Source organism: Alligator mississippiensis, chromosome 3, assembly GCF_030867095.1.
Source record: "Alligator mississippiensis isolate rAllMis1 chromosome 3, rAllMis1, whole genome shotgun sequence".
Taxonomy (NCBI): Eukaryota; Metazoa; Chordata; order Crocodylia; family Alligatoridae; genus Alligator; species Alligator mississippiensis.
The window spans coordinates 283,745,659-283,817,747 of NC_081826.1; the positions used below are offsets into that span (position 1 = coordinate 283,745,659).

At 42.1% G+C, this 72,089-nt stretch overlaps 1 protein-coding gene and 1 long non-coding RNA gene across 2 annotated transcripts; one reads left to right on the top strand and one right to left on the bottom strand.

The window, feature by feature from the left end:
- Nucleotides 1–1,780: 1,780 nt before the first annotated feature.
- LOC132249648 (uncharacterized) lies at nt 1,781–18,290 on the top strand. The gene is made up of 2 exons (XR_009461168.1): nt 1,781–7,326; nt 17,910–18,290. It is a non-coding gene; the product is annotated as an uncharacterized LOC132249648 (long non-coding RNA).
- A 92-nt stretch (nt 18,291–18,382) lies between these two features.
- ST8SIA3 (ST8 alpha-N-acetyl-neuraminide alpha-2,8-sialyltransferase 3) lies at nt 18,383–28,160 on the bottom strand. The gene is made up of 4 exons (XM_006272611.3): nt 27,938–28,160; nt 26,782–26,904; nt 24,017–24,574; nt 18,383–22,669 (listed from the first exon to the last, which is right to left on the bottom strand). The coding sequence occupies exons 1-4, from the start codon at nt 28,114–28,116 to the stop codon at nt 22,387–22,389; spliced, it is 1,143 nt and encodes a 380-aa protein (XP_006272673.1). The 5' UTR covers nt 28,117–28,160; the 3' UTR covers nt 18,383–22,386.
- Nucleotides 28,161–72,089: the final 43,929 nt, after the last annotated feature.

The following is a 72,089-nucleotide window of genomic DNA, read 5'->3' on the forward strand; positions in this document are numbered from 1 at the left end:
GCGGCCGGCCCTGTCTGCTCTATTCTATTCTATTCTATTCTATTCTATTCTATTCTATTCTATTCTATTCATTAATAGACGGATATTATATTTAATGCTACTTTCTACATTAATATTATCATCCTCATCCTCACTATTATATCTTTTAAAGCCAAGTCTTGCTCCCTTCCGCCGTGACCCGCAGCTTGCCCGTCCATGGTGGGAGAGGGGCTGACATCCGGCCGGAGCGGACGGCCCCGAGCTGCCCCGGGCTCTGCTCCCTGGGCACCCGGCACCCCCTGCAGACCCCGGGAGCAGGCACTCGGGGCACCCCCCGGCTGCAGCGGGCCGGCCCGGGCTTGCTGGCGCGCTCTGTGCTCCGGCAGCCCGCGCCCGACCCGCTTCCGACGGCAGCCGAGCACAACGGAGGGGCAGGAGGCAGGGGGCGGGCGGCGGGCGGCGGGGCTGCCCCTGCTCTCTGCAGCGGGGCGGGCACGGGCACGGGCAGCGTCTCTCCCGCCGCGGGGCCCGGGCAGCAGGCGCCCGCGGGGATTTCGTTCCGGCAAAATTCACCCGAGAAGCGCAAGGCGATTGGCGCCCGCCCCCCGCTGCTCCCCCGGACCGAGCCCCTGGAGCAGGACCCGCACGGAGAGCTCTGCCCGGACCAGCCGCGCTGCTGCTTGTCCTTCCTGCCATACGTGTGTGTGTGTGTGTGTGTGCCCAGCTCTGGACTCCGGGGTGGACACATACAAACATCCGGGATTATACACCTAGAGACATACATACATACATTTAGGTGCTTATATTGCCTATATATCTTATATATGTATTACCTATATATATACTGTGGGCAACCATCCATCCTCTGGATCTTGGTGTAGGAGGTCTAGTCAGGTGCCTGATGAATCAAGCCCAATTGCAGAGTGACAAGGCCTGTTACAAGTGTCACAGGTCCATGTGTATATGGTATGAACACAACAATAATCTATATCTATATATTTGCGTGTTTAGCTGTTTAATCCCTGTTGTTTATATAAACACATCAAACACATGATACAACTGGATACACACACACACATAGATAGATAGATAGATAGATAGATAGATAGATAGATAGATGTCTGGGTGTGTATGTAGATGTATACTGGTATACTATACCGTACTCATACATATATCTGGGTATGTATCTAGCTGTGTAATCCTTGATGTGTGTGTGTTTATACGTACACATACACATATACATACACACACTATAAAGTTTGTGTGTGTGTGTATATATGTGCATATATGTGGGCATAAAAACATTACACACACGTACGATTTTAACTCTCTCTTTCCAAGACAGAAACCTTTCAAATATAATCTTTTCATATACACAGATATGTCTGGGCATGTATCCAGCTGTGTGTTCCTTGATATGTATGTGTGTGTATGTAGGTGTGCGTATGTATGTGTGTGTGTAGTATGTATGTGTGTGTGTATTTACATCTATATATCTGGGGTTGCTTGTAGCTACATGATTCTTGATGTGTTTTATATTAAAATATCCATTCTTGAGAGAGAGACAGGGAGACAGAGGTAAACACAAGAATCATACAACTAGATACAACCCCAGATAGATATCTATATCTATATATAGAGAGAGAGAGAGATAAGTATATATATATATATATATATATATATATATATATAGACTGCAAACAGACTGAAAACAACTATCTCTATCTATATACAAACACATTTAGGAATACACAGCTACATACACACCCAGATATATCTGTGTATATACTGAAAAGATTATATTTGAAAGGTCTCTGGCTTGGAGAAAGAGAGCTAAAATCATACACATATGTGTGTGTTTGTGTGTGTGTAATATATATAGCTTTATGCCTACATATATGTAAGCAGAGAGAATGAACAACAAACAGATGTGTTCAGTTTCAAATCAGGAACTGCTGTCCGCAATAGAAATTTTGAGATCGATCTTAGCACGCTGTGAGATATTCACAGCAGCTGTATAAAAATCCCCAGTGGTTAGGGTGCTTGGATAAAGGGGGTGTTTCTTTCCAAATATAACCCCCCCCCACTCATGTCAGTCAAATTGTCACCCTTAGTGGGAATATCCCCCTGTCTCTGGAAAAGGAGGGGCAGGATGGGAATGGAAGCATTGAGCTGTGCTCAGGGCTCTTTGCTGCATTTCCGAGGTGGCAATCTAATGAGGTTGCTTGATCCATGGACTGCCAGATTCTCCTCCTCCGCCCCGACTCCAGGGCAGAGGGAAGCAAAGGTCAGCACCTCCAGGCCTGGTCAGCACTGGCCTTTGTATTAGCATGGGGCTCTCATTTCAGGAAAACAGCAGGGAGAAGGAAAATGAATGCATTAACTCCTTAACTAGGAGGTTAAGGAAAGTGCTCAAGACTCACCATCAAAAAGTATTATCTTTATATAGATTTCTGTTGGATTAAAAATTCACTACCCCTACACTTCAGTTTGTTATTGATAAATAATAGATACTTGTGACCAGAAACAAGTATTAATAATAAATAAGGTTGATTTGTAGTAAGAACAAAAGAAACTAGAAAAACCAGAACAACAGCATCAATAATTTTATTGCATTAAAACAAAACTTTGATATTAGTGAAGAATCAGCCTTTCAATAAAAATCCGTGGTGTTCATTACATTAATATCTATGGCCACACACCACCACAAAGTTTACTTTATGCACATTGTATGTGCTGGGAGAGATTTCTAATCTCCCACTCTCAGTACCTAAGAGCAAGGGTGACATTCTGTTCTCAAATTGTGCCCTGGTATGACTGCCAGGAAAAAGGCAGCTCATCCTCAGTTGTTCGGCAGAAAGCAAAAAGCTTTAATCGCTTAGGATAACAATTAGGGGCTCCATGCAGAGAGCCAATAATTACTCTATTTAATATCTGAATAAGAGGCGTCAACGCCTGTTAGAGCATTAGCTAGCTAGCTAGCCAACCCATGCTTATCCACATGGCTTCCCTGGAGATAATCCTGGCCCCATTGTGTACTCCCAGTTGACTTCAGTGGGGCCAGGCTTCTTCCTCTCTGTTTGACAAACACTTTTTTGAGACTTTGTCTTGTGGAGCTGGGGAGGAGTTCTGTAGTATGGGACTTCCCCTGCCCTCCCTCCCCCATGCCACAGTGCTCTCAAGGAAAGCCTAACAAGACAGCAGCTCACCATATGAGGGGGCTGAGCTGTAAAGCTCCACAGATCCAACAACATTAAAATAGATATGAGGACAGCATCAATCCCAGATTTTGTCTGAGAAGCAATGGACTTCAACACAGACTGCTCATGGAAACATGATGACATGGGAATAGAAAACATGATGACTTTTGGCAATGAGGCATTGTAGAAAGCTAAGGAAATCTCAGGAAGAGATTGTGACTTCTAGTTTGTGCTAATTACCATCACCACAAATGAAAACCACTGTGGTTGGGGGATGACTCAGATCAAATATTCTCTTCCCTGAATAATATTCTCAGCTTCCGCAGTGGGATTGCTCTCTCACAAAGCATGAGTATAAGGGATTTATTTCATTGGGATGATTTCCTCATTCAGAGCATATGGCATAATATTTGCATGAAAATTAAGACTATTATAAAACTGTGATTAACTTAAGGCCACTAAGTCAATAATACTCATGAGTTCCTATAAAAAGAACAAGTTGATTGAAGACCTTAGCTTTGTTATCAAAACGTGAATTATTTGTCTGAATGCTAAAAATATACTTGACCTGCTGCAACATTATAAATACTTGTTTTCTTAGTTAACTAGGTACTCACAGTCCCTGCGTGTTCTTCTACAGACAAGAGGTCAACAGTTCTTCCAAGGCTAACAGTTCATCCAGCTAGAAAAGGTAAAGTGCATCAAGTTTTGGACCAACTGCATACAAAGGTGACTAGCATCACATCCAGACACCTGTCTCCCCAGTCCCGATGACCAGGTACCTATTTATAGCTGGAGTTGAAGGGAGGGCTTTTTGCACAAGTCTGGAGCAGGGGTTGAGTTCACTCTTGTGAATTTGTAGCAAGACGCTTGAATTGTTCTGCTTCTGCAGACTGCAAACAAATACTTTTTTCAAAAGATGATTAAGAAGGTTTCTTCCGTAGTTTGGTAGAACTATAATAATACATGCTGCATAATTTAAATGAAAGAAAACACTTTAGTAAAAAAAAACAGATTTAACCGTGCTTCCTTTACATTGTTGGTTCTGGGCACTTTTTTATTTCTGAAGAGCTATACCTCAAGAAATTTCTCCTCAGGATCACGATGCCAACTATTTCCCATCCTTAGTTTGGAGAAACATCCAATTTTTTTGTAATGGTCTGTAGTTAGTTGATGCAAGCAGAGTGCTCATATCTTCTTTTATACTTCAAGAGGCAGATCTGAGATTAATGGCAGATATGATGGATTATTTCAGTTTTAACGAAAAACATGCTCTTTGATCTTTCTATGCTTTAAGTCAATTGACTTCAATGATCTGTGCTAAGAGACAGATTTTTGCCATGTGTTCTCACGTGGTTGTGGGCATGGGTGGTAACAACTACCATTGGGATGAAAAATTATAGGTCCTACAAAAATGGTGGCTTAACCAGTGACGCTTCCCTATGTCCCCAAAGTGGACACTGCAGTCTTTTCAAAGTACTGATATTGATTTAATGATATTCCCAAAAGTACTACAGGTACAGCAGGGGCTTCTGGAAGGCCATCCACTGAGTTCTCCTTAAGCAACAATAAAGGAAGCAAAACCCTACACAGAAGTGTCACTTGCATTATAGTTTGCTCAGCTGACATGATGGTAAATGTGACAATCTTTGTCTATGTTGACTGCTAAATTGTGCTTAGCATTGTGTTAGTCAATATATGTTACGCTTCCTTGTGTAGATAAGCCATTAGGGACTAGTTTATCCATCCATACTTAGGGCCTAATTGTGATACTTGCCTTATGTAAGGGCAGTATGAACCCATCTATATTTCTGAGACATTGACTCAGAATCAGCTGCTCCAGTACCCAGCCTGTGTTCTGACTGGCCATGTTTAAAAACATGGTCCAGGGTTTCTAGTCAATAAAGCTCCTCAGCACATTGGTAGCATTACTAGCATCACGAACAGTGAGCATAGGGCAAGGCAGGAAGGAAGTGATGTTTTCAACCCAGAATAAGGAGACTCTAACAAGCTTTGTGCTGCTGCATGGGAAGAGGGGTTTTTGTTGCTGCCTGGATGAATCTGCCAGAGGTTTTTTTCTTGCTTTTGCAGGAGCTGGGGAACCCATCCCTTTATTACCTTTTTCTCTCTTCATCCCCTTCCTTTTTCCTCCCATGTAAGGAGGATTTCCCTGCCCCCCTGCCCCCCGCCCTCCTAGCCAACTGATAGTTATAGTACAATTTCTTTATCTTTCCTTCCTCTGAAACATCAGGTGTTGGACAATGCCTGAGGCAGCAAACAGGATTTGATGGACATCCTGGGACTAACCAGGTCTGACTTGGTTACTCCTATATTTTCCCCATTCATCCCATTTTGTTTCCTTCTCTACTGGATTTCTTAGCCTTTATTTTTTTCCCCTATTGGATGCCAGAGGCCTAATCTTGCTATTTCCTTCTGCACTTAAAGGTCCCATTGACTTCAGCAGGAGCATTTGATGTATGAAGAATACAGCCTGGCCTTTGCATTGAAAAAATCTGCTGGCTTCCCCCAACTTCACAGGAAGAAAAGCTCCTGAAATGTTGCTGCCTGTACATGGGGAAACCCAGGGGCATATTATTTCTACTCGACATGTCTGCATGCCTCACATGTATAAATATGGGATTTTTGAAAAGGCAGGGAAGGGAGGGCTTTTATTGCTAAAACAGCAACTAGGAGATAGCGTTAGCAGAGAGGGCTTTCTGCCCTTGCTTTCAACAGACTTTTATAAATATTTTCTTTGAATATTTTTCAACAGCGTTTGTGTCAAATGGCTTGATCCAGCTCCTCCTGAAGCCAGTGGGAATCTTTTCATTGACCTGAGTGGGAGCTGGATCAGGTTAAACAAGGACATAGATGATGTGTTTGACCTTGTGTGGGTCCATTGCTCTACAGTGAGTTTCACTTGGTGGGGTGACAACGATTTTCTCCCAAGTCTTTCTTCTGTCACTTAATTTTCACTTTGATTGTACTGTAAGCTCCAAAACAGCAGTAGGCAATATAAGATATATATTTTTTCCCCCCAGAATTTGTCTCTGAAGCCGTTGAAGAGACTCTGGAACCTCTGTTGGAATATGAAATGTGAGACTATGCTCAGGAACAATATTGCTGTTCTACACCAGAATCACATCCGTTTCCTGCAATAGCTTTCCTATATGGTCTTGGGCAAGTCAGTTTGCTGTTTTGCCTCTGTTCCCTTTCTGTAAGCTGGGGACAATAGGACTTTCAGGCACCACTGGGGTGTCAGGAGAATAAGTACATTAGGGAAGGGGTGTCAAATTCTCCTAGGCATCGGGTTTGGATCTGGACAGTGGGGCAGCTTGTGGGCTGGATCCAGACATTTCGGTAGTGATGGGGCAAGTGGTGGTGATTGTGGGGGTTAAGGCAGCTGTCACTCACCCCCCGACACCGACGTGCACTCCCAATGGGGCCCTGTACCCTGGATTCCAGTGATGGGCCCTGTCCCTACTTACCTTCTCTCTGAATTCCTGGTCTCCTTGAGAGCCCTGTAGGCCAGACAACACAACCAATGGCCAATCTGTTTGATATCCTGGATTAAGGAATATGAAGGTGTTGGTAGCAAGTATGTTAGTAGCAAGAGGAGGATCAGGGAAAGTGTGGGTCCTGTACTGAATGGGGGAGGCAACCTTGTGACAGAGGATGCAGAAAAGGCTGAAGTGCCCAATGCCTCTTTCACCTCAGTCTTCACAGGCAAGGTCAGCTCCCAGACTACTGCACTGGGCAGCAGTTTGGGGAGGAGGTAAACAGCCACTAGTGACAAAAGAACAGGTTAGGGACTATTTAGAAAAGCTGGACATATACAAGTCCATGGGGCCAGATGGGATGCACCCAAGGTGCTGAAAGTGTTGGCTGATGAGATTGCAGAGCCATTTGCCATCATCTTTGAAAACTCACGGGGATCAGGAAAAGTCATGGATGACTGGAAAAGGGCAGACATAGCACCCATATTTAAGAATGAGAATGAAAAGGAGGACCTAGGGAACTACAGACCAGTCAGTCTCACCTCAGTCCCTGGAAAAGTCATGGAGCAGATCCTCAAGGAATCAATCCATTTCTAAGCACTTGGAGGAGAAGAAGGTGATTAGGAACAGTCAGCATGGATTCACCAAGGGTAAGTCATGCCTGACCAACCTGATTGTCTTCTATGATAAGGTGACTGGTTCTGTGGATGTAGGGAGATCAGTGGATGTGGTATACCTTAAGTTAAGCAAGGCTTTTGATATGGTCTCCCACAACATTCTCACAGGCAAGCTAAGGAAATACAGTCTGGATGAATTGACTTTAAGATGGGTAGAAAACTGGCTGGAGCACTGGGCTTAGAGAATAGTAATCCCCTGAGACATTGGGCTCAATATCTAGTTGGCATCTGGTATCAAGTACAGTGCCCCAGGTGTCAGTCCTGGGGCCAGTTTTATTCAATGTCTTCATCAATGACCTCGAAGATGGCAGACTGCACCCTCAGCATGTTTGCAGATGACACCAAGCTGGGGGAGTAGTAGATTCACTGGAGGGTAGGGCTAGGATTCAGAGTGACCTAGACTAATTGGAGGATTGGGCCAAAAGGAATCTCATGAAGTTCAACAAGGACAAGTGCAAAGTCCAGCACTTAGTATAGCACAATCTTAGGTTGGGGCCTGACTGGCTGGGCATCGGCTCTGCAGAAAACGACCTGGGGGATACAGTGGACAATAAGCTGAATATAAGCCGATATTGTTCCCTTATTGCAAAGAAGGCTAATGGCATACTGGACTGCATCAGTAGGATTGTTGCCAGTAGGTCAAGGGAAGTGATTATTTCTCTCTATTCAGCACTGGTGAGGACACATCTGCAGTACTGTGTTCCGTTTTGGGCTCCCCACTATAGAAAGGATGTGGACAAATTGGAGAGGGTTCAGCAGAGGGAAACAAAAATGGTGAGGGGGCTGGGGCACATGATTTATGAGGAAAGACTGAGGGAACTAGGCTTATTTAGTGTAGTGAAGGGGAGACTGAGAGGGGATTTAATAGCAGCCTTTAACTACCTAAAGGGGGATTTGAAAGAGGATGGAGCTGGACTGTTCTCAGTGGTGGCAGATGACAAAACAAGGAGCAATGGTCTCAAGTTACAGCAAGGGAAGTTTAAGTTACATACTAGAAATAATTTTCTTACTGGGGGATAGTAAGATACCGGAACAGGTTACCCAGAGAGGTGGTTGAATCTCCATCCAGGAGTTTTTTAAGACCTGGCTAGACAAAGCTTTGATTGGGATGATCTAGTTGGGGATGGCCCTGCTTTGAGCAGGTGGTTGGACTAGATGGCCTCCTGAGGTCCTTTCCAATGTTAATTTTCTATGATTCTAAGTTCTTACAGACTATAGGAATGGAGCCATAGACATATCCTAGATAATGGTTTTTTACATTCATGTCACAAATTCTAATGCATCCTAAAGCAGTTTTCAAATGTTAATAACTGATTATACAAATCATTAGCCATGTGCCTAACATGCACACACACATCTAATAGGCCAGTGCTAACCATCAGTTTTATGCAGATGTGTGTGGTTTTAGAGTATGGGGCAGAAAGAGTCCCTGAAGTGCACAGTTATAAAATACATGTCTAACCATTCAATTAGTCACTTGCATTTATATAGCGAAGATCATGCAAACTCCTCAAGGCAATTTATGTAGCAGAACAAATTAAGAAAAAGTCAGCTCAAGCGGGTATGTCTTTCAGACGGATTTAAATACTGGCAGGTAGTTAGAGTTCCCAAAGGACTAGAACTTCAGCAAGTACGGTCATTGATCCTGGGTCCATTTTCAGTTACTCTGGTTTTATACTCTGTAGATTTTGGTTGATTATGGATCCTGATTTATCCCAATGCAAGTAAGGTCAAAATTGGGCCCATAGTTCACCAAAAGTTCAGCAGAGAGAAACTGCCCAGGGAGGTTCCCCAGATGGGGAAAGATTGTGTTTGAGGGGCAGCAGTAGAACTGGCTACCAGAGGGAGTTATAGGCTAGAAGTGCCAACTGCAGAGCAGGGTCTGTGTGGGCAGTAGGAAGAGTAACCTGGGCGGTACTCCAAGAGGTACCCCCTCTCCAACTGAAGGGATCAAAGCAGGTGTACAAGTGCTGTGGGAGGTGTAGGGACTGTCCTCCCCCTATAGAGCAGAGCCAGACCACCACTGGGGACTTAAACATATACCTTTTAATGAGGGAACAATACTGGGAACATAACAGGCATTATCAGGGGGTAAAGTAGACACTACAATGTCCCAAGGGGGCAGGATTCAACAAAGGTTAGACACTTACAATCATTGACAAAAGACAGCGTTAACAAGATATAAAACACAAACAGCAGAGCAAACAATACTGGTTGGGGAAATATAAAAAGGCACAAAATACAAAATGTCAAAGGACAAAGAAGTATAGGGCCTAGGTACTTGGAAAGGGAGAAAACACAATGGCCCCTTTCCACTGCAAGAGGAATATCTCCTTGTTAGCTCACTCACCCCAAGTCACTAAAACTGGGACTTGAACTCAGATCTCCCACATGGTAGACAGGAACACTGCCACACAGCCCCCAGTGCTAGTACTGCTTTAAGTTGCTAGGGATCTTGACCTCCCTGGAGCCCTGGCCTCACGTTGAGCTGCCTAGTCTCTAATTGGAGGAGTTGGAAGCTGAGCTGGGAACCCCTCAGGTCACTGCTCAGATCCTTGCTGAAGCGGGAAGCCTCTCCTGCTGGCCACAGCCTCTCGTAGGGGATCCTGAAGCCCAGCAGGAAGCCTCTCCTGCTGGCCACATGCCGTGCCGCTGAGGGTCCAACTGATGCCTGCAGGTCCTCCTCCTTCAAGCTCTTCTGGGGCAACTGCTCCCGCCACTGGCTCAGCTCTTGCCAGCTCTTTGAAGCTCCTTCCTTGTGGTCCCTCGCTGGTCTCTCCTGAGTCATTGGACTCATTGGCGAAGGAATGATGAGGGTTTGTTCTAGGACCCTTAGGCAGCTTCCATTTAACAAGCTAAAAATTACATCAAGGCATGGCAGGAGAGAGCAGAAGAGAGGGTACCTAGATTTAGAGTAAGGCAGTAGCTGTTTGCCCACCAGGGGGCACCACAGCCACCCCTGAAGCCCCCTCAGGCTACAGGCCTCTTGCCAAATAATATTATCCTAAAACGAGCTGAAAAGAAAATCCAGTCTGAGACTCAGGGATGCTAGAGTGGTGGTTGGAGAAAAAGACATTTCTAGGGTCCAGAACAGAAAAGGGACAAGAACGGATGTGTGTATTTGAAGGCAACTGCTTGGCATAGAGGGATATTTAGACAGATGCTCCATTGACTTTGATGGAGCTACGACCATTCACACTAGCTGAGGATCTGCCTAATACATATATCTTAAAGGCCAAAAAATGCAGGGTTAGAAGGTTATGTAGGTAAGATTATACCTAATATATATATATAGTCTTTTATGATGTGTGTGTGTTTGTGCGCATGTATGCAAACCACACAATTAAACCCTAGGGACTTAATAGTTCCATTATCTTAGTAGAAGTCAGGTAGTGCTTAGGAGATTACTAATTAATGGCGCCCAGCAGCGACTCCTCGTGATTACTATTTGTGTACCTCATACTGGCCTGGAATTGATTACTTCAGATATTGATATGTATGGTGTTATAACCTCATGACCTGACTCAGATATTTTAAGACCAATATAGTTTTTGTACCTGATCTAGACTCTGACTCCACTGCTGAGTGACAGAAACTGCAGATAAAATTATTTGCAAATGCAAAGTAAGGCACAGGGGTATGGACAGAAAGTACAATTGCAATGAAGGGGCAGAACTTATGCACTTCAGGCTGATCCATCATAATTGTTTAATCTGTTCACTGTAGCCCACCTGTTGTTGGTTTAGAGGATTGGGTCCTACTACACACAGTTTGAATAAGCATGCAGCAGTTATTCAGTGAGTATAAGCTTAGTGTAGCCTTTATTCTTATTATTAGCCTGGTGTTCAGGCTGGCTGACAGCAGGGATAGTGCAACGTTGAACATAAATCCAAAGTGCATTTCTATTTTACTCTTTTTATACATTAAACATGCTTACATCAAACCCATATCATTGCCCGCACGTGATCAAACGTGTGGTGCCATGCACCTTACAATTTCCTGATTAATGAACTCATTTAATTACAACATTTTTGCATACCTTCCCAGGAACATAGTGGGTTTTGCTGTATCATCTTACATGTTTTCTTTATCTCCCCTACCAGTTTGTACGGATTTTGTTCCTCTCAGAATGTTATGAATAGATATAAAATGTTCTGATGCACGCTGTTGCTTCCCACAGAACTTGAGACTTGCAGGCTTTTAACTCCTACTGCTCCTGGCCCACACCAGAGTAAGGGGGAGTTTAACCATGGTTACTTAGCAGCTCACCCCTTCTGGTGTAAGGTGCACTGGTTTCTGTGCTTATCATAGGGTAGTAATGAAACAGAGTGCATCACCTGACAGGAATTTCCAAGCAGTAAGTCTACCTTCATTATAGAAGTGTAATTGTTTTATCTGACCACACCTTGTGTCTGATTCCACATCTAAACTAGGGGATTAGACATTTGCAAATGCTTGAGGGTGCACAGTCTGGTTGAAATTTTTACCTATAAAAATGCATTCTGATGGCTTGAAAATATGATTTGCTCTATTTTGTTTTTATGGCAGGTTTGTATATTAACAATATAGACATATGCACATCTACAGTAGTATGTTACTGCTGTGCATAATTGTCATTATGTATAAATTCATTTTCAAGGTTTGCTTTTCTGATAAAGTAGAAATTTTAAACCAGACCAAATGAATATAAAATTAATTTAAACTATATAAAACATATAACAACCACTCTGCACTGGCTGCAGTTGAACTACAGCAGGGACATCAAACGTCTGGTCACTGGAGAATATCTGGTCTATGGAGCTGTTCCCTCCAGCCTGCAGCTGAAATGGACCATATTTCCCCTGTATGAAACAGGGAGTGAGAGGATAGAGAATTCAGAACTCTATTTTAGTGGTTGTGGCACCTAGTTGGGAGGTCTGAGTCCCAGACTACGTATTTTATCTCTTGATGATTTAACATAGTTTTTCAGTTGTAGAGATATGATTTGCAAACCTGGGAGAGATTAGGTGGTTGTAAACCCACTACCTAGAGCAGTCGAGAGCAAAGCAGTGGAACAAAGTCCGGAGCTGGATTATTTCCATATCAGTTTTATCATCCCCTGCGAATTGAGAAACCCTATTGTTTTAAGCTGTAGAAGAGAAGACATGCCCTGTGCTCTTTCACAGGGCCTTTCCTAAGATTGAAATGATGTTTGGTTCTTTTTGAACAAGACAACAATGGATCTCTATTAAGGATTAATCAGATGGGCTGGGAATCTAACTAGAGAAATGCAGAATATACCTCACAGCTCCTGTGCTTGAAATCTTTCCTCTATCTATGAAGTAGGTGCAGGAAGGGTCTGTCCCGGCCCCCAGGAGTGTGCGTAGCAGTGGGGAGCAGTCCTCACCCCCCAGATGAGCTGCCTGCACCCCTGTCCCATTCCCCAACAATGCCCTGTGGCCATGCATTGCGCCCCAGGCCCCAAGCCCCAGGCACTGCCCGGCTGCGCAGTAGCCCCAGCTCCAGCTCCAGCAATTCTATTCACTGATTTGGATCACTGTCTCGATTTGATTCAGTGAAATCCAAATCTGAAGATTCAATTCTGATTTTGAGAATCAGTGATTCGGCCATAGACACAGCTTTATATGTTTTTTCTATGTACCTTGAGGTACCAGGCATGGCTTGTAAATGCTGAGATGCTGGGGTGGATGAAGTGTGTGTGTGTGTGTGTTGGGAGGGGGGGGTCCTCACGTGCTCAGCGGCGGACCCAGAAGTGGACTGGAAGTACTTCTGGTCCACTTCCGGATCCACCACCGAGTGTGCGGGGGACCCTCCCCTGCACTTCCCCAGCTCGACGATCAGCCACGGGGTGACCCCAGGTGCCCCCCAGACCCAGAAGGCACCAGTTGCTGAGCCAGGGGGCGGGGGAGGTTCCCCCTGTGCTCTGCAGCTGGCCTGGAAGTAGACTGGAAGTGCTTCTGGTCCATTTCCAGGTCCACTGCCAAGCATGCTGCCCCCCACCCCCATGCTTCTGTGGGACTCTCCATCTGCCCCACCATCTCAGCATTCATGAGCTGCCTGGTACCTTGAGTTATGTAGAAAAAACATATAAAGCTGTGTCTATGTCCAAGTTGTCAAATCTCTCCCAATCTCTCCAAATCAAATTGGAGGCTTCTGGTTAGATTTGGAGAGATTAATGGACCTCCTGATTTGATTTGGATCTTATTTTGCCACTAAACCGATGTGTTGCATGATGAAGTAGTTAAGCTATTTTGCTTCAGAGCTAGAGGCATGAGTTCATCTGATTTGTGTTGAAAGCAGCTCCCAGTTGATCCAGCTTTCAATGGCTTCTTGGTCATTTGGACAGGAGGGTCAAAGGCAGCTGGACATGATACTAGACCCATTGTTCTTTTATGTGCCATAACCACAGTAGCCTGTGGGCTCACCTAGGCTCAGGTGGACTGAATACATATCAGCTTTGAGCTACGATCATTTAGAGAGATAACCAGCATCTATGACCTTGAAGTGAGAAGCTCTATATCCTATTATCAATTTCTTCATGCATCCAGGCCTCCTCTAATAACACTCATTTTTATAGACTGTTATTTGATAAAATAAGATCCCAGACAGACTACTGTATGATATGTCCATGGATATTTCTGAGTATGGGCAATATTAAATGCTTTTTTGATTAAAATCATTTAAGGCATTCAGTACAGTGTAGGTATGACACAGATAAAGCAGTCAAATGCAGGCTATTCATTATTATTGGCTATAAGCAGTTAAAAAAGAATGGAAGAAACAGACACTATTGAGTTGTACAGATTTCCAATGCACAATAAAACTTTTTATTTAAAAACAATGCATTCAATATTGTGTTTTGGCACATGAGTCAATGTTGCAGGCACATTCACACCAAACAATAACATTGTTGAGAGATTCAAAATGAATCGTTGCATTTTTCTTCACAAACTATGGTCACAATAAATATGCAGGATTCCTCTACAAAAAGAAACAGGTTCCTCGTTCACAAGTATGACAACATATTTACATGTACAATACACTCTGCAGGCCACATTCAAATCTCAGATGTGTGGCCACATCTGGTACATATTAAATAATGCCCGGGGGACCAATCCTGATCCCACTGAAGCTAACAGTGACTCTTCAATGGGAGCAAGATTGAATGCCAATTTTGCTTGCAACATATTTCATAACATGTGCAGTTTTGCATGCCATTCACCTGAGATTATATCCTGGCCCTTAGTGGACATTTACTATCTAAAAATAAATAATACTTCTAATATGGCCATTAATTAATGAATGCTTTATTACAATTATGGCAGATTTTTTTTCCAATATTTATGTTTTTTTTAGTGAAAACAATTCCAGCAAGCATTGAACTGTATAGTCATTAGAATGAAAACACATTCATTTACAGAAATTCTGCTTTCTAGATAATTTCTTTTTGCAATCTCCATTCATAGTTAGTTATATTTCACAACCCTGGCTTTTTGGTATACTCACCTGTTAAAACAAACAGTTAAGCTGGTAGCCAGAATGACTTTTCATGTGTCCTACTTAAATGTAGCATTCACTGAAAAGATGCTAGAAATTAAAACATGAAATAAAGATATATAAAGTAAGAAAAAGTATGTAATATGCATACATTTCAGTTTTTTATGTACATTTCTATTTTTATGTTTTTCTACTTCATGAACCTGTACCCAGTATAAAAAATAACATCTTAGCTCAGTTCCTGTACTACATTCTCACACTTCTTTGTGAGTTTATACATGCATATTCTCATACTCTTGCAGGTCTTCATAATAGGTTGGATGGCTTTTACCCACCAAGAAAAAAAATATGCATGTAGTTACACACATATAAATTTAATCCTGCTCCTCCTCTCACTGAAGTCAATTGGAGGTTTGTCACTGAGGTCAGTGGAAGCAAGAGAGGTTTTTAGGGAGTACATGATGGTAATAAGAACATAAAAAAGTCCTGAGGTCATCAGACCTAAGATCTTATCACTTAGGTGTATGAAGCCTAGGTCAACTATTATGGATAGAATGCATACAGTCCACTTCACCTAGTGAATGCTGCCCTAGAGCAGCATTCATACCATGAACCCTGTAACTTTTTCATAATTCATCTCCATTTTCAAACAATCCCATGGTAGATATTCTGTCTTCCCAAGACAGGGCCATATAAGTTCAGGGCCCTGATTGTCCTTCTCCTTGGAACCAAAAAAAATGGCTCCATTTGATTCTTTTAAAGTCAAACTGCTTTATAGCCACATTTATTACTTATAACATGTTGCATGTATTTTCATTTGTCTGTATCTATCCATCTATTCATTCAGTTATAGTAATGAAAATTTTCCCTGTATTGTCATAAATTCATGTAGATAGATATAGACAAGGCGGAATACAGGCTACAAGGGAAAGGAAAGAAGAGTCTAGTTAATAAGGTAACACATTCAGATGAGATTTCCCCTCTTGAGTACAGAAGAGTGCAATTAGTGCCTTCCTTCATGTAGGGAAAAAAGAAAGATGTACCAGAGGGAACAAACTGAAGGAGTTCCACATCAGTCTGCCTGAGAGAGAAACTGAGTCAGAGCATACCCAAGGTCTCCCTACTCCTGCCTCTTCTCCATAGAGCACCATTCATTTTCTCATCTATCCATACCCCTTAGCTCTGACCCACCAATGAAACACAACCAGAGTCCACCATCCTTATTCTTCATGGGAGTCATCATGGAGTAAGGCAGGAGTCACTATGGAGTTAGGTGCTAACACCTCAGTGTAAGAGTGACAAAATCTGGACCTTCCTTGGCTTTGGCCTCTGAACAGTGCAGCACCATGCATGATTGATCAGATCACTGACTCTTTTTCAGGGTCATCTATCACCAGCGATTCATGTTTCCTCAGTTTAAAGGGAGAACAGCTTTTCTCTTCCACATAAAATCAGAATTATATGGCCCATGAGAACAGGATCTGCCCCATAAATACTGCTGCTGTTTTAATTTACATAATGCATCCAATTATTTTGGTTCTAACTAAGAGAAGAACTGAACGAACATACAGGAGAATATACAGCTATGAACACCACATTGTTTTACCAACCCTCTTCTATATTGCAGAAAACCTGAACAAAGAATATTGATACTAAAAAGCAATTTACTTTGGGCTGTATCATGCCATTGATTTTGAAGCAGAACTCCTCATTAAAATCAATGGTTCTGAAATGTTCAATGGGGTTCTGAAAAATCAATGGGGAATTTTTCTTAAAAATCAATTATATGATATGGTCTTTTGTCAATTTTTTTTAATTCCTATTTCTGTACATTTTAAGTCATATTTTTGTTTTTCACCTACCACCCATTCCCTCTTTCTGCTTTGTAGAGTTATAGAACCGACCCTGGGACACTAGAGTATGTTTTCAAGAGCAAAATTCTCTTCTCAGGTGAACAAACTGGATCTCACCTCTGACATCCTATTCTTAAGAACTCCATTCATGTGGAGAAAGCGGAGCATTGGAGTGTACCTGCACCATGTCGCTCAGAGAGGTCATGTCTGCCTCATAGTACCATTATGACATTATTAGAACTTGAACAGTTTTAAGGGAGACAACAGTTGTTTAAACTAAACAGGTCATTTCAGGACTAGTGTCAACAACACAACTTTGAAGTTCATTTCTTTTAGCAACTAATTAAATGTCCTGTTTCAGAAGGGTCCCTTCTCTTTTGTTGGGCTGCTTGTCCCCACAATATTTGCAGCTGCAAGTGCAGGCACAGAAACAGGGCCCTGACCTCGTAAGAAAACATACTCACAGAAATCATGGCAAGCACGGTTCTGAAAAGTGAGAGATGAGATGCATGGGGAGTGGAAATGTCGTTCTGGGAAGGACTGCACTACTTTATGTTGAAATAAGAACATTTCAAAATATTCTATGGAAAAGACTGTTCTGGGTCAAATGAAGTATTCTGTTTCAATTTCTACTTTTTCATACATTCTAGTATAAAATACAATAGCATATTTCAAACATTCTAAACGAGCAATCGTTTTGAAAGGGAAAAGTCAAGTGCATCATTGCAACCTTTGAAACAGAATGATTCGATGGTATCAGAACATTTCTTCATCTATTTTCTCCTTAATGAAATTTCAGTTTTATGAGGTGTTTTATTGGTGATAGATCTCCATTCTCCAATGGCAAGTGATTCTACTGAAGTTTTTCTAACTAGCCCTGCTGAAGACCTAAATCTACTTCTGGCGTAGAAAATGGTACAGAGGTGCAGAGTCAAACTCCCCATCAGAATGGCCCCCTCCCCCCCAGATCTAGATTCAGATCCAAATACTGTTGCTGTAGTAAAGGGTGGAACTCACACCGAACTCCAACAGAGTGGGGATATAGGTAGGTAGCTTATACATTTCAAATTGTTTCAATTCATCACAGTGTATCAGTTGGAGCTCTGACTTCAGTGAATTTCTCCTCGGAGTAATGTTTTGCTGTGAAAAAACTACTTCCTTATAAGAAAGTTTTACTGCATTTTCACCTTCCAATATCCCTTTCAGGTGCAGGAATCCTCCGTGAGTAGTACCACTGAAGTCAACAGAATGAAGTCAATTGAAACCACTCATGGAGCAAGATGCTATTTAACCAGAGGAATGGTGTCAGAATCTGGCTCTAAACAGACTGTCCCCCTTTGTGAAAGTGTCTTTCGAAGAAGCTCCATCTGAGTGAATGGAAAGAACATTCATTCAGACTAGTGCATAATCACATGTGATTACATGTAATTACATTAGCAATTGAAACTAAGGATGCAATGTAAACACTGTATAGTAGCCAATCAATGACTTTTTTGGTCAATCTGTTTTTTTTTATACAAGGCAACAACTGAAAAATAAATACAGTGCACTGGCCCCAGCACTGAAATAAATACAATGCTAATTTTTCTTATTTGCTTACTGAAATTATTAAAATTATAATTTCTCACTGTTGAAATGAATAATTAATCTTTCCGTTAAAATATCAGCTGCCCACCATGAAGCATCCAGCATTACTTCCTATTATCTAGCGGCTGAGCTTTGTGGGACAGTAATTCCCTCTCCTCACAGTACATAGCATGCTAGAATGTCTGGAGAATTAAGCGTGTACTGGCAACTATGTGTGCATGTCAAGTTAGACTATTATACATACCAGTGAATTACAAAGGGATTAACCCATCTTAGCAAACACACATTTATTGTACAATCCACTAGTAAAGTACATTGGAAAAGATTAATGATGCACCTCATTCATAATTAATGCAAACCCTGCTCTACATGAAGTGTATTTTTCCTTTAAAAAAAAAAAAAAGAACATTTTACCCTTACCATGTATAAAGCATGAGGGAGGAAAAGGCCCCTTTCCCTATAACTTAGTTTTTGAGGTTGTTGCTTTTTTCTCCCTCCTGCTCTGCCAGCTACCATAGCAACTTGCTGCTGACTTTGGTGGATATCATATAAGAGTTTCGTCCAAAGAACATAGCAGTGCCACTAGTAGAAAATGCCCTGTGCATGGGAAGGGTATATCTATCCTTGTCTCCCAGTGCATCTCACTGAACTTCAAGAGTATCAACCATTACAGCACAAAATAACAATCACCCCACAATGCAACAATTTTCACCCAATAATGTTATATAATAGTTTGCAGTACAGGAGTCACAAGGTATGGGCCTGATCTTGCAAAGCTTTACTCGAGTGACTTCAGTGGGGCTATTTACATGCTGAAGGGTTTGACTGCAACCTAGTTCCTTCACCTGGTGATATCTTAATTTGTAAACTCTTGAGGAAGAGCCCATTCTTTCTGTGCCTAGCACAACTGAACTCTGATTAGGATTGCCACATGCTACTGCCACACAAGTAATAGTATGTATAGCAACATGGTACATTCTTAATGATAATACTTGGAAGAAGTCATACTGTAGTGCATGAATACTGAATTAGTTAGTACAAGCAAGGAACATTTGAGGTATCAGGAATACCCATGCAAATTTATGCAACTGCAATAATGAGGGGTAAGTCATTTAGGCTTTCTCCCAGGACAAAGCCTTTTATTCTGGTACCCTGCAGATGTACAAGTCCATTGTTCTACTTTTAGGACTTAGAAAGTATCTGATATAACACTTTTTCCCAGAATAATTGGAGAGAATTTGAGTTAAATACCATTCAAGGTGCATGTGTAGACAACTGTCCCCACTCTTGTCATGATGAAAGTTAAAGCCCAGGACACTTAGATCCAAGAGAAACCAGATGTCTGTTTTGACCCTCACTAACATTATGATTGTGTGCTTTATGTTCTGAGAGATTCAATCAAGTTTGAAACTCATCCTTAAGACTTTGAAATTTCCATTAAAAAACAAAAACCCAGGAAATCTGGGGTGATTTACATCCTTTCCTCCAGTAAAAATTGGGAGGAAAGGAGGAATTTTCAAAATGGTTTTAAAACTGCTGTTTCGGGATCTCCATTCACTGAATGGGGCTTATGTTCCCCATAGTTAGCAATGATATTTTAATAACTTTGTGCAAGACAGGCTGAATTGGAGGAATCACAGGGCGGAAACACCTTTCCCACCATAAAAAGATAAGAATCAGTGCATGTGAAAGCTTTTGCAATGTGAGAGTGATGGGCTTCATGTTCTCCTTTTATGTGAATCCTAGAAAGGGAGCGTTAGAAGTCAAGATGGGGAGCTTTAGTTACTGGGTATTAAGGGTAAAAATTTGCCCTATGGAAGTCACTGACTTTGTTAGGACCAATATTTTACCAGAGATGCTTGGGGAAGTAGGCTGAATAGAGTACCAGCCCCCATCTCCATTCTTCACTGGTGTTGGCATGGCCATCTTAAGCCAGTGGAATCGTGCCCTTGCAGAGCCTTCAACAGGTTCCAAGGAGACGCAAAAATGAATGCATATTGATCCATGTATTCTTTAGCTTATACTAGAGAATTTCTTTCTTATTTTCTATTTCTGTTTTGTGGATAATTAATCTTAGAAAAATTGAAATAGCAGCATGTCATATCTACATCCAGGGCATAGTTATACCACATGGACTCATAAAAAAAGAGTTAAAATATAGAATAATCAATCTAATAAAAAAATTATTTTGAAAATCTATTGTATTTACCTTAGACTTAATAGTCAATATTTTTAAAATTTGGGACCTAAGAATTAGTCACCTAAATAAGGGGCCTGATTTTCAAAGGTGCTTAAAACCCTGTATCTTCCATTGACTTCAGTGAGTGCACATCATCTGTGAAAACCAGGCTCCTAGTTTACTTGACTAATTATGAATTGAATCATCCAAATTTGAAAATTGTATCTAGTAATTTTATTTCTGATTGTCTACATTAATCTTACTCTCATTTCTCCTAAATAAATCTACCATTTAACTATGTTTCATTGTTATATTTTTTTTCCAGGTGTCATTCTGTTCACTGTTTGCAAAGCAATACAGTGATTGCCTGGTTTCAGCAAATTTTGGGGGGTGCATGAAAAGATGGGGTACAGTGTTTTGACTATTTTATAGGGATGGCATATTTTAGAATATAATATAATGCATTCCCCAAACATACAGACTACCAACGCTTGAAGTACAGCGGTACTGAGAGAAAGAAAGAAAGAACAATCTAATGTCTATAATAGGCAGGATCCTGTACTGAGATCCTCGTGTGTGGGTTCCAGAACTGGCACACAACACATTGAAGAAGCAGGGTTTTGTTTGGTAGTGCAATGGCTATGAAGTGGTAAGCTTACATCTTGCAATCATTTTGGAATATATGGTTTATGTGCTTAGGGAAGAGGAGGACTGTGGCAAGCACATTGAGGAAGGGAGTTTGAGAATAGAACAGTCTAATGCAAAGGAGCTGTTACAAACTTTGTGGATTAATGGGAAAAAGAACCCTGCTTGGATGCCTAGACCTCTTCGTCACAGAATAGAAAGTTTAAAAATTGGCTATTATTCATCTTGCTACCTCAATTTTAAAACCAAAGGGCCAAATTCTGTTGCATTGAAGGCAATGACAACATTCCCATGCATTGGGATCTGGCCCAAATTGAATTAAAACACTGAATAACCTATGAGTAATGTATGTACTCAGCTATGGCAAGGCCTATATTTTGACCTCTCTTAAATACTAGTCCTAGGCAGATATAAAATTCAATACCCCTGAAAATATACACACTGTGGAAATCAGGATCTAGTCTAAATAATCTGAAATTGATGGCAAATTATAACACTAAGCAACTTTCTTCAGTGGCCATAGTAATATATACATGTTGCACAATTTGATAATAATAGATGTAAACCAAGCAAAATCTTTTCAAATTAATATTTCTAATTCTAATCCTCATGGAACATTAAAATTTGGAGATTGAGAGGCATTTAGTGTCATTTTTAAATAGATATGAAAATATTTTAAAATGTGTTTAGTAGCATATCTAAAAATGAAAAATATCAATCACAAATAGTTTAAACCAGTGGTTCTCAAACTTTTTTGTACCCAGACCCATTTGTAAACATCAATGGTCAGTCCTGACCCAGTGCCCCTCAATACTGACCCACTGACCCCCGCCCCCAAGTCCCAGCCCCCCAGTGTGTGGGGCATGGGGAGCACCAAGCAGCCCCTTGTAGGCTGGAACTCTGCCATCTTGAAAAGGAAAAGACAAAGTTTCCCACATTTTTCTCCTTTAAAGGAGAATCCGTTTTTAAAGTCTGTTTGTGACCCTTTCATATAATCTTGTGACCCGCTTTTGGGTTATGACCCACGGGTTGAGAAATGCTGGTTTAAACTTCCCCATTTTGTGAATACTGTCAATACATTTTGATAACCACTTCTGCACTGCTAAATATGCTAAAACCTTTTGATAAGCTATGATAAGGGTGATTAAAAATCTTTAGATTATGGAAAATATTTTAGTATTTTTTTTCTTTTTAGGATTCTAGTTCAAAGCATGTTTAATTCAGTTTTGGGCACTTTTTAACCAACGATTTGGCACTTTGAGATTGAAGTTCTTAGGCACAACGTGACAAAGTCAGTTTAGTGAGTCCTTCCCCATGCATTTTGTAGAGCAGCTGGAACTCTGCAGGCAGCTGATGGGACTCCTGCCACTTGGTAGTAAACTTTGTTCCTTTTTTATCATAGTAATGGTACGGGAGGTCTTCCCTTGTGTTGGGATCAAATCCAAATGGCCAAAAGCCATACAAATGGATTTCTTCACATATAGCAGAAGCAAGGGTGTACATTAGAATACCTGTGCTCAGTCGCTTGGGTGACAAATGTTTATTTTTCCAATACCTGTGAAATAATAAAGACATGTTGATTCAGGTGCAACTTCTGTATATGACCATTTAATAAGAAAAGAAGATTTGATTGTGAAGAATGCCTATATAGATAACTGATCATTTGAATAAGATCTAGGGTATTGTTACTAGTGGGCATGTCTACATGAGATAGCGTTATGGCAAAAACTGTGCTAGTATGCTAGTATTAGTCTACTGCTCATTAACTGTCACAAAAAGCATATGATCACACTAATGCTCAGTAGGGCAACCTACTGCACATTTATTTAGTGCTCCTTTTGTAAGTACTACATTTAATGCTCAGTAGGCACTGTGCATTAATGAATGGGTAGATGCATTAATTAAGTCCTACTGTTTAGGCTTTAATAAAATAATGAATATAGCACACCCTGATATAAGACAATATCTTTGCATTAAGTTACCTTGGACTTCTTTGTGCCTCTCTGCAATTAAGCCAATTAGCACTTTTAATTGTTAGTCACCAAAACCCTGACCTTGCAACTAATCTTATGAAGGCAAATTTCCTGCATCAGTGAAGAAGCCCTCTACTAGGTTTCATATAGTCTCTATCTACCTATACAAAGACTACTGTAAGATAAGGTCTGAAGGTGGAATTCATCCTTGTGCAGACAGACAACACAAAGCTTATGCAGTCTGAGCCTGTTGCTGTACTCTGTATACAATCCCACAAAGAATATTTAGAATGTAAACTTGCCTCAAGTGCAACCCTTTTTCTGTAAGAGTCACCTACTTTACATGATCATTTTAGCAATATCTTGGATTATCATTATTTACTGTCCAGGCTTAGGATGGTATAGTGGCTTATTCATTAGGGGTGATTTACAGCTTTGCGTGAGATCAGGACAAAAGCTATGGAATCATTTATCTCCCACTTGAGCCGAATTAAATGGTACATTGGCCTGGTGATGGTCTTTGAGGGTTAATTTCACCTTAAGTACCAATCGTGTTCCTTGTGGAAGTCTAAGTCAATGCTAAAACTTCAAGTATCTTCAATGCAACTGGGATTGAGTCCTAACTGTTTAGATATTGTGCATCAAATGAACTGTAAAAGAAGATCATAAACAAATAGAAAAATAGGACTGTAAAAGACTTCAGGAGACCATTTGGTACAACCCACTGCTCATCGCAGGTTCATTCCTTTCTCAACCATCTCATCCAAGTGTTTGTCTAATCTGTTCTTAAACTATTCTTTCACTACTCTAGGCAATTGGTTCCAGTGCTTAACCAGCCTCATTGTTACTTATTCATCATAGCCATCCTAGATTCAATGGCCAATTAGTGATACATGGTTTTATGAGTTAAATGTAAGAAAAATACACACCTGTTGACATGTTGCATTATATTCCCTGGCCAAGCCAACTGGACCTTTAATTGACCTCTGTGCTCAACAAAGAAGTCAACCAATGTTCTTGTGACGGTTGCTGAAGTGTGGAAGAAAAAAGCTGGGATCCAAAGAATGGCCCCATCAAGCTTTTTTAAACTTAGAAAAAAGTTATTGCGATCCTGAATGGTCAAAAGGTTGTTGTAATACTTTTCCAGGATGCTGGGGTTGAAGGTTGTAAGGTTGGTTTTCCTTCCAACATCTCTCTGGAAAGCCTCAGTTGGAGCAAAATTACAACGGAAAACAAAATCAGATTTATCTATTTCTTGTCCACACTGACTCCCTGTAAGGATTCCACTATTTCCAACCACAGCACAAATGTTATAATGCTTATTCAGGATAGGTGAGACATCTGGAAGCAATGATCTGAAGTTATTGCTAATAGAAAAAACATACTTATGGCTGGAATAATCATAATGCATCAACTGTCCAATCCGAACACTATTCTTGGTCAAAGAAAAATTTTTTATCACATCAACATGCTGAAGAATTTCTCGCCTAAAATAAAATACAGAAACAAAACAAAATATTTCATTAAGCTCTGCCCTTGCATACAGCTGAGTGATTTTCTTTCCTGTTATGATTCATTTTATTTGAAAAAAAATTGAGTTAAATTAATCCCATTGAGGGTGGTGAGGTAACAGATTTCAAATGGATATGAACCAATGAGAGTTGTGACACCAGATTCTCCGGCAGTGTAAATTTTCATAGCTTTACTGAATTTAATGGGTGATGCTGATTTCCATCAGCTGAGCATGCCAGAGCTCTTGGTTTACAACACTGAGATTATAATACTTGTTTCATTCTTTAAGTTGAAGGCATAAATCTGTAATGGGGCACTGTTTGCATAGAATGAATTCAATCTCAGGCAGAGGGGCAGCATAAAACTACATCCTGTTTATGTCCTACCTTGAGCATGGTAGTTAGATTTATGTTGGCTCTAGATTTCATACTGCAGAGCTTTGGTAAGGATGAATAGCTCATGTGCCAAGATGTACTCAAAACAGTCAAGAATATTCAATTGTATTAACAGTAATGCAGCTGAATTTTTAATACAAGTACTTTTTGTATCCTCATTAAGAAGCTTTAAGTCACAAAGCAAGTGGCATTCAATTGTGTCCTCCTGCATAAATAGCATTATTTTAATGTCTTGCTTAGGCAAGTAAATTGGAGTTTTTAAAAGGGTATTATGAATATTGAAAATGCTCAGGAATTTCTCTTGTAGAGAATAAAAATAGAAAGCAAACCATTACTGCCTTATCTGCTCATGTTTATGGAAAACAGCCTCTCTTCCAGCCTGCTAGCCTCAAATGTCTAAGCATTAATGGAATCCCAATGGATGCCCTAATTATGGGCTATTATTGCTGACAGAATAATGCAGAGGGAGACCTTGAGGCAGTAACTAAAATTAAGAAAGAGGTACAGCAAAGGCATGAGTCAGGACTAGACTATGACCTAGAGACTCAGGTCACAGTAACGGTTGGTACATGTTGACATCACTCCAGGGTCACTGAGCCACAACTTCTTCTCTGATCCCTGCAGTTATTGGAGCTGTGGTCATGCAATATTAACCCATACTTGCAGAAGATGATTCCCCCAAACCTCCATTTAGCTCAATTGTATTGACACTCAGTAGAAAGTGAGTTGAAGGAGTGCAATGGTGGGCACATAGTTGATCTCCTTTCTGTGTTCCTAAACCCAAGTTCTGCCTGAACTACATAGGGATGTCAGAAAGGTTTCTACTCCCTGGATTGGTAGTGAATTCCAAGCCACAATCCAGCCATTAAATGCTGAAACACTGTAGGCAAATTTCAGACAAAATATGGATCCATTAATAGTATTGGCCATGATGATAACATCTATTTTTAAGCAGAATTCTTCACTTACTGAAGAAAGGTATGATTTTTCCTTGTTATATCACAGTTTTAAACTCGAGATGCATATCAGTACAAATAATTCATAAAAAGACTGGCTTAGTTTCACCAGCATTAGCAGCATCACAAGTTAAAGAACAGCAACAATACTAGAATAGAAACCAAATATTCAGTTCATGTACATGGGGAGCTTTGAGGAAACTAATGGAACCAAGACATAATTCCTCTTGAAATATTGTAAATTTGGGAAAGCTGAGGTAGAAATCATGATGCAAAAAATGAATTTTAATTGGCGCAGCATTTTGGATATGCTACAGCCTTATGGATTAGCTAATCAGAAAGGTACATGCTTGTCGAGCAGAGTTATTCTGCTGTCTGTGTGACTGAGAAGTTTCACTGAAACATGTTTTGCACGTTGATGATGATTGCATTCTGTTATGTGTTAGAATTCAGTTGTTTTTTCTGAGACTTTCTTTGGACATTTATCCTGTAGCAACAGCCTTTTAACTAGTCCTCTGATAAACTGGGTCACATTTGGGTTTTTTTGGTATACTAGTGCGTAGGCCACTGTGTGGATTGTCAGTGAAATAACACATCACCAGAATATAATGTGTTTCCTGTCCTATAAGTTATAACTTTTCTGACGCGGGGAGATGTTCTGACGCAGTCTTTGCTTCTGAGGTTGGGCAAGTTACACCTGGTTTAGCATTTATAATTTCCTGGTTACCTTCTCCCCCCTCCCGCACTCCCTCATCAAATGATCAAACTAATACACCAAGGAAACTGAGCCTAGGCCTTCACAAAGCAAGTGGTAGCATTTGCTTCTCTCACCTTTGATGTAAGAACGCTGTTCTGTTAAAGGTCCACCTGGAAGGCTTTTCTTGTAGCTCGTGTGTCAAAGAATTGGTGATCGGCACAAAGGAAGGGTCCAGAAACTTCAGTGCAAACTGGGACCTGCAAAGGAGCATGTGTACACACACACACACACACACATGCACACACACATACAAGAATATATACCCCTTAGCAGGTGGATTCAGGGCTTGAGCCCCTGATCCCTCTGTCTTGCGGATGATTTCATGGGAAGCCAACTCATGGAGCAAAACCTCCCCCTCCCCAGCTCCCCCCCTCCGTGAATCCGAGCGGAGGGGGAAGAGGGAGGCTTTGCACTGCAGCCTGCCTAAAATGGCCGTCAAAAAAATCCCTGCCCGCCTGGGATGGGAGGCAAGAGGCCGGGCAGCGGCGGCGCGCGGATCAGCACCGCGGACAGCGGCCGGAGCGCGCCCGCCGGCCCGGCCCGGGCTCCGCGGACAGGGGGCGGCTTCACGCGTCCTCCGCCCCTGCGCCTTAGCAGAGCCGGGGGTGCGTGTGCATGCGTGTGCATGCGTGTGCGTGCGTGTGCATGCATGTGTGTGTGTATGCATCCCCCTAGCTCCAAAACCTCAGCCTGCGACTGCGATCCCCGCGCTTGGCCCCAGCGTTGTGGTCCACGCCAGCTTCCCGCCCCGGGATGTCCTGCTGCCTTTGTGAGCCGCGGGGCCCCGGCTCCAGGCTGCGGGCACCGGCCCCGGCCTCCGCTGCTTCTCTGCCCAGGGGCCTGGCATGGCTTTGCCCTGCGCTGGGGGCTGGGGGGGGATTATAGCGGGCCGGGGGCAGGGTTGCAGGGGGGGACGTGTGTGGGGAACTCCCGGCCTTTCCCTACCTCCATCCCGGGGAGCAGGGCGCCTGCGCCATTAGCTCGCCTAGAATATATATGAACCGGGCGTGGAGCCACCATGATCAGCCACAGGCATGCAGCATCCTCCCCGAGACACCCGCAGAGCCAGGCGCTGGGGGGGCGCAGCTCCAAAAGCAGTGATCGCAGCGCTCTGCATAAGGGGGGGGGGGGGTCCTGTAGCCAAAAGGGAGCCAGGATACAGCAAAACCCCATCCCCCCCACCCCTCCAGCACCCCCCATGCAGCAGAGCCATCCCCGGGCAGCCCTTACCTGAAGCCGGCATGGAACATGTACATGCGGGGCACCCCCGAGCTGGCATACTTGGGGGTGGTGAAGATGTTGTCCTTCTTCAGGGACACGTAGCTGATGAGGGATAAGATGAGCAGAGCCACGCTGAGCATCACCAGCCCCAGCACACTCGCCACCCGGACCATTTTGCAATTTCTCATGCCTGGGAAAGCAAGCGAGTGCAAGGTTGGGGGGAGGGAGGTGGGGAGGGGGGACTACAGCGATCGGTCCATTGGAGTTACATGGAGGGAGCTGGGGAGCGCGCTGCGTGCCTGTGTGTGTGTGGGGGGGGGGGGCGGGAGGGGCTGGGGGGGGGCACACGCAAATGCACGAGATAATCCAAGGCAAAGGGAGCTGAGAGCCCGGACAGGGAGGAATTAACGCTAAAATGGAGGCTGCCGTGGGTGGAAATGGCAGCTGGCTGCGCTGCCAGGTTGTGCCCGTGCTCCAGCCCCCGCGGGCAGGGGGCGGCCGGGGAGGGACCCCGGGAAGGGGCTGAGATCACAGGCACGGGGGGAGGCTGAGATCACAGGCACAGAGGTCTCTGTGCATCTGCCAGTGGGAAGCCGCTGGGGGCCTGGGACCCGGCCAGCACCTGGCACCTGGAGGGAGATAACCCCGAGGCAGCCCCAGCAGTGTCTCAGGAGCTGCCCCTGGGGCAGGAAGGGGCCGGGGTGCACCAGGATGTGCGGCACAGTGGGGGCACGGGGTGGAGGGAGCTGGGAGAGGGGCCGTGCATGATCCAGTCTGAACAGAACTGGCAGTGACTGGGTCAGACCACGGGTCCATCCTGCCCAGTCCCCTGTGTCCTCCATGGGAGACTGCAAAGGCTGGAAGGGAGAGAGAATTGGGTCTGGCCAGTTGTTCCCCACTGCTTGCAGCCTCCAGCATTTCAAGTCTAGGAAGGTCTGAGGCAGGGGCTGTGCCCCTCCCTCCCCTGCTCAGTAGCTAGTGAGGCCCCTTTTCTCCAAGGATTTGTCCCATCTCTTTTTTGAACCTGGCTGAGCTGCGCTCCCACAGCAGTTGGTGGCAAGGAGTCCACACTTCCGTGAAAAACTTCCTCTTGTTAGTTTTCAACTTGCTGGTTTTGTTTTATGTCCCCTACTTGTTGTATCATGTGGGAGAGTAAATAATAATTCTCTACTGACTTTCTCTTCACCATTGTGGTTTTCTTTTAATTTTTGGCTGGGCCCAATGCACAGTGAAGCAGGCACAAGTGTTCCCTCTTACTCACAATGGCTTCAAGACCAGTGTCTGTCACCCCAACCAGCTCTGTTGCTGTCTGTGGGGCGCTCTAGCTGCCACCCACACTCCTACATGAGTAGTACTTACAGACATGTGTAGACCCATTAATTTCAATGTAGCTGCCAGAGAAAGGCCTTGCAGCTTTTGCCCTGCCACAACTACTTGTGACCATTTAAATACAGTTTTTAATGTACATCCTTTCTTACCCGCATTTGAAACTTAACCTGCTCTCTGGAATGAATGAGCTTGTGTATCTTCAAATATTTAGACACATCATTTAGAGATGGCAAAGGGGCTTTCAACAAGCCATTAGAATCTACTTCATGGTATATATTTGGGCAATTGTAAACACATGTTAACTCAATAGATTCTATGTTAAAAGGTAGCATCTGGCCATATTTCATTAAGAGTGGAATTTAATTCACAATATTTAAAAAAAAAGTCAAAGTGGACTTAAACTGCTCCATAAACTTAGCAAATTTCATATGAAGCCACCTCTGAGTTTCTCAGGTGGCAGAAAATTCTTTGTGAATATGAATTTTGATTTCTATAACATATTTACAAGGTTTCTTCTTAATACGATTCTTCCCTATAAAGCTCGCCCCTGATAGACAACTTTGCCTCTGAGCTCCGAGTTCACAGAAGTGTGTTATAAATAATAAATACAGTCTTTGTAGCACCATCCTCGCTCTGGGCTACATCCTGCCAGCCTGCCATGCATGGAGCTCTCTTTGAAGTCAATGGAAGTTCTGAACATGGGAGGCTTGAAGGACTGGGTCACAGCATGGACTTTCAGGCTTCAATAGTTGTTTTGCCTGAGTAAAGCAGTGGGCCCTGAGGGGTATAGGAATGCTTATGGGATCTGCATGGCTTTAGTGCAGAAAGGAAAAGCTTAAAAAGGAGAGTTTGATAAGGGGAGGTCTTATTTATACGAGACTGTTATTCTCTGGCCAGCTCTCCTATTTTCTCCCAAACCCATACATGGCAAACCAGATTTGCCAGGATAGGTAATTTTAGTATACAGTTGGCTCATGCATTCAGATGCTGTAGCAGTGAGGGATGTATAAGAACCTTAATTCACAGAGACAGAGAGAAACTTTTGTGGAACTCCTGCACCACACAAAGTCTATCTTATGGGCTGGGGGCTGGATAGGATCCCACAAGAGTAATACTATCCAGACCATCTATTATGTATTTTAGCACCTCTCTAGCACAGCACTTGGGCTTCATATAGAAAACAGTAGGATCCTCCTTAGTTTCTTGTACAGAATTCCTGCTTACATTAATGATGACCATATAATAAAGAATGAGCATAGGTTGTGTTTCATAGCCTGTTAGATATATGGAGCCTTCCCTCTCCACCATGAACCCTTGAGAACAGGTTTAACAGTGCACTTAAAATGTATGAGCCTTGAAATTCCAGTGAAAGCTATGAATGAATCAGAGGTTGCTTATCACAAGTCAGGTAGAAAACATGAAAAGACTGCACGTAGCATCTGTGGCTCAACCAAAGCGACTTTAATTGAGTCATACACATGTATGCCCTCCGTTCCTTCTGTATGTACCTTCCATGCTTGCTCGTGGAAAGCATAGTTTTTTACTCAGGTTTTATCATTATATTCTATGTTCATAAACAACATGACAGCTGTAAATATAAAGCAAATGTCTTACATTTCCAATTATATACAAATAATATGTCAACAGGCAAGCGTATGTATTAATTTGAGCTCTTAACAGCACAAGTGACATCAGTTTCAGAATATTCTGGTGGCCTTTGGTAACCAGGCAAACATTTCACTCGCAAAATTCTTTTTTAACAATTGGTAAACCTAGGGCTGGGTTGGAATTTATCCATGACTTTTGATATTATCAGACGGCCGTATTACATTATCATTTTAGCCATTGCACAATGACATCAAACCCAAACATCTGGGGTTTGCTGGATTGTTGAAACATGGTTGAACTTTGTTTTCAAGGCCAGGGGTTATGAGGAAAATGCAGTCTTCACACACTAACATAATCTTTCTGTGTAATATTGGTCTTTGCTTCATGAACCACAGGCCTGATCTGAAGTCAGTGGGAACCCAGGAAGGTAGAATGCTGCGCCAGGGTGCAACTTGTATGGGACGTTTACATAGGCAGAATTATTTATATTGAAATTTGATCAGGACCCTTGGGCTGACAACTTATTTTACAAAAAACCCACAATGTCTTTAACAATGTCTAGTAAGAAAAAGCTCATTTTTTGTCTCATTCCAAGATAAAAAACATCTTTCAGTCCCACTTCTTTTGCCCTTGAACTTTGCATAAAGCTAAGGTAGGAATCTGGTACTGACTTGTAAGGAAAAGTGTCATTGACTCTCCAACCCTAGTATTTGCAACAACTTTGATTATTAGCACTAGAAGTTTTCTGCTGAAATACTGACCTGGATCAATCCTGCTCAGCATGTGAGTCTTGAGGAAAAGGCAGTTCAGAGATGCTGTGGTTATAGATATTTATAAGGCCTGATGCACCAAAAATCACTTTCATTCTGATCCATTGATATACCCCCAGCCTTTACAAAGTCACAGCCCAGATCCAGGGAATGCATTGTGCATTCGAACAAGTTGCAGTAGGAAACAAAGGCAGTTTTTGCTTCAGATTCTTCAGAGATAGCAATATGTCAGTAGCCCCTAGAGAGGCTGAAAGTAAATGAATCAGTGCTAGAAAGTGAAGGATATCATCCGCACTGAATGGTGAAAAGGAGTCCTGAACAGTATCTTCATTGATTTTTCTGTAATTGACACAGAATCTTGGTTTGCCTCAAGGCTTCTAAATGAAAGAAGTGGGGAGGCCCAGGTCCAAGGAGCTTCCTTTGCTAGAATCTGTGAAAATTTCTCCTCCATTAGTTGTCTCACTTTATGTGAAGCTTTGAACAAAAGCCTGCATTAATACATTCAGAATTTTCATTTCTTGCTGAGTATTTTACAAGATGTGTTTAAAAAATGGCATCCCAAATGACGTAACATGGCTGAATGAAATCCATCACCCTTTGCAATGGGACTGAAATCTGTGGTATCCAGGACGGGTGTGAATCATTTGCTGCTGATGTCGGGATCTGATTTTATTTGAATATGACTCATAAATGCATGATAGGAACATACTATAGGAATGTAATAAGAATCACTCTCTCGCCTCTATGGGATATTCTTCAAGGAGGGGTCTGCCCTGCCATCCATATGAAATCAATTTCATTGCCTCTTTGCAAATGACTGGGTTTACATTGTGTTCCTAGCTCTTTTTAGACACATCTCTGAGCCAGCTTGGATACAGTATTCAGAATAAATAATTTCATAGGGAAATGAAGCTCTGAAAGAAGATCATACTGTTCCTTTTTGAAAGCAGTATGAAAAAGCAAGTATGTAACAATGGTGACAGATTGTACTGCCTTGTTTTAAAGTGGAGGCACTATGGCCATCTCAACTTTGGGGTGCCCAAAGTCTGGAGTCATGCGTGTGTGTTAGATTCTCTGTTTTTTTATTTTAATAAAAGTAACTTTTAGCCTTCATGGATGTGAGCAGAGCTTGGATATGTAACTGGAGTGTAACTGGTGGCCAGAGTCTGATGGGAGCTTGGTACAATAGCTCCATCTTGTAATTGGTCTAAGGCACTAAAGATCCTTAATTGGCATGATCAAATGGGGAGTGGTGCCTCTTAGGTATAGATCAATGTTTGGGTGAAAAGGACACACACAAGCTTGAACAAAGTGAAAGCTCTCATGTATATTCCCACAACTTGGAAGGAGTACTTCCATGATAGGATGCTGAAGACAGTAACGCAGAACAGCTTTTCTAAGGCAAAATACACTGGTGATTTTTTTTAAGTTAGTGAAAAGGAGAAGGAAAGAAGAGAAGAAAGAATTCCCTTCTGGAAGTAAATCCAGCCATTATAAATGACCCCTGTGGAAATTCTGTGTGTTTTGCTGTTTTAGAGCACTGCCTATAACCAAGGCAGGCTGGCTTTTACCAGCGGAGGCTCCTGTTCTGTTCCTCAGAAGGTTCAGCCATGGCTGAAGTTTGCCATTTTTGAAATTATGGTGTGAAGTTGTAAAAGGAGCCAGTTGGGCAACTCATGCCTAATTGTGAAGCAGGCCTTTTGCAATGACAAATGACATATTCACTAACTGTAACTTTAATTTACAGAGATCTGTAGAAACATTCTTTGTTTTTAGTTCAGGAGTTGCTTAGAGTTTTGTAAATTATGGGACAGATTTACATTCATATTAGGATTGCAAAGGAGCTTTATAATGAGTGTAGACATTATTCACTCTTACTTTAAAACCTTTTTATGTTGCTTAAATTGTATGATGGAGTCTGAGTGTGACAAATTGCTCCAGTGTGTTCTACGTTCTGTGATGTGAAGATTAACTATTTGAAGAGTTCAGTTTTAGCAGATACAGTGCTAAAATAATCTAGCTAGATCATAAACAATTTTATTAGTTTCTATGTTTGCATATCAAAATAAGTGTATTGCTTTCATTTTTAGCCAATCTTGTGCATTTAGATTCCTAGTGCAATCCACATATTTGCCTGCTTCAGGTCAGAAACATGCTCAGTAGCATTTTTAAAACTTGGCAGTATGCACTGCCCTGCTAGGTACATAATAAGATTACAGCAAGGCCATGGCTGACTTGAATTCCATTCAACAATATAAACCTCACACAATGAAGCATATGCCACGTGATGATATTACATATGATCCTAGATTCAAGATTTCTGTATTGTTCATAGTAATGGTCTGCAGAGAAAAATACAGCTGGCAGCAAGGAATATTTTAACACGCTGGGGTCTAATAGGGGTCTAATTAGAGAGGGTCAGGTCTACACTGGAAAAAATTCATCGTACAGAGTGCAGAAAATGTATAAACCAAAGGGTTTCAATTAGTGTGGTATTAAATATTTTGCTTTCAGTGGCCATTTCACCATTATGTGTTTTAATATGACAGACAACATATGTTAACCCTTAAAATTCAATGCAGACAAAACCAGTAGTCTTAGGAGGTAGGGTAAGCCTTCACTAGGAAAAAATCACTATGGTAACTAGCTCAGGGCAGTTTTTAATTTTCATGTTATCAAGTTGAGATAAAGACTATGAGGGGTTTACCTTGACCTGCTGACTCCTGTTAATACTACAGCTGCTTTCTCTTTACTATGAATTTCCTGTTCCATGTCTGGCAAACACAAGTTAAGAAAATACCCTTTTCCCTAGTGAAGATAAGGCCCTAGCATTTATCTCAGCCAGGTAAGATGTGTTAAAAATAAAACTTTCCCTGCTATAGCAGTACTTTTATATGCATTGCCTTCTTTTACATGGTAAAATAGACCTTAATTCCTAGAAAAGGCAAGGCTACTTCAGACAATGAAATTCATGTTTAAAAATATGCTACAGTACGTTCTTGGTTATCAAAACCTCAGTTTGCCCAACAGCAATTTTGTTTTTACAAACTCTTGGCAATGTGTAACAAACCGGGTGCGTCTACATGTTCATTAATGTGCCGTAGTTTGTGAGCATGAAGTTTAGTACTTGTATAACCAAGTACCAAATCAATGCACAGTAACTGGCACCACTGCACAGTAGCACTGGTGCATGGACTGTTAGTGACGCTAACTGTGCAGTAGCCTAATACTATCATGCAGTAGCATATTAGCATGGTTTTTGCTGTGACATGCTACTGTGCAGTAGTATTAGGCTACTGCACAATTAGTGTCTTGTGTAGATGAGCCCACTGCTTACTTTCTAAGTTTTATTGAATATAGTACCGCATCTCTGCTCTTAAGTTTGATCCAGTAATTTGTAACAGTTGACACCATTAACAAGCTATGTTTAACTACTGTTAAGTGTGGTATCATTAAACATTATGCATCATGTATTAGCATGCTTAAGTCCTTACAAGTTGCTGTTGTTTCACTTATCCAAACACATTCCCTTATCCAAATGGCTTTTCAGCAGGTGCTTTCCAAAAGGGTTTGGAGAACTGAGGAGGTACTGCAATTCAACATTTTTAAAAAAGAGCAGGAACTGTGTTTTTATTTAGCATAATGATTATGTGATAGTGATGAGTAAATAGATAGTGCCTAATTCACAAAGCAATCCGATGCAAGGCTTTGTTATATAGCTTAGGACAATGGCATGAGGGCCTTACAGATTTGTTCAGACATCCTGATTTTGATTCTGCTATCTATGGGAAGCCAGTTAAATGGGTGAAACATGGAGATGATAGGTTTTTGAAGATCAAACTTGCCTTCCAACTATCACTCTCTTTATTTTGCCTTATATTACATTGTGCCTGAAAGCATCTTAGCATCAAGCTTGTAAGGGCTGGATTCTCCTTCTAAATTTGGCACATCAAATCCCATCCATTTTCCACTGTGCTCATGGAGGAGCTTGAATGGACCAGAAAAGGAGTGTCTGCATTCCCCTTTTGCTTTGGAATTATACTCCATGGATGTCTAATTTGCAATGGAGAACCAGGACTCTGGGATTAAGGGCTAGGCCAGTAAAGAAACTGGAGACAGAAACAATGGATCTATGATGGATTAACCACATGGTCTTATTTGAAAGAAGAGAAAAGATGATATACCTGCTACTGAGGATATGTGCAGAAGTTGTTTCTTTTGGGTTTTTTTTCCATTTAAAGCACTTCATTGCCATGACTTAACAGAAGTGCATGACTTTACAGCACTTTAAAAACAGATATGGCATTTTAAATTAACCCTTGGTCAATGAAGTATTAAATTGAAGTGCTGTATTTTACAGCACTTCAGCAACCTACAATACTTTAAATAATTTCTGTATGCTGGTCAAATTTCTGACCAATGGAGAAGCTCCAGGAAGCTGCAGAGCGCTCCCTGTTGCCTAGCTTAGAAAGTTAAGGGAGGTTCAGTGTCCCCCACCCCCCACTTCAGCCAACACTGCACTTCTGTTATGTTTAAGATCACTGTAGTTTTATAGTGTTATAAAAGTGCTCAGAGCACTTCTGTACATATCCTAAGGCTCCATCTTAAGAACTGACCAACCTCCCAAGTATCTGTCCAGTGCATGCTCAGGTTCTCAGGCCTGTGCTGAGGATAGGGAGTGCTCCTTTCTGTACAGATCAAAGTAAACTGATGCTTCTGTATAAAGAATAACAATGTCTTCATTCTGAGACCTGGAAGAGCTGGCAACCTGGGTGACATTCAAGATTATTTCTCAGATCAGAGACAAATGCTAAAGAAAATTTGATAAGCATACACCTTCCTTCTTAGTGGACTTTTCAGACCTATGGGGTTGTTACTATTTAGCTCTGCTATATGAGTTCTGAATTTTATTTCAACAGTCAACAAAGTGCATGCTTTAAAAGCACTGGGAGGAATAGGTCTCCAACCCAATTTCAAATAATGAAAAATTCCTAATCTCTCCTGCAAAAAAATGAAGTCCAGCCCTTACTGTTCAATAATAAGGACAGAAACCCAAGCAGAAGCACACAAGGAAGGCCACCTGCAGCCTTCCTTAGCACTCAGATCTGCCATGACCTATGCAGTCACAGAGCTGCCAGTACAATTTATTTTAATGAAAAATGGAGCTTAACCTGGTTGCTTCGCTAACAGCGCAGTCCTGCATTGCTGAAGTCAGGAGGAGTTTTACCATTGATTTCAGTGGGAATGGGATTGGGCCCTAATGTAATTGGTATCCAGTACAAACTCTCTAAGCTGAAATAATGGATGCTGGGCAAATGACTAGTGGTAAGTCCCAGTGGAGGGAAATGCTTGTTAGGCTGGGCTAGCTTGACTTTTGGGTGAGTACGGTCAAGAGGAATAATACATATATTTTCCTGGGATCTCATTTGCTCCCCAAGGTAACAGTATAGGTTCAGGAGTAAGGACTCTCAGATGCTATAGTGATGAGTGTGGTATAAAAACCTGCCTCAAATAGAATAGAAATCTAGCAGTGGAAAGGGGCAAGTCCATGGAGAAAAACCTTCTCTGCCAGGGCCAGAGTTAGTTCCTACGGCAAGGCATCTTGGAATGGCGGAGAACTGCCATTAAGATTTTATGACTACATCACACAGGGCTGGCGACTTTCAACATACAGTGTCGAATAAGCAAGGAATTTGGTTTTTGCTTTGAACACTTCTTCTGAAAGAGATTCATCTTTTGGCCATGAGCAAATCCCTTGGTCTTTTTGTATCTTCATTAGCACAATGTAAAATTGATGTAAAATTGGGAAAACGCATAACTACAGTGCCCCATTGCAATATATTAGCTCTTTGCCCAGTGTGGTCTCAGACCACAAGTAGGAATCTGCCACTATCATATTTTATATATAAATAGAATAATATTTACACTTACAATATAATAAATTATACAATAATATGGGTACAATTTAATTATGTTAAAATGTTATTTAATATTAATAATGTTTAATCACATTAAAATAACACAATATAAACAGCTGTGCTTATTTGCTCAATATTTATATAGAGAATACTACTACTACAACCAATAATAATAACAATAATAATACTATTACTGCTATTATTATTGGTAGTGGTAGTGGAAGCAGTAATGGTGGACCTAGATAGTTAAGTTGTAGCCCTTGATTATATACGCTTTCTAATAAATCTATAGTCCACAGCCCCCTGCAGTCTTAACATAAACAATCCTGACGTTAGCCCAGCTGACAATAAGAAAACAGCATCCAAAAGATGTCTAAAGAAAATTTTCACATTCCCTTTTACTGATGCTTGAAAAAGTAGTTGAACAAAGGAGCTTCAAATCTAACTGAAACGGGGATCGGTTTCAAACCATGAGAGAAGAGGAGAAGCAGGAATGTAGTAATGGAGAAGAAAATGCAAGTATGTTACATAAAAGAAATCTGGAGCATTGATTTGCTTTGAAGTTATACAGAAGAAACACCCATCGGGTTGAGTGTGCACTTAAGAAAGGTTCCCACTTTTTGACTTATTCATAAAAATGGGACACGGTCTTTTTAACTCTACAGGAAAGTTGTGCTTTGAAGATCTGCACCTGCCGAAATGAACCTTTTCAGTGCTACATTTTCTGTTTTTCCCCCCTTTGAAGCTCATGCTAAGGGCCTCTGAACAGTAAGGGGGTCTCGGTCTGATTGACTACCCCTAAAATAGTTTTAAAATCTCTTTAAAAACACATGCTTGTTTGTCTGCTGGGCTGTGAAGCTCTATGAATTTATTAGCAGAAGCGTTTTCGTTCTCTGTGTCGTTTGGCTTTGACTGTTAGTTTGTAACTTCTCCACTTTCACTGAAAACACATCCCCTTGGGGCAACGGTAAGCACAGCCACCTGCTACTGTTATAATTGTCTCCTCTGAGCAATGGACACAATCCTGAAGTCCTTCAGTCTTACTTAACTCCAACTGAGTCATCCATGGGAAAGAGCTGAGTAAAACCTGACACGAGACTATGAAGATCTGGCTTGATGTAAATAAAAAATAACGTCATACTATCCATTGAAAACAGTGGGAGTTTTGCTAATGACTTCAGTAAAACTACAGCTTGACCCTGTTCTGCTCTATCATGTAAAATTTGGGGCTTTATACCAATACCAATGGGATTGGATGCATATTGTCCCAAATCCTGGCTCTGTGAGGGAGGGAGACAGAGCTTAAGCAGAAAAAGCACTGATTTCTTTGCTATACAAACACGAATGCACTTTTTAATGGAGGGTTGTAAATTAAACATGGACATCTCTAAACTCTGCGCAAAGCCAGAGAAAAGAGTTTTGGCACAGGAAATTTCTGTAAGGTCTCATGGAAGGTCATGAAGCAAAAATGGGGGTACTCTGGAGCCTCAGGCTGGCAGAAATCTCCCCTCTGGTTTTCCACCATGGCAGGGGGAGAAGAGTTGATTGATCCACATTGTTCTAAGACCAAACAGAAACCATTTTTCTCCTTGCCTTTCTATCCAGTCACCTTCTGCCTGAGCCTTCTAGCAATGTACTTCCTCAGCTCTGTATGAAGACATGCACAGGATTTCCTGTTAAATACATAGCTGCTATCTGCTATATCCCTAACACCAGGGTTAGAACATCCCTACAAATCCATTAATTAGGAATGACATTACAAAATGTGTTCCGGTGACAGAAGGCACACTTCCCTCTTTGTGACTTTATTATATATAATAATTCCCACAGCTCTTCTTATTTTTACTACTCTTACAGTCGGTAATGGCCTAACCATTTAGCTCCACAAAGCACCCTAATTAAGGCAATCCCACAAATTGTTAATGTTTGCCAGTCCACCGATAAAACAAGCAGATGCAATCTAACGTCCTTGCAGGAAAGAACGTCAAAAGAACAATTCGGATGTGCCAGTAAAAAGAGAACACAGGGCATGCAATTATCTGTTTCACTCACATTTGATATAAATGCAAGACAAAGGTTAATTAAATAGGCCTTTACAAGCAACGGGAACATTTGGTAGGTGAGAGTTATACACAGAAGTAAAATCACTGCAATACGAAAAGAGAAAAATGCTCCCACAGACAGGAACAAAAATGGTACTGACATTTAGATAAACACTAGCTCCAAGCTGGTCCTCTCCAGCCCATCATAAACCCTGGCTTCTGAGGTTTATTTAGGGAACCACTAAAGGATTGATTAGCTAGACACTAGGCAGCGGGTATGGTTTTACCATACAGGCCGTTGCCTGTGAAAGCAAGTTGTTTTCTGGCTGTTTACTGTCTGAGTGAGTGGATAGTGTGAAGGGCAGACATTTCCTAGTTTGCCTAAGGCAGCAAAAACCCCAGAGCTGTGGTGCTGTCAGCGAGCGTCCTCTTGGGATGGGGCTACTGTAGAGGAAGGCTTCCCTGACTCTTTTGTTCTGAGTAAATGAAAATCACAGCACTGGATGTTAGATGAATGTCTGTAAGAGTTGTCCTCCTTGCCCAGTATGGTTCTTACCTTGATCTACATACAGACATTGGTGCCTTAAAATTCCACCAGTCCTGCAGGGTAAATCCTACTGAATAGTAGTAATGGACCTTTCTTCTTTGCAGATCAGCCAAGGATTTTACGGCTCTGCAGCACTATATTCCAGGTGTGTGTGCCTAGTTCAGCTGTTACATTGCAAGCTATATTCAATGCACTATGGATAGTTTCCTGTGTAATTTATCTTTCATCCACTGGACCTATAGGAGAATGGGAATTTCTAGGCCAGCCATGAGAGTAGAGAGGGATGGAAGACAGACAGACTCAGACACATATGTGGACACAGAAACAAACCAAGCACAATTAGTAAAAATTCTTCCGCTTTTAGAGTTCAGACAGTGCAAACTACTTTAACATCGGGTCCAGACTCCTACTCTCACCAGTGTTCCTATCCCCTTCACCCGCTCCTCACCATGCCTTTCCTGCTCTTCCTTTTATGATATCACCAAGATTTGGTAGATTAAAACAACCTTCTTGTACTGTTTTAATCACTTCTGGTCCCTATCCTCACAGGGAAATGGGATCTGGGGGCTTGGGCCTAATGTTGCAAACCTGGCCAATCCATCCAGGATCTTACTTGACTGGTAGGGAGCCATGGCAAAAGCCTATGCCACCCAGCTCTGAGACAGGCATTCATTTCCCTGCAATGTTTTGGAGTCCCTAGATGTGTGATTTGGGTTCAGTCTGTTCATCCAGCCAGGCAGCTTAGATCCTCATCTGGATCTGGTCATGAACATCACCGGCTTGTAAGTGATTGGATCTACACTGGTGTCTAGGGCCCATCATTAATTAAAGGGAATGCTAATAAGGGGTTCTCTAATGCCTTTATAGCATAAGATGTGTCACAAGATTGTCACCCCACATGACAGCACAGGTGCAGTACAGAAAGCCCTCCTTACCTCACCAGTGCACCTCCATCTTTTTTTAGGCAGATTGCCTTAAAGCAGGGGTGGGCAATTATTTTGGGCAGAGAGCTGCTTATTGAGTTTCAACAAGCCATTGAGGGCTGCATGACAGGCAGCCCGGGGCAGATTAATATTAATTTTCTTAATTTTTTAGGGGCCCTGTGGGCTGGATAGAATGGCTTGGTGGGCCACAACCAGCCCCCAGGTCACATTTTGCCCACCCCTGCCTTAAATGGTGAGAAAGAAACCCAGCCTTAATGACCTTTCCAGGCTGTATCCTTTGGTGAGGCTCTTACCAGTATCTTCTGACAGGGACGCTTGGCTGCAGAACACCAAACTGATTTTTCTCTCTTTACATACAATTTCTTTTCCTTTTTATTGTTATTTTTTTAAACCCTCTTCCCACTCATCTCCCTCTGACACCACCCTCTTTGCTTACTCTGTATGGACTGGGTGGCAAAGTGCAGAAGGGTGATCTGAGCAATGAAAAACAGGAGTTTCGTCCAGGGCTGCTGTATAATCCATGCCAAAATGAATGCAGAGCTAAGTCCATCAAGGTTCAAGGTCTTGATCATGTATCTGGGGTATTTTAGCGCCCAAACCAGCCTCAGAGTATTCATTAACCTTCTAGATAGAGTCACAAGAGAGCGGTTAAGGTGTAACTTACTGTTTCCTCTTCTGTGCATCTACAGTGGCTTATACAATGGGGTCTCAAATGTATTTTTGTATTCAAGATCATATACTACTACTACTACTAAATGTAAATCTCAGGCCATGCTATTTTTTATCCTGTAATTTTGTCACGGGGCTGGCTACATTGCAGATTTCTTTCCATCACACAAGCCCTGAAGCTGCACTGAAATGCAAAGGGAATGAGTACTCCTTGTGGCTAAGACCAATGGGAGAAGAATTTGGTTCAGTTAGGCTCCATGAGGTTTCTGTCATGGGGTCACATTTGAATTCACCAGAAAAGGGCTTGGTTTGCCCTCCCATAGAAGAAGCAGCATTCTACCACCTTGGATCACTTGAAAACTCAGAGGATCTCAGGTGATCTGTTAGAGGCGCAGGGTCACCCACTCATGGGTCTAAGGAAAGGGTCAAGCGCTCTGATTTTGTTCAGTCTTTACCCAGTGCCTTCAATGCATGCTCTGGCTCAGTAATGAATGGCAAGGAAGACTTCAGGAATGAATGGCAGGAAAGACTTCAGGGTTAAGCCAATAACTTTCTTTTAACTACTTCCCACCAAAAGGCTTACAGCATTGTCTGAAACATGTACAGTGATAACAAATATGAGATTGTGGTGCCGTTCCCTATTTCACAAAAAATATAATGATCAATTTGAAGTAAAATCATAAGCCCTGCCCCAAGCAGGGTTTTGACCTGAAAAGGCAGAAGAGACAGAGGTGTCATGAAGTCCACTAGAGGCTTACTGTGGCTCTTGCTATTACATGGGAGAAAGTTGGATTCTTCTGATGATTAGTGGAGTGAATAGAAATACACATCCTAAAACACAGAATCAATGCTAAACTCCCCCACAAAGCAACACTGTTAAACGAAAAGGGAAGGAAGTAAGGTGTAAGAGAGATGACAGTGACTAAAAAAGGAGGAGACTTCTGAAAAGGAGGGAAAAGGACCATTGTCAATGGGCTGGTGGAGGCAGCTGCTCTCCCCTCTGGGACTACTTGCAGGGAGGGTCCAATAAGGGCAAGAGCAACAATTATTCCCAAGTTTTCCTAGGAACACACATCATCCCAGTGGCAGCAGGTAGGGAGAAAGCCAGAGCCTGGCCCAACAACCCCTGTATTGTGAGCATGGCAGGCCAGGGGCAGAGGTGAGTGTACCCTGTCCCGTGGAATGGAGCAGCAAGCAGATTTCCTTCACATTACAGAGCTCCCCTATGATGGAGAACAGCTCCAATGATGTCCCTAGTAGCTATGACTGAGCCCAGATCTTACATTTGTTCAAGAAGCTTCCACGCACCTGGGTTGCTACAGCAGAGAATCTCCTCAGCCCTTCAGGAGAAAGCCATTTGGTTGGCATAGTCATCCAAGCACAACGATGCAGCCCTTGGAAAAATGTGTGTTTCCCATTGTCCCATTGTCTTAAGTCTTCCTGACCTCCCCAGGGAGAGACCTTTCTACTCTGGGAAATATTAATGAAAGATGGAAAGAGTAGAGAAGTGATTAGTAGTGTGTATGCAGCAAAGCTTCCTACAGATGACTTTTATTTAAGCCTAATCCTTTGCATTCCTAAATCCAAATCTCTTCATTTTTTATGAGGTGATTATCATAGACTCCAGGATGATTGTGCAAAAATTAATCTCAGGGGATGAGATCAGTTTAGGAGCAGAGCTGCTGTGTGCCATTAGCCAGAGAGTCAGAAGCTAGTAAACAAGCTCTTCCAAAGCAATGGAATTAAGCTTGTGTCCAGTGATCCTTTCTTCTTTGTGCTACTGATGCAGTTTATCTGATTGCTTCCACTGAGTGTGACAAAGAAGCTGCTTCATGCGGACAGAGGACAAGGAAAGAAAGTGTCAAAAGGCTGGATTTTTCCAAATGTCATTTTCAAACGAGAAATACAGGGGCTCCAAGAAAATGAACTTGAAAAACAGTCAGCAAAGTGCAGTGAGGGGCAATTGCATCTGAACTTCCCACAACAAGGCAAAGGGACATTTCATTTCCATATTGTATTGAAGACTGAAGGGTACAGAATTAAATGGTTCTCACCCCACAGACCCACAGTCACTGTCAGGCTCCTTTTAAGAGGGAAATTAGGCCTGCACATGGTGGCAATCCAAAGCAAGGCCTGAGCTGTCTTGTACAGGTTGACCTGCTATTATGGAGAATGTGATATAGATGTATGGAGTTGGACAGGACTATGCCAACTCCAATGCATTTCAGCACTGCTTTCTCTCAACCATCCTTTTTTTCTGCTTTTGGAAGTTTTTATAGATGATTCTGAGCCTAGTTGAAAGGTAACAGAAAAGAGTGAAAGCCTGTGTGTATTCATGGACACCGGGCCAATATAGATATCTCTATTCCAGTTTGCCAGCATGCAGACAAAACTGTTCTTTTATCTGTAAGTCCTTGCTTCAAAAAGGCACTTAAGCATATGAAGAGTCCTATCAGCAAGTATTATTATTTTGGGGTTGTTTTGGAATGATTTATGAATATTGTAGCTGGCCACAGGTGTCAGAATAAAGTCCAATGTGGCAGGTAAGCACAGTTGATAGATAAGAGTCCTAAGATTGGGAAATGTGGAATGTCAGTCTAGGAGAGGTAAAAGCCTCACCCCTGAGTAGGTACATTCCAAGAGACCAGAAAAGAGATGCAACTATCCCTGAAATTGTAGCAAGAAAGTATATGCTTGTCTACCTTGCTAGATTTAAGCCTATACGTTTGATCTGTTCCTTGATTTGTATGATTGAGTGTGTGTGTGGGAATTAGTTCATGCAAAGGGTAACATCAAGGGAGAAGGATGAACTAGACTAAACATGCTTTTTTCCCCCTGTAACCAAAAATGTAAGGGGTATACTCCTAGCACTTTGAAAATGAACAGCAAAATTTCTGTTGACTTTCATAGAGCTAGGATCACAAGCACTGTCAGGTAATTATGTACCAAACATTAAACTGAAGAAGGCAAGTCATATTCTAATGGTACATCTAAAAGCCACTAATTACGAGAGTCTCCTGCTAATTGGTATGCAACATTAAGTTCAGTGTTTAAGACAGTATCTTTGTAAATTTTATTTATCAGTCAGCACAACAGCAGAATCTTTTATTTTCACACAGATGGATACAATTTCTCTCTCATTAATACCTGTGCAACCCCATTGATTTCACTAGGGTCACCTGGGCGAAAGAGGAGCGGATCTTGGCCCAGTTAATTAAGATGACTGTTGCCAAAGGCAAAACAATGGGAAATAATTAACGGTGTACAACAACATTTGATGCTGAAGAGGAGAAATACATAATTTAGGAATTGGGAGGCTTTTATGCAATATTAATTGCAGGCAGTATTTCTGAACAGCATGACCCAGCCAAAGTCTTATGGCTCATTAAGGAAACATGGAGGAAGGCTTGTGATATGGAAATCATGTTGTGCTTGCTCTTGTCTTTAAACTATAAGCATGAAGACTCTAAGAGGAGTGACTTTATGGTAACCAGGTGTAGTAGGCTAGTTGTAACCTGTTGTGGCTTTTGCCCACTGCCCTGAGCACTGGGTGTATGGGAAATGCCTTGTGATCCAGATAAAAAAAGGTGACGTTAGTCACGATGAGGCTATGCATTGTCTTGCCTAATATTTAGGTGCCTGTGAATAAAATTTGGGGGATTTATACTTTATCCATGAGTGAGGCATTTCTTGTAGTGTGGTTATTCTGAAACCCCCCCATCTAGTTTTAATCACCTTAAGCCATGACCTCAGTGGAAGGGGACTCACCTATTTATTTGCTCAATGGCCTAGTGCTTAAGGGGCTAGATCAGGTAATGGGAAATCAGGGTTTTGGTCCTGGTCAGCCTGAGGGGGTTGAACCCAGATTTCTCACTTCCCTAGTTATACATAGGCAGAGCTGAGTGTATTTTCCTCCCTCCTGTTGCCGCTGGGCCGCTGGACCGCCAATATCCATAGAAGGAGAAAAAACAAGAGGATGCCTGACTTGGTATCCCATTGAAACATGTGCTCCTCTGGGATGGAGCAGCCTTCATTCTGGCCTCTGCACCAATAATGTTTATACATTTCATCACAAGTTAATGCATAAGCAATCTTAGGGGCCAAAATCCAGGCTTCTTTCATGCCAACAAGCACCCTGCTTGTGGGTAACATTGTCCAGGAAGGGCCAGGCAGTGGAACTGTTCCAGGTGCTATACAACCTAGCAAACCTGGACTGCCTTTGCTTGGAAGAAGAACAGGTTATTACTTTGCATAAAGAATGAACTAGTCAGTCCATGGTAGTGGATCTGTGCTGGTAGGGGTCAAATGCACTGCTGTCTCTGGTTGAAGCTCAGTCTGTTTCATTTACTGAGGTCCTAATTGTCCTGGGGGAGCTGTGACCTGCCAACAAGACCACTGCTCTTCATGGCAAGGACAATTGAATCAGTTCTTCTGGGGCAGATTGTAAGTACCTTTTCCCCAGCTAAAAATGGTTCCTACCTCTCCATTAAATAACTAACAATGGCCAGACATTAAACTTTCAACAGCAATAATAAACATAGCTTTATTTAAGCAGGCATGAGAAATACTAGTCCAGGATGTAATATGTGGAGCAAGCAAAAAAAAAACAACCCGTGAATGCAAGCAAACAGAAGATGTCTCTTCAATGGCATGATGGATACCATATTTAAAAGCTCCTTCTACATTTCTTTTAATACACAAGCATAGGAACAAAATGTAATGAGAAAAGCCTTAGGGAAAGGCATTGTCAATCACATTAGAGATGGGGAAGGGAGAGTTTAGCATCTGGATAATTTTAGTAAGAGGACATCATCTTGTTTATACAATGGGTATTTACAAGAGGATAAGCATCTTGATATATATGAGAGACGGAGTGAAAATCAGCAGCAAATGAAAGCATGAGCCAGTGCATGGAGACACTGAACCACAGCTATAGCAAAGACTATGGTTGCTTAGCAACAAGTCAGCTGGAGAATTCATTCTCTTCTTCCTCTTTCTTTTGTTTTTAGATAGCAGGAGCCCTTGATCAATTTTTGGCTCTACAGACAAATGTTTGTGTATTCTGAGGAAAGGGTAACCTGATAATTAGCGGGCAGCATGGCTAGTGGATATCTAACTGCCTATTCTGATAATCCCATCAAGAGAGTATCTGAGCACCCTTCATATTAAAGAGTGTATTCTTACAACAGTCCTGCTAAAGCAGGGAGGTATTAGTACCCTCCTTAGACAAATGGGAAACTGAGGCACAGAGACATTAACATGGTTTGCCCAAAGCCACACAGCAAGTCTGCCACACAGCGAGGAACTGAAACTAGATCTCCTAGTGCCTGAATCACAGCACTATGACTTCAGTTCATTCAGATTAAAAATGACTTACATTTTCATAGCTTGGTCATAGCTCAGGATGCAGATCTCAAGTCATTGGTTTGACTTCGGGTTCATATAGACTGACTGTAGATCAGAGAAAACCAAATGCCTGGTGCCTGACTGCAGCTATGTGACAGATTTGGTGGCCAAAATGGCACTCTGCGGCAGTTTGACAAATTCCAACTTAGAGTAAAAGCCCATGATGGCAGAGTCTGAGTGTATGGGACTTCGCCTATACCACCATTTTGATATACATACCCAGATATTGTTTCTGAGGTTTATGTAGAGAGAAAACCTTCAAAACCAGGGAGGTACGTGATTCGCTTCTACCACAAATAGGAATGTGGGCAACGTGGTTGTTCTCTTCTAAACCGTTGCTTAGCTTATGCAATTGTAGAGGTCCAGATTTAGGCCAGTTGTAAAAGAGATGCAACTCTACTGACTTCACTGCTTAGACACACAACTAATTCCACATAGGTTAAAACAGCCACCAAATATTAATAGTCTCTGCTCACTACCAAACTGGGGAGGTGGACTGAGATTAGTGAATTCACGTGGAATGATGCCATAGTCTATCACATATTGGTACACCAATCTAGGACTGTCTGACTGTCAGTGTTGTTTTATTTAAACTGATCAACTTCTTTGGGCTGGCCACGACATCTGGCTCAGGATGTCCAACTCCAGACTCCCAAAGCATGTTTTATTTTCCTAGCTCAGTCAAGGTGTATGCTCAAGAGGAGGGCAGAGAAAGTGCTTTAAGGCTGTCCTCATGGCCAACTTGAAAAAATACAATATTGACATTAAGTCATGGAAGACTATTGCCCAGGACCACCCCAAATAGAGGAGGAGTTGGCTACAAGGATTTTAGTACTTTGAAACCTCATAATGACAGCAGGAGATAGAAAAGCGGGAGTGGTGGAAACAGTGTGTTGTGGAGTGAACCAAGAATCCAGAGCCACCCACCCTGCACAGAAACACATGTCCGAATTACAATAGAAACTGTTGATCCCAGATAAGCCTTGTCAGGCATTTTTGGAGCCACAGATAAGGCCATCAAGGAAGACAATCATCCTTGACTGCAAAGGATTACCAAAGTTGATGATTTAAATTGATCGCTGACTGTTGAACATATACACTACATATCTGTAACTGTAACTTGTTTTAGCAGGTGAAAGTTTTCAGATAAGATCATTTTCAAAAGTGAAAAATTCCCCTAACTGAAAACAGAAAAAGTGGACACATCCATCATCCTATTCATAGAAAAGAACATATGAACATGAGTCTGACCTCTGGAGGATTGGAGCACATTGCCTTTGAATTCCTTTGACCACAAAGCTATGCAGGCATTGCTTATAACCTCTGGGAATTCATGGATGTTACACTGGACACAAGGGGCTCTTCATATTGTTCTCTGACTGTAGCAAGACATGCTGTGAATTATGGCTTGGCTGAAGTACTGGAGGTGTGCTAAGCATGAATTTGACACCAGACACAGCTATTAAAAAGTTTGTTGTAACCAAGCTGTTTATTTTTTTCTGTGCAAAAACAGTCCCATTCAAGGTGCCTTTTCTTGGTGCATTGAAGTGCTTTGGAGAGAGACAGCAGGAGCATTATTGGTGGGAGTGGCTGGGGTACGGAGGAGACCCATATCTAATGCTTGAACATAGTCTTTAGCCAAAGGGTTTTTGTAACATAGATAACCTTCAGAAATTATGGAAGTTTGGGAATTCATTAAAGATCCCAGGCATTGTCTGAGCAAGTCCCATTTTCCTGGGATGCACTGTTTCCCTGGGATGCTTCTGACACTGTGTTTGCTCACATATGCCATGTCCTCAAATAAGGTACACACCCTATTTTTTAGGCTGAAATCAGTTGGTGGTACCAAACACTATGTTAAAATTAATGTTGTTGGGGTGTGTCTTGGAGGGGCTACTCACATCCCCACAATTCCAATATGCTACATTTCTCAGAGGAAGAACTGAACCTCAGGTGCGTACGGTCCTATCTCTTTGCCTGGGCCTCTTGCAGGGGATCCAACTGCATGTAGACAGGGCACGTGGTACAAGCAGTTAGAATTGGTAGAGAGCTCGATACACTATGAAACAGAATGCATCACAAAGCAAACCAGCAGGCTGTCCTTACAATTTCAGGGGAAATTTTCTCCCACTTACAACTGCATCACATCTACATCTACACCTGCAGAAGCTGAATGCAAAACATTACTGGTCAGACCCGTAGCATTTTACACCAATTTTGCATTCACTTTGCCCAGGAATTAATAACAATTCAAGGTACTGGACACACAGAAACCAATATTTTACCTGGACTCTCCTGGTTTTCTGTCTACCACACCTGGAGCTTCCAATGCCTTTGTCCATGAATTAAGCTCTAATCCTACCCCTCACCCTACTCCACATGTGAGAAAGACACCCACTTGCTGACTGAGTTGCTGTTGTTAGCACTATGCAACAGAACTTGATTTCAGAGAAAAATGTCTATGAGCCTAGGACTCCCACTGAGAAAGAAGCCTGGCCCACTTGTTTCCATTCTGCGTGCACAAAAGCCTGGCAATAAAGAGATGTACAGATCTGTACTGAGCGCAAGCCCGAGCATTGCTTCTGGGGTCTCCTGAAAGACAGAACCTGAGAGCACCACTGCATGATCAGGGCTACTCTAAACCAGCTCTGCTGCCAAACTGCTCGACTTCAGTACACAGCATAGGAGCGAATGGGTAGAGCTTTTTCCTCAACTGCTCTCTTGGACTCAGGAGGGAGTCAGTATAAACCTGGCTTTTTCCACCTCACTTGATGATGCACATCGCATCATGTGAGTCCCTTTGTGGATTTAGCCATCATTCCCTTCTCCCAGAAGAGGAATACAAATATTTCCGTACCTCCCAGGAGTACTTGCAGAATAAATATATGGAGGGTTGTGAGGCACTCAGATACTAAACATGTAAACTCCTAGGGAGATAGGCAGGTCTTATTCCTTTCCTTGTGGACATACTGGGATCATATAATGCTTTATTAGAGGAGGATCTGACCCTTACAGGACAAGGATCATTGGACAGTGGAAGTGGGTGCTTCCACAACTCTTCATTGACCTTCTTCCCCAGCACACTTTTACATAGAGTCAGCTCCAATGCAGAGAAGCTCTATGGGGATCACATTTCCTTGGGAAGGGAAAGGCAGAATACTGCTACTCACTGTCGTGCCGCTGTGTCTTGGTGAGATTTTACTGTAGGCGAAGCTTGTTTATCACGTGGCTCGTATATTTTATACCAAGAGACAGATCCATAATTGTTATGGGAGGGAGGGAGAAGTTCTGGTGAAAAATCAATTAATGCTTATTTCCTGTATCATTGCCATTAATAACAAAGCTCGCTAAATACCATCTCCTTCTTGTTTAATTGTTGGCGGGTGAAAATTATTTATTAAAAGACAGAAAGCCATTTGAATTGGAAGCAAAGCAGAGCTGTTTTCACAGTAGCTACCTCACCACAAACTACATACAGTTGCGGTCAATTGAAAGACAGAAGAGAAGCTTTTGTGAAGTTGAATTCAGTTTGGGCAAAAGTGGCACAAGTGCCGTTGACTTCAATGGGACTTGGGCCGATTTTTGCCAAGGCTGAGCTGGCACAGTCACAAGAGATGAAACAATTTATTCCACAAAAGCTTTGTATGAAGGTTGCAAGTTAATGAACCAATTCACTGTGAATAGTTTCTCACAGGTTCCCTAGGTTAGGGCACACTCTTGGGAGGTGAGAGATGTGGGTTTGAACCCCCACAATCAGAGGAAGACAGTGAACCTAGGTCTCCACTTCCTCAGGAAGTGCTCTCAAGTTTGAAATGCTGTGCTGCAACCTCTTACTATGTTATTAAAAGTCTGGTGATGCTTTGTGTTTTACTCTAAGTTTCAGGTCTTGAGTGCTGTCATTACATAAGAACCTCAACTTTTATTTAAAGAAAAGGGCATTTCAGGCCCTTCTGGATACAGAGAAAAAGGTTGAAAATGTGACTAACCCACACATCTGACACCCGCACACCCTGACAGTAACAGGTATTCAAAATATTCAATGTATTCATTACTTAAAAATAATTATTTTTAAGCTAACCATGTGACTTGGGGGCGGGGGCCAGACACAATCAGTTTTTTTAACAGTTGTGTTTAAAAATATCATGATGCTTCCTATTTATCAACTAGACTTGCAGGCTCTATGTGCCTACAGATGTGCAGGACACCTGGTCTGACGCTCTATAATTACAGGGTGTCAGAGCAGACTCAGTTTATGAGCATTGGTCTTGTGTATTCAGTGTCCCCATGCTTCAAATGGCAGTGGGGGTACTTTAAAGCTCATTGAACAAGTTTTAGTTAAAGTGCCCCCACCGCCTTTTTGAAGCGCAGGATGCTGAATACATAAGATGCTGCAGATGCTTTAATTAGAGCAGCTGCCATAAGCTGATCTAATTAAAGCACCCCCTCACCTCGGAGCATGTGTAAAGATGCCAATGCTACTGAAAGGTAATCTGACATCAATCTCCAATTCCTCCTCTCTTGCTTTTGTATGGCAAAGGCTTGGGTGCCTCATTCTGCAGGAATGGGTGAAAATTAAAGCCCTCCTAACCTTCTCTGTAAAAATTACTCTTGACCCCTTGCTAGTGGTTGGGATACTGGAAAGCTGTCACAGTAAAACTGCATTTATGAATTCATAGCTTGTTCTCAAGCTATCCTTTGTGAAGTCTTTGCAAAGTCATGACACTCCTACTCAGGTCTGCTGGATGATTCAAGGAAACAGTAATTTCATAATTAACTACACCTATGTTTGTGCTATTTATTAATGAATCCTGGAACAGGGATCTTGAAAGACCTTAACAATGTGCAAAGTTTGGTGCAAATATTTGATGGCACAACAGGTACCTCAAGATAAAAGCTTTTATAAAGCTGTTAATATTGTCAACTTGAGGAGTTACAACAGGTACAGAAGAAGAGGCCAAATTTCAACTAGTTAGAAATGAATTGACTTAAATTAAAACCTTATGTATTGTTAAAAATGTTTTAAGAAATTATTTATTATATGTTGAGTGTAGTAAAATACTTCACCCTTTTACTACAAACTATTGTGTACTTTGCACAGGAAAGTGTGAAGGTGAGATAAAACAAATGCTTAGTGCCTTAATGGCAGTGAGTCATTACCAAACATCACAGTTCAAGGAACTTTGAAATGAAGCCTTCTTATTGTCTCAACTGTTGTGAGTTTCTAAGTAATTATTATATCTATCTTTTATATGTTATCCATTATGTTTAGAGTCTGTGCAGTCCAAGTGCACCTTACTCACAAATGTCTCACTGCTGATTGAGATTTGAAGAGATTAGAGCGGAAGTCAGTTTTGTGTGTACAGAATCCTGTTAATATTTGAGGCATTTCTATGCAGACATTACTGCTCTTTGGGAGTTGGCATATTTCTGCTTTTTTTAGAACCGGGCTGTTTAAAACTGAGTGAAACTAGTTAAAGATCCTAAAGTGGTAAAGTTGGGATCTGAACCAGAAATTCCATGAAGTTCAGCAATGCTTAGAGGTGCAGTTGTAGTTCATCCCATTGCAAAAAAAGGATTTTAGATCCAGGCAAAGTTTGAATCATGGTGGGGGGTGTGGGGCAGGGGTCCTAGCATTCCTTGAAGTGACTTCAAGATATATAAAAGAGATTCAGGTTTGTGCTCCTAGAAACTTTGCAGTGAGAATGGAGAACAGGGACTCCTAAAGGTCACCCAGAAGGTAGCCAGTGGGAAATACTGAAGCTCAGAGGAGTGTTTGAACTCCTGCCTTTCTCAAGCTATCCACAACATGTCTCCACCTGCTTACTGAAACAGGTCACTCAGTATGCAATGCCAGCAGGGGCGTGGTCAGAAGCACAGTAGTTAGAAAACTTGCCCAGGATGCAGGCAACTAGAGATCTAATCCCTCTGCATCCTGAGGAGCTCTGAACGCTGATTCCCGGCTCGCTGGAGAGTGCCCAAGTCACCCATTCATAGAATAAGCTAACTGAAAGTACTCCTTACACTTCTTGATGAAGTTGGGTAAAGAAGAATGAAAGTGTTACAGGGAGAACACCTAAGAGGAAGTCTGCCTGTGTAGCGTAGTAGTTATTGTGCTCCATGGGAGATGGGGTCCTGGGTCCTTACTGCTGGGTTATTTCTATTCTTTAAGCAATAATCATTTAATGTAAGAAGCAGGGGAGTCCTGGATTCTTTTCTCAGCTTCCCAGGGAGAAGAGAGGACTTAGGCAGGAATTAGCTGATGAAATGAGAGCACCAGTTTGCAGACGTAGGCTGCTTAGGGACCCTTGCAATCCCACACAGAGAAGATTAATAAGTTTTAAGGGGATGGGCGCCAATTTGCATTGCTCCTTAGAACTTAGGTACCCATCTTCTACCTAAGTTATGGTTATGTGCCTTCTGACATCATTTGAATTTGGTCCTTTTTTTTTTTTTTACGTTAAATATAGAAATGCAGGCTTTAAAACATGCAAAGTAATAGCTTTTCACACAAGCTTTTGATATGAAAAAAATGGCTGCCAGACAAAATGCTTATCTACAATTATTCCTAGAAAAATTAAGGAACAAAATCTAGTTAATCTTATTAGTTCTTTCTTTTGAATAAGGTTTTTAATAATCACATAGAAGTTAAAAAAAGAAAGAAAAAAAGATTAAAGCAGTAGCAGAGATGGTGTGTATTAGTCTTTTCTATATCATATTGTCCTCCCAGACATCAGCATTGTACAATAATTCATGATATTTGGCATTGTTTCTTTCAGATCTATTGATCAGATAAAAAAAAAGCAGATCTTGTTTAAATCTGATTCATTTAACCATTTTTGTAAAATTACCTATTATCAAGAGAGGTTGGCTTGAAGCAAGCATTTCAGTCTCCTTGAGTCAAGATACATCTGTACTGTTCACTCCTGTGACACAAATACCATTAAGCCCATGTCTCCAATAATTAAATGCCTGCTGCATGACACCTAAAATCATATTTGTTGTCAGATATAGCACAAGGTACAATAGTGATGTATTACAGCATAAATTTAGTATAAAAAGCACCAGGCTGCAACAAAGGAATTTACCTTTAAAATGGTAGTCTAGAGTTGTATATTTTACTTCTATTTTGTTAAACAGCTAAAATATGTATGTCATGCGATATGCCAAAGCAAACAAAGGCTGGGTTATCAAGGTACTGCTTTGCAGTAAAATTGTACAGAACAGTTAAAATCAAACACAATTAACTGAAGACAGGGCCAGTATCCATACTTTTCCCTTAACAGATTTAATACATTTACTAAATCCTTCCTCTAATTCTATTGTGTTGTCAAATGCAAAAATCTATTATAGCAATCACTTTAAAGTGCCACCCTACCAAGAGTTCTTGCACAGATTCAGAGGGGAATTTAAATAAAACAGAAATGACTGACTGTGCTTTTCACAGTTCTATGGCACTCTCCTCTTTTGGGGCTACCATGCTTTCTGGAAAACAATAAACACCCCAAAGGGTGCATGGCTGTCATTATTTTAGATGCCAAACTCCCCCTGAAGGCAGTGGGAATTTAAAATTTGAATGGTTGTAGGTTTGGATTCAGTAGGTAAAACCCATTCCCTGTTGAAATATGCAGTTAAATTCCCATTTACTCTACTGGGGCCAAAATAGAAAAATAAAAATGCATGCCAATTGAAAAATAAAAACACAGACCCAGTTCATTATTGCCTGGTAGTTTGCATAGTTAGTGCATATCCGACATGTAGGGGTGGGGGGATAAAAAGCTCCCAGATCAGATTCAACAAGCATCAGATTCAATAAGCATCAACAATAATGGTAGCATTTCACATTGACTTGGAACAGATATAAATTCCTGCACAAAGGGAAAAACAACAGGTTATCAGCAGATTTGGTTGGGAACTTTCCATCGAAACAATTTTTCAGTGAATTCACAGAATCAAAATTTCCATGTGGAAAAATACTGCAGATGTTTCCATTTTGGTCAGTTCAGTCCTAACCAGAACATTTTGCTCTCCTGAACTGAATCAAAATGATTCATTTCAAGCCATTTCAACATGAATCTATATTTGCATATGGCACTGCACTGTTTTATAGGTACTGTAATTCAGGTGCTGGACCATATCTCCTTTGCTGGACCGTGCCACCTATGATACATTCTGAACTCCCCTCCGTTGAAGCTACATTGCTCGCTAGGGGATTCGCATGACAGTAGGGACCTACTTTGGTTTTTGTTGGTGAGTGCTTGCAGATGTAAAAAAAAAATAAAAAATGGCACTTTACTTTTAACTTGGCACATTCCTGTGCCAAGCCCTGCGCGTGCCCAGAAGAGGCAGTGCGTTACTTTAACCCAGCTCTGCAGCATCTGTAAAGATTGGGCACTTCAGTGAGGCTTTTTTCTGGCACTTTTTAATAGCCAACTGAGTCAGCTTTAGGTAAAAGCACCAAAAAGTCCCACTGAAGTGCCCAATGTCTACAGAAGCTTCAGAGCTGGGTTGAAGTAATGCACTGCTGCTTTCAGTAAAGTGCTTTTTTGGGGGGTTTTTTAATATCTGTAAGCTTGGCTCCTTGGGTGCTGAGCACCTGCTAATTTTTTTGGTGGGTGCTTGAGTCCCAGAACACCCACAGAGTTGGTACCTATGCACATGACTGCAGCTGCATCACAAACAATGCAGTCTGGCCAAGAAGTCCAGAAAATGGGATGAATGAAGGCAAGAAGCACCTACACCACAACGCCTCTGGGGTATGGTGTCACTAGAGAGAGGCAGCTTAGTGGTAAAGAGATTAAAAATGAAATATTTCCAAATTCTAATTTTTAGAACTCTTCACCCCACAAACATTTGGACATTTAGGCTTTTCTCTCTGAATTAGAACAAAATCAAGTGTTGAAATAACAGAATTTCTCCCAGGACATAAATAACCATTTTCACTTAGCTCTAACAATCAGATTCTTGGATACCTGACTTCTATTGAGGTCCCTTTTCACTGCTTTGGACCCACATACCCCTTAATACTGACTGAGAAGGGCTGGGCACCCTCTGTATAAATAAGAATCAGACCATTTATTTCTATTTTTAATTCTGCTTTTAATATTACCTTTTCTCTTCTCCCACCTCTCCCTCCCCGCCCCTTCTCCCCTTCCTGACCTAAGCTTCTCTCTCAGTGTTGCCTTTTCTCTTGGCTTTCTCCCTTGGTTCCTTGCTCTTCTCTTCTAGCTTTCAATCCTATTTTTAAAGCACTGGTCTCATCCAAGCTCACCTGCTCTCTGATATATTTCTTTCTTGCTCCATGACACTCTTGTGGGTGTCAAAGAGGATCATGGACTATCCTTCCATTCCATTCCTCTCCTTCATAAAAGCTAGCATGAAAGCATTTTACTTGGGTGCCTTGCATGTCAGCTCCAAACTACTGCTCTCCTTTTCTGCCATGGGGGACAGTGATAGGCAGTTCAGCATGTCCACACAATTACTGTTGCTTGACTACAAGAGCAAAAAGAAGAGCCTTGAAAATAACCTTTTGTTCCATAGCCTATGCAGATGTCCCCAAAGGTCTCTCCACCATCAGTACTATAGCTGTCATGTTCACCTTTACTGTTGAAATCCTTTCCCCTTAGCTGCCACTGATTCTAACCAGTGTTAATGAATGGTGGGTGGGAAGAGGCCATCCTGATGTGCTGACCTACCCCGTCAATCACATTTCATTTGTATTGATTAGCTCTATCTCTGCCATAAAGGAAAAGGCAATCGTTGTGTTTTTGAACCATGGACACAAGAGCATGGGCACTAGATAGTGAAGTGCTCGTTACCTATCTCAGTTACACGTGAGTGACTTTTCAGCATCTGCTGTCTACTCTGCGATAAGGATGCTGTCACCTTGTCATTTCCTTTATCACAGGGACAGAACATGGATAACATTTTTCTCTGGTGGTGAGAACAGTAAAGTGAATTGGTGGGTGCCAGCGTCATCACATCTTACAATTTGGGTTGGACCCTTGAACTGTTGTAAGACTCCCCATCAAGGGTCCTGCTCACTGTGGCAGTAACCTACTTGGACTGTCTGTACAACTTTTGCCTTGCTCAGTGTTGTTGGCTGGAGCAACTCTGACATGTACAGAAAGGAATTTCACTGCAGCACTAGTTTTTCCCATGCTCGTGAGATGTTTCTTCTACTCCAGCAGGGCTAAAGGTGAATTACTCAGCAATAATTACTGAGAAGAACACTCTTACGGTTAACACTCCAGAATAAGGCTCAGGCAATCAAGGTTTAGTATCTTGCTCTGCTTCAGATTTTCAGTGTGACCTTGGGCAAGGCCCTTAATTGCTCTGTGCCTCAGATCCCCATCTGTAATAATATTCCCTTCCTCTCATCCTTTGTCTGTCTTTTTAGATTGTAAACTATTGGATAGGGACAGCCTTTTACTATGCGTTTGCACGGAGGGGCACTAATAATTCCTTTAGGTAGCACTGCATGCCATTGGAACCAGCGTTCATATTTGACCTGGAAATGTAGAGAGACACATTTCTAGTGTATCGTAACACAAAAATGAAAATGAATAACTATAAATAGACAAATACTGCTGTAGGTTTAACTGGTGCAAGACTGAAATAGCTAGCGTGGTACTCCAGGGTAAGGGAGTGTAGAATCCTTGAAGGTTTAAAAAAACAGAAGAAAGGTTTAAACAAAGGAGAAAAAAAAATCCTTGGTCTCTTTCCTTTCCAGAGTTTTCACTTTCCAGGAGGGGGGTTTTCAATAGAGAAATTGTTTTTTTGTCTTGCAAAAACTTGAAGTTGTATGTTTTTTACCCTGGAAGGGTGAGTTGAAGGTCAAAGTGTTAAACTCTGCTCGCTGCACCATGAGTTTGTGAGAGGAATCAATACTTCCATGACCATCAGCATTCACACACTCCTAACAGGGAAAGAGCTCATGTGAGTGTCAGGGAGAAATACTGAAAGAAATGTGCTAAGAGTGTGGTGAGAGGTATTCTCTGCCTTTCAGTGGCTTCCTTTCCTGTCCTGTTTTTCAAATGAGAACAAAAATGATTGATTTCCCCCCTCCTCCTGTTTTCAGGGTGAGGGAAAATCACAGAATGAAGATGAGTGTAAAGAATTAGATGGATGAAAGTAACTGAAGCTCATGCCTGAGGTTGGGGTGAGGAGATACAGCCAACTAAACAAAAATGCATCAGCCCATACTCTTATATTGAGGGCCATCACAAGAACAGCCAAGCACCATGATTAGCATAAACTATGTCATCACATATCTTTAATTCACAACTAATAAATATTAATAATTGTTAAATATTTTTAAACATTCCCTGTATTCTCATGCCACGAGGCTTCTTACATTAGTCAAACTTAAAGCTCTTCCAGTAAACCTCTCCATTTGAGTCAATAGTCAAACAAAGAAGTTGAGCTCATTAACAGAATAATTTGATTTGAAGTGCAAGTGCCTCAGCAGGCATTTGTCTGAGATAGTTAAACAGGGATGATCCTATCTTGAGTGGGGGGTTGGCGTAGATCACCTCCTGAGGTCCCTTCCAGCCCTACTTTTCAATGATTCTATGAAAAAAATAATAGCAACCTTTTTTTACTCACCGATAAGGATGTCAGAAAATGGGAAGAGATTTACTTTTATTAAACTTTGGTTCCAAGCATCTCATTAGGCACATAAAAAAATCCTTAAACATATTTTAGGTTAAACAGTGATTCAGACTGGCCCCACACCAGCCTCACAAAATGCATTATAAGCCTAAGTGTATTCCACACCTCTATTTTGGAACACACAATTCTCAAAGGAGCTAAAACTCAGGATCATGCACATGCTCATATGCAACCTACAGCAGCCCCTTGAACACCTAACTCCCACCCAAGCTCCTGCATGATTCGAAGTGCTAATTGTTTTTAGACATGTCTGACTTTATTCCATTGATTCTGCAGCAACACTAGACACCTAGCCAGCTCATTCTGAATTTCAGTCTGCGGACAAACACTTATAAGTTAGGCAGAACAAAGCCCAAGCTGAGACATGTACTAAGAAAATAGGATCTTGGCCATAAGATTTTCTTGCAGAATGAACAGCAGATTTCCACACCTGTCCACATATTTTTGTGGGTACATTTGTATTGCACACACACCTTCTCAACACATCAAGATGAGAAATTAGCTTTTTATACACAAAAAAACTAGGTTAGAATATGTGAAAGGGGACTTTTTGATCACAGAATGTATATTCAGACATTTTGTAGTTACATGAAAAGATGTTGAAAAGTAGAACTTAATGCTTTTAGCAAGTTCCTTGCTGTTAATCTGCACTATATTGTCTCTTAGGAGTGACCTCAACTTCTTATTGTCTGTGTGGTGAGCTGCAAGAACAATGTGATGTATACATTAATTTTTTTCAAGATTTCTCTCAAATGTCTCAGGAATCACACAGGAATCTTTCAAGTGATACTTTTATATCAGGTCATTCTTTTTATACCTTAGCAACAAGAAGGTAAGGTTTTGAACCAACTGGACATTTATCTATTAGCTTTCATAACTAACCTTCTTTCAACAGTTTAACTAGATGTGATAGAAAAAAGTATGGTAGAAAGTTTACCTAATTCTTAGCTTCTGGCCTTCTTCCTGTCTTATACTAGTGTAATGGGTAAGTTATGTAGATACAAAAGTCACCAGCAAAAAGCTAATATTAGCTATCAGCTATTGCATAACCATATCTGAGAAAACCCTGCTATTTATGCAGCAGTGGACACATCTAAACATTCATTAATGTACCATAATTACAGTGTACTTAGTTTAGTACCTGTAATTACAGGTACTAACTTAATGCACCATAATCAGTGCTACTAGGCATTAGCATCAGCACATGCTTTTTTGTCACACTAAGAGCAGTAGACTAATTCTTCTGCGCATTAGCACATTAGCATGGGTTTTGCCTCCCTTGTGCTAATGTGCAGTCAAAATCATCTACTGTGCTTGAAGTGTCTCTTATAGATGTGCCCAGTATGTAGCAAATATTGGCAAGTACTGATTTTTAATGTTAGACATTCTAATTCCCTTTTTTGGAGCCTGTTTTTACAAAGCTAAGCAAGGCACGCCCTGGGGGTAAGTACAGACAGTCAAAAAGCCCAAGGCTGAATCGATTCAATCTTTTCAGGTTAGTCTAAGCTTTGTAGATTGAACCAATAAGCAAGTGAACAGACATTCACTTTTGATTCCACAAATGCAGCCGCATGCCTGCAGTGGCCCAGGTCAGAAGATGGTGGTGCTAAAGCACGCCTCCCCACTTGGCTGGAGCAGACAGCTTGGACCAAGGCTAGCCCACCCATCCTGTGGGGTGGGGGGCGGGGAGGGGAATGGGGTTGTAGGGGAGGTGCAAAGCATCCTGGCATGTGTAATTTCTGTCCCTAGCCTACCTAACTAGAGAACAGCTACAGCCCCAGAGCGCTAGAAAACACTCTCACCTACCCTCCCAGATTACACACAACACGAATGAGATAGACATATACAGCTGTTGACCAGTGTAATGGGTTAAAGAATAAAGGCATAGAATTTCTCCTGTAATTTACCATTCAGAAAACATATAATTTCCTGATTGGTTGTGTGTGTGAAGTGGCTGCTACTACTGGTTCACTCCCTTCTGGATTTAGTCCTTCAAACCCAGATTCAAGAGCACGGATACCAACACATACAATAATCCCTGTTAGATTCATTGGGTTTTATGTCTTGCCAATGTTCTCCCATTTCAAATGAGGTAGCCCCAGTGTTTTATTGCTGAGAACTTTTTACATAAAAAATAAGGGATAATGATAGGACACGTCTACATGTACCCCTACGGCGCTGTTGTTACTCCGCTGTCCTTTTGGAAGTACTAAACGATGGCACAGTAATAGCCTGTACTGCACTGTGCCAGCAGCGCATAGTTATTTTTAGCCACTATGTTGCTGTAGCAACATGTTATTTTGAGGGAGAGCATTGCTACAGCAATGTAATGGCAGTGTCATGGTTTTTACTCATGGATGCTACATCACCATAGCGTCACTTGTAGACTTATAGATTCATAGATGTTAGGGGCTGGATGGGACCTCTCGAGATCATCAGGTCCAGCTTTCCTGAGCTTGGGCAGGAAAGACTGCTGGGGTCAGTTGATCCCAGCAAGATAGGCATTCAGACTTTTTTGAAGATATCCAGAGTAGGTGATTGTACCACCTTTGGGGGAAGTCTATTCCAGACCCTGGGCACTCAAGCTATAAAGAAGTTTTTTCTTATGTCCAACCTAAAGTGGCCTTCTAGCAATTTATGACTGTTAGTCGTACTCTTCCCCTGGGGAACTCTAGTGAACAGACATTCTCCCAGTCCCTGATGTGGGCCCGTTATAAAGTTATAGGCAGCCACCAAGTCTCCTCTCAGTCTTCTCTTCTCCCAGCTGAACAGACCCAAGTCTCTCAGCCTCTTATCATATGGCCTACTCTCCATACCTCTAACTATATGCATAGCCCTACTTTGGACTCTCTCAAGCCTCTCCACATCCTTCCTGAAGTGTGGTGCCCAGGATTGGATGCAGTACTCCAGCTGCGGCCTCACCAAGGTTGAGTAAAGTGGGAGGGTGACATCCTTAGTCTTGTTTGAGTTGCATCGGGAGATGCATACCAGTGTTTTGTTTGCTTTGCCAGCTACGGCATCGCATTGGTGGCTCATGTTCATACTATGGTCTAAAAGACCCTCAGGTCTCTTTTGGTTGTGGTGCTAGTAAGTGTAGCACTGCCAAGCTTGTAAGCATGTTGAGGGTTGTTTCTCCCCAGGTGGAGCACCTTACACTTCTTGGTGTTGAACATCATCAAGTTTTGAACCGCCCACCTTACGAGCCTGTCCAGGTCAGCCTGTATCCTCAACCTATCCTCCAGTGTGACCACAGTCCCCCATAATTTGGTGTCATCTGCGAGCTTTGCCAGTCCACTTTTAACACCCAAATCCAAATCTTTAATTAATATATTAAAAGCACCAGTCCGAGTACTGAACCCTGAGGGATGCCACTGGTCACCAAACACCATGTTGACTTATTTCCATCTGTTATTACTCTCTGGGTCCTGCCTTGGACACACCCACCCTGGGTTATAGAATGTCATTTATACTGAGGGAGTAAATCCCATCATGCATCTCTTTGTGAATGTAGTTCCTGTGTCTGTTGTTTCAGGACTTTCCACATGCTGCATTGCACATTTGGGCACTGGAAGACTGAGAAATATGACAGGAGTGCTGGGTGAGTAATGCAGGGCAGGGCAGAATCCTGTGGTTTGGACAGCAATAACAAGGCTCTGATAGCCAAGGTCATGGTGTGTGCATCAGGAAACTATTTATTTGCTTCCTTCATTAATCTTGCCCTTTTTGTTGATCTAGGGATCTTGTTTAGACTTGTCACCTGCAGCTTAAATTACAAATTTGGTAGCTTTGTGTCACTGATGCTAGATCTTTGGATTTACGGAAGATGCAGCAGGCTCTAGCCGCAGAATGAATGGGATGGAGGTTGCCTTACATTGACCCCTACCCTCCATCCAGAAGGCTGCCCTCTCAAGGCCACTCCTGTAATTCATTTCTACTCATTCAAGCCTTGATTTCAGTTTCTCCAGCTCGTGCTGACAGGACTTGAAACAAGAGACAACCTTCCCTTTGCAGAGCAGTTATAAATTCACAGCTTAGCAGATTTCAAGCTGATTGCCTTTTCTCATGTTGTCTCTCTGTAAATGAGGCTTTTCACAGATGACAGATAGCACTGCTTCTCCAAAACATAAATTCTCAGCGAACTCCAAGCACAACCAGAAACTCTTTAACAATTTTGCTTCCCAGATAGCCAAAAGTTCAACTCCTTTGGATGACATAGCTTGCTTGAGGATAATTCTTAATCAATGAGAACCCATGCTAGGCCTGAAGTCTCCTCACTAGTGTGTTTTATTATAAAATCTCTTGGGGCCGTGCGCTGGGTACTGTCATCAGCTCCTGAATAAACATTACTGCCCACATTACTTATCTCTTCATCTGGTCAGTCCTATATTAAATTAAATGAGGATATAGGTTTTCTTGATTCACTGCAATGTTAAACATATTTTCCCCTTGTATGTCAGGAGTGCTTTTTATCCTTCCTCCTTCATTCTGGTGCAAGGTTGTCAGAAGTATAATTTATTCATATTTCTGACCTCTGGGGAAGACAATATCCTCAGGGTCATGAAGTGTTATTGGATGTCAGGACTGAGATCCACTGCTCTGGATTCCTTTACAATGCCACATTTCACCAGGGCTATGTAATTGTAGTTGAAATATCCATGCTGTAATTAATCCTGGAGGGCCACCTACCTCTATGAATAATAATTCAATATTTTTCCATCTCCTAAGCCCTCATAATGGGAGAGAAACTTCACTATCATTCTATTTTTGTAGATTAGCAATGGGGCTGTGATCCAATAGGGAGGAATTGTGGAGCCCTTACCAAAAAAATCCATGGTGGGAGATGAATGGGGAATACAGTGCAAAAGGCTTGGTTTGTCATAGCAGCGCCAGAACAGCTGTGAGGACATTCATTAATGTCCTGCCTGCTGTCCCTGGATGGATAGGATTCTGTCCGATCAATCTCTCTGCAGATTACCTACACAAGACCCGTTTATTCAGGCCTTGCACAGAGAGACCAACATTTAGCCCTCCTAATATGGAGAAATGTTAGTGGAGAAAATTTCCACTTGTCTCTATAATAACCCTATTTCTTCTCCTATACTGCAAGCAATCTTTTTGGTCCCTCAACCATGGAAGATCCACCTGCCAACCTGCCAGGTGATGTATGAGGGACTTTCAGATGTCTGCAGAACTCATCGTACCTGCAGCAGTATTACCTACAAGCAGAAATCACAGGTGCTGAGATTGCCTTAGTTTTGCCTCTGAGCCATGCCCTTATCATCCCAGCCACAATCATTTCATCAGTTTCCTCAACTTCAAAATTCAGATAATGATACTGACATATTGTATAAAGTGCTTTGTGATAGACTAATGAAAAGGGCTATGTAAGAACCAGGCATTATTAGTTACTGTTATTATCTCTTATTGCTTGCCTCCCTTCAGTAAATTCCTTTGAAATTGCTCCATGATAAATCAGGAACGTTATCCCTGAAGGATCACTGTTAGTTTTACTAGTCTAATGGATACATCCTAGAGCTGTGATTCCACATCACAAGCTCCATATGAAACCCAGTTCCTGCCAGTGTTGAACAGAACGATGTAACAAAGGGTTCCCTGTTGGACTGTCGTGACCTCCAGTGTTTCTGCCCAGTTAGCAACATGTGACCCTTCTGCTTCAACCCCAGCTTCAGGATAAACAGTGAACAAACATGAATCTTCCTTCCTCCTGGTGTGCACATTTATTTTAATCTGGATATCTCTGTCTTAGCCACCGCCTCTGTTCAAGTCCCAATCCACCTCAGCTCTTGTATTTTTAATAACCTGCAAAAATTCCCCAGCTTGGTGGAAGCTCAGTAACTAATGACCTTCAACTCTGCCCCTCTGAGCATCTGCTTTTTTGTAGCCTGTGCAAGACATTAAGCTCTATTTTTCTTCACATTATAATTTACTACTATAATTTATACAAGTTGCATCTTTTATTTATTATTTGAGTAGGTTTTCCCCTAAGGTTTTCAGGGTAGTTTTAGTCTCACGGCCTCTTTTTGCTGTTTTTTTGTATATTATTGGCTCCATTTATTATCTTTATTTCCTCATTTGTTGTACATATAATTTTCCTCCAGGTCTCAAATTCCATTGCTAGGTAAGAAATCTCCACTATAAACCTCAGGTTTTTGTTCTTTCTGAGTATGTACAGCATTCACAAGTCTTATGTACACACACACACACGTGCGTGCGTGCGCACACACACACACACACACACACACACACTAGTACTTCCATCTGCAGATCATGTGGCCAGTTGATCTCAAGGCAGAGGGAGAGTTGTTTGCTCTTATTCTGAGCAGGAACTTTAACTTCTTGCTTAGAGATCTTTCTAAATCTGATATGTGTGTGTGTGTGTGTGTGTGTATAAATATGCACACACACAGATGCTATTTTCGGCCATGCTCATGGATATTCTCCCTCAACTTGTGGCACCTGCGGGCAGGCATCAAGGTGGGAGACCTCTCAATTAAGGATCGTTATTTGAAAGCATCCTGTTTATAACAGACCATTGTATATGTGCAGACGAACACTTTGGGTTAACAGTGAGCATTGTTAACACTGAAGGCTGTGGCCATAATGACTTACTAGTTACAACTGAAGACAGTCCTTTGAAATCTGTAAATAAATGCTGTTACTCTGGTAGTATGCTTCCAAAGATGACCCAATGTATAATAAAGGTCAGCGCGGCTGCTGGCAGTTTAAGAAAGCATCACTAGAATGAACACAGTATTCATCTCTGCACCAAGTACAGTGTCTACTGCACCTTAGTACTGCCATTTCTCTGTGGCTACCAAACATGGACACTTTATCAGCAGCACATAAGGCAAACTGTTCAACTGCATCCACTCCCCACAGGTAGAGTCAGGGTTTTAAAAAGGGGGATGCAGGAGCAGTGGGTAGTGCTGCAGCACTGGCTCTACCCCAACTCCCAGCCTCTCCTCCTCACCAGAGCAGGCAGACTATGCCATAGAAGCAGAAGTTGGGGACTTTTTAAAGTCTTTGAATCAGGTAAGCATCTCCCCCTCAGCTCTCAGCACTGCGTCTCTTTCCCTCCATGCTCAGTGGCACATCCCCTACCCTCCCATTTACTCCCTTGCACTCTCTACTCATGCATAGACATGCAAAGGGAAGACCAGCCTGCTGCTGCTGCTGCTGTCCCAAATGCTTCAGTCGGGTCTGTGGGAAGAGGCTTCATGGGGAGATGGGGGCAGTTGGGGACAGCAATAGCAGTGGATGGGTTTGTCATCGTGCCCCCCAACCCACTTCAGAGAACACACTGAGCTATACTGAGATGGGAGAGGGAACCTGCCTGCTGCTGGCTCTGTCCCCCCAGGTCAGCCGAGGGCAGCAACAGCAGTAGGTGTGGGAGGGGGGAACTGAAAGGGAGGGGTAGGGCTGCTGAGCATGGAAGGGAAAGAGAGGGCTCTGGGGGTGGGGGAGGGAATTTTTCCTTGCTTTGGAGATTTAAAAAAGTCCCAGCTGCTGCTCATGTGGAATGGTCCAAAAGAAGGATGTGATTACACCAGCATAGCCCATAGTTCCATTTGCAATCTCAGATGGCAAGACAAAGCCTCAAGTATAGAAGTGTTTCAGAGATGCTACAGGATTGGCATCCACAACCTTTTCACCCAGCTTTACTGGAATGACCGTAACGCTGAATGCTACAGAATTTCAAAGGCCATTTTTTACGGAACGAAAACAAGGAGCATAGTAGGTCACATCTGGATTGCAAAGACCCACTGCAATACCACCTTAGAGTTTGTGGCTTTAGGAAACACCTAGGAGAAGGCTGCCAAACAAAAACATTTGGGTGCCTATACACATGCTCCAATGCACTCTAATTAGAAAGCTCTAGCCTTGCCACAGCACCATGTGTATATGCCCCTGTATGGTCGCTGGGATGCTTTAACTAAAGTTTGCCGAATGAGCTTTAGTTTAAGTGTCCCATGGCCATTTTTAAATGTTCAGGGGCTTAATGTACATGACACTGAGGTATTTTAATTAGAGTGGCTCTCTGGGAACCTCTCTAATTAAAATGCTACCCCTCCCCCTTGAGCACATGTATAGGGCACACAGAGATGCAGTGTAAGGCCATGTCCAGACAAGCGCAGCTGTGCGGTATGTGGCACCTCAGACACATCTCTGGTGCCACGTACTGCATATTCAGTTGTGCTCCTTGCTCTGTGGCTCTGGCTGTCCAGGCTCCAGCTTTGAGCAGTGCACACTGCCACCATATGTGCCATGCTACTTCTATTTTTAGTGGGTTTTTTGACCCCTGGATAGCCAGGGGTCAAAAAATCCCTCAGAAAAAAAAAGCAGAGTGGTGCACAGGGAAGCAGCGTGTACTGCCCAAAGCCAGAGCCTGGACAGCCAGAGCTGCACTCTGTTGTAGGCTCCACATGGCAGGATCACCACTACTGCAGCCCCAGGAGGCCCCCAGGACCCCAGGTAAGGCTGTTGGGGGCAGCACAGTGCTGGCCTCAGCCTCCCCTAGGCCACTCGGGGTAACTTGCCACACACCAGAGCACATGTGGCATGAGCATTCCCCAGGAACAACTAGCAGTAGCACAAGGTGCACCATGGCTAATTGAAATATGCACACGGGCTTGTAAGTCCTGAACTGGATTGATAATACACGTGCACTGATATCAGTGGTAAAGAATTCTCATATGTTATCCCTGACACGAGTCTCCAATATGTACAAATACGTGCATACATACCCCCGCCCCCTTCTACTTAGAACACATGCCCACTGATGGTACTTAGAAAACAGAGAAGTACCTCGTTAAATGGTTTTCCTGGTCTGCTCAAAGTCAGGCTGATCAACAAGTTCAGAGTCAGGAAGGATTTTTCCTCCTAGATCAGACTGATGAGAGCTGTGGAGGATTTTGCTTTCCTCGGCCTCTTTCTTGGATCCTCTGAGTATTTGTAAATGGATTACTTCACTGTTGTTGCAGTTAGCAGAGCCTTCATCTCCCCTGTTCTTACTTACAATGTGATGTAGGGCAGGGGGATCAAACATACAATGCCAGAGCTGGATCTGGCCCACAGAGCATCATAATTTAATCCCTAGTGCTGCCCCTTTTGCTGCACTGGACAATGTTTGTGAGCAGTGCTGAGGACATGTGCTGCCCACATCACTTACTCAGGCTGGGTCCTGGGCTACAACACTTGCCCAGACTGGAGCCCAGGCTGCACCATGTGTGGTGCCCACTTGGGCCAGCATCCTGGATTGACCCAGGTGGGTGTTGCCTGTACTGGATCAGGCATCTGTATCCACAGGAGAGAGGGGTCCACGGGACCAGGTGAGTTTGACACCTCTGATATAAAGCGTTCCTGCCATTTCTTGTGGTTGTGGGTGAGGGTCTGAAGTGATGATTTGAGGGACTCTTTGGTAAATGGTTGCCTGAAAACATAGGGGCTGGACATGATGGCCTGGCCTATGAGACCTCTTTCCAGTCCTATGCTCTTATATATGTGCAGAGGTAAGACTTAGCCATAATTTACTAACCTGTAAATTAACGGTTAACCTGCTTCACCACAATGCTGTGGGCTAGATGGTCACAGCTCTTGCTCTCTGGTTTAGCTATGCTCACATCATGACTGAGCAGGGCAAGGAGAGAGTAGGAGCTATTCTCCCAATACTCCCCATTCACTCACTAGGAAAGCAACTGGGGAGAGTGCTGGGACAGTGAGAAGTCCTGGCTCTGCCTCCCTTCTCACCAGATGGGGGAGTAAATGACTCTGTAAGAAAGGGGTGAGGTAACTTAGTGTTCTCCATCTCAGGAGATGACAGGAAGCTGGGGGAAGAACTGTGGCTCTGGGTCACTGTATTGCCTTCCTTTACAAAGAAACAGATTTGTTAAATTTCTCCTTGTGTGAGAAACTGCTGGGCCCCATTCTGCTGATCCACCAGGAGTTGAGGGTGCTCAGCACCCTGACAGATTGGGCCCCAATGCACAAGCCATGCGAATCCTACAGCTATCACCCTGTGTATTCCTGACAGCAGCCAGGTTGGAGGTATTAATATGTGAAGCGCTAACTACTGTAAGGATTAAATTGCCTTTATTTTTCTCTTATTCTGCAAGACCTATAAAGCCTGATAAGACCAGTGTATAAAAGCTTTGTAATTGTTTTATAGTAGAAAAGGAAACTGATTTCACTTTGTCTTTGCAAATCAAGCCATTTCCATTAAATAAAGACACACAGAAATAGAGCAGAAACCTGTTAGATACAAGGCTTCTGTGAATAGACATTATACTTCTCCTGTGTATATCAGCAGTTCCTGGAGAAGGTTTCACTGTATTATTCCTTTCTACATGTTTGCTATGCAGAAAGATCTGCTCAATAAGTCTGATGTCAGCAAGTGAACTTGGAGGACCAGATCCTTATGTCTGGTTAAGTTCTAAGTGCAGGACTTAAAGGAGGTGCCAAAGTGGCTATAAACTTTGCTGCCCTGGGATCCTAGAGGCTGTTGAGGCTGATTTAGCTTGGCCTTCTGCCCCCACTGCAGTGGGCTACTCTATTGTCCACTTGTTTCCCTTTTGTTGGCACTTTTTTGTCAGTGAGATCCCTTGCACTGCTTGTTCAGTAAAGACTATCTTTCTAACAACCAGCTGTGTCCTCACACCCTACTTAACCCTAGCTCTATATTATGCTCCCCTGCCCCCAGCCCCTGGGAACCAAAAAGCTTGGGTCCAAACATTACACTCCATCCTCCACCACCAAGTCAGGAAAACACACTACAGATCTGGGTGGGTTGCAGCGTATGATCCACTGCAGGTATTGTACTGAGCTCACGTTTAGGATAGAAGGGAAAGCAGAAAAGTAAAAATGGTCCCAGCCACAGGTCACCTATACCCCTGGGGGAAAGGACTCCTCCCTCCACTGCTTGCCTACAGAGATGCCTGCTGGGCTGGATGCTGACTCCCACCCCCTGCTGTTGGGAGCCACAGAACTTCAACACAATATTGAACTGGTTCCCAATCAGTGAAGTTTGGACCATCTCCATTGTTGTGTTCTGCACCCATAGATTATCTCCAAGAACTCATGGGTTATAGAAGATTGCAGAAGAGGAAAAACACATATCTTTAAAACATGGGGAAATGGAGGACCTTGGGAATTAGAGACCAGTCAGCTTAATTTCTATCCCCAGATAATTCTGAAGCCAATCATCAAGTAAAACAGGTAAAATCAAGTAAAAAAGCTAGCATGTTGTCAATATAGAAGGTATAAAACCAATAAAATTACCTTTTTTGAGATGGTATCTGGCTTGGTGGATAAGGGGAAAACAGTAGATATGGTACATCTTGTAAGGCTTTTGACACTATCCCACTTGACAATCTCTTTAGAAAGCCAAGGATGGATGCAGAAAAGGATCTGGGGCCTTTAGCACATGACAGGTTAAATAAGAGCCAACAATATAATAATGTTGCAAAAAATCTCATTGTGAGATACATTAACAAAAGGGTGATATAAAAGACAAGGGCACAATTATTCTACTCTACTTCTTACTCATGAAGCCTCAGATGGATGCTAGTTTGGGAAATCGTACTTTGAGAGAGATATAGACAAACTAGAGAGAATCCAGAGGAGCGCAACAAGAATGAGAAGAAGTTTAGAGACTATGGCCTATGAGGAAAGGCAGAAGGAATTAGACTTGTTTTATCTAGAAAGGAGAAGACTGAGGAGAACACGAGTCTTCCAATATGGAAAAGCTTGTTAAAAAGGGGGTGCTTTCACTGGAGGGAAGACAAGAAGAAATCAGCTCGACCTGTAAAAATGATTAGATTGGATATTAGGGAAAAAACCCTAAGCTGTGAAGATAGTGAAACCGGCTACTTAGGTCTGTTGAGGGATCTCCTTCACTGGAGGTTTAAAAAAAAAGAACAGACACTTACTTGTCAATGAAGGTCTCTGTATACTTGCACAGTGTTGGAATAGATGACCACTGAAGGGCATCCCTCTAAGCCCTGCATTTCTGTGATTCCATGGCTCCTTCAAGCACACCAGTTAGAAGCCTGCTTTGTATCACTGATGCAGATTTGAGCTAGTCTCAGCAGCGAGCGGGTCAGAAGAGGTCCAACAGATTTAGTTACACACATCTGATGCTCTTAACGCAGCAACAAAGGAGGACAAATACCATCCCAGAATGATATTCTGAATTGTATGGGCAGGGAATTGCTCTTACCTCTCTATTCACTGCTAGGGGAGGGATGTTTGACACAGTAAAAAAATTACAATGATAGAAAAATCTTTCAGCAATAGCATATTTCTTCATGTAAATCAAAATAGTGGTGAACTTTAGAGTAGCAGATCTAAAATGAAATTAAGGGCCAGATCCTCAGGCAAAGTAAGCAAGCATAGCACCACTGAGATCAATGCAGACATGCTGATTTAAACCAATGCAGATCTTGTTCATCACGTACATCTGCAGAGTAATACATTTAGATTCAGTCACCAAATAAATACAACACTGTATGCGCTTCAGCATAACGCAGGTCTGAGCTCTTTTTTTCCCATTGATGTAAGCAGGGCAACACTTCTTTCAAGTCAATGGAGTTACATGGACAAGTTGGAGGAGAATAAGAGTCCCAGTACTTCATTTTGCCGATGATTGAAACACCCATTTCTCAAGGTTCTTTCAACAAATAAAGTTTGAAAAGAGAGATAAACATTTATAAAAAATATCCTTTTTTTACAGGGAGATGGTTATTAACCTATTTGAGAATAAGTTCACATTCCTGTTGAGGCACAGAGACATGGCTTGATGTTCATTACTCTACTCCCAGATGCACAGTAAGTCTCTGGAACAGTACTTACAGCCTGTAATAATATTACTGCTCGGTCTGCTACATGGTCCCTCAGTCATTTTTTCAATTAAAAAAGGACCAATGCTCTATTAACCTTTTGCCTGCTACTCCATTCTTCATACAGCCGTTGGACTGAGATTGCAAGCCATGTATTAAAAAAGGCATATATTACTGTAAACCATCTCCAAGTTTTCTGTCATTAGAAAGATGAAGTATCATTTTTTCATTTAAAAATATGAGACAGTTTATCAAATTCACAACCTCTGAACCTGCAATGAAATCTCTTTGTTACAAGTGAAGCGCAAGGTAACTCCTATAAACTTAGCTTTTAAAATGCTTTGGAAACTAAGACGAGCTTCTTCATGCTAGTGTGAAATTGCAGAAAAAAACCTTTGGTGATT

Bases quoted from the DNA above. Each gene is read 5' to 3' on its own strand.
- ST8SIA3 (XM_006272611.3), bottom strand. From the start codon at position 28,116: ATGAGAAATTGCAAAATGGTCCGGGTGGCGAGTGTGCTGGGGCTGGTG. The intron at 26,905-27,937 runs GTAAGGGCTGCC...GCTCCTTTGCAG, and splicing joins ATGTTCCATGCCGGCTTCAG to GTCCCAGTTTGCACTGAAGT. The intron at 24,575-26,781 runs GTGAGAGAAGCA...ATTTTATTTTAG, and splicing joins ACAGCGTTCTTACATCAAAG to GCGAGAAATTCTTCAGCATG.